Consider the following 60,948-nt stretch of genomic DNA (forward strand, 5'->3'; position numbering starts at 1 on the left):
AAACATATAGAACTCAATTATGTTTCTACATAAAAGCAACGACCACGTGGAAACAAATTTCTCAGTACAACCCTGGCCGGGCACGGTGGCTCATGCCTGTAATCCTAGCACTTTGGGAGGCTGAGGCAGGAAGATCACCTGCGGTCAGGAGTTTGAGACCAGCCTGGCCAACATGGTAAAACCCCATCTCTACTAAAAATACAAAAATTAACCGGACATGATGATAGGTGCCTGTAATCCCAGTTACTCGGGAGGCTGAGGCAGGAGAATCACTTGACCCAGGAGGCAGAGGTTGCAGTGAGCTGAGATCGTGCCACTGCACTCCAGCCTGGGTGACAGAGTGAGACTCCATCTCAAAAAAAACAAAAAAAAACAAAAAAAAAAACATATTACAATTGTTCCCAAACTTGACACTCATATGTAAATCTCACAAAACATGTATAGGAATTATATTCTGAAAACTATGAAACGCTGAAGAATGAAATCAAAGAAGACCTAAATTAGTGGAGCTATATTCAAGTTTCAGAGGGCCTATTATAGTTTTTTAAAAAGGTAATTATCTCAAATTAATACACAGGTTTAATGAAATTTCTATTCAAACCCAAAAGACAACACTGGAACTCCCAAATATATAAAGCAAATATTATTAGGCATAAAGTGAGGAATAGACTCCAATACAATAAATAGGAGGAAAATTCAATGCCATATTCTTAGCATTGGACAGATCAACCAGAGAAAAACCAACAAAGAAATATTGGATTTAAACTGCACTTTGTAACAAATATACCTAACAAACATTTACAGAACATTTCATGGTAGCAGTGGTGGGCTGAGCATGCCTGTCCTTGGGCCCCATGGGAGCATATGCTGCCACTAGTGTTAGCGGGTCCAGGCAGGCTGACTCTTGACCTCCAGGTAGCTTGCTCAAGTACCAGGAATGGCAGCAGTGGACCAGGTGGGTGGGCAGGTTCTCAAACTCTTGGGCAGTGTTCATCGCATGGGTGATAGCAATTGAAGTAGTGGGAAAACCCTCTGAAACCCAAGTAGTCAGTCAGCACTGGTGTTGGAACTGGCTGTGATGGGTTGGTTGGCCTTGTCCCCAAACCTACAGGTGGGTCGTGTAGGTGGGTGCCAGCGGTGGTGGCAGCAGCAGGTTGAGTGGGCCTGATCTCAGACACCAAGAGGAATGCTTAGGTGCCACTGGTGGTGGACTGGGCCGGGCCACTCTAAGCATCCTGGATGGTGTGCTCCAGTGGCACAAGGGGGCTGGATCCAGGCTGAGCTGAGCCCTCAGGCACCTCAATGGTGCTACACATGCCGTCTGTGGTATGCAGAGGCGAAATGAGGCCGAGGCCATTGGTAGAATGCTCAGGTAGAGGCAGCAGCAGCTGCACTGTGGCCCTGCTACTGGGGAGGGCAAGGTTGCTTTCCCTAGGAGTTGCCATAGGTAAGAAGCTGGGGGGTATTGACTTTACTTGTGTCTTGGCCCACAGCAATTTGCAGCCATGGAGGTTGCCGGAAGGGGAATTTGTCCTTGGGGCATATGAGAATACATAGGCACCGCTCTACAGCGGGTGCAGGATTGCTGCCTCAGCCCTGGTTACAGAGTAGGATGCAGTCCACTGTGGGCTGGGCTCTTAAAATGGTACTGTGCTGCTGCTGCTTCTGCTTAGGACTCAGGGGCTTTTGGGACCCCGCATGAGTGCTTCCTCTGGAGCAATAACCTTCATGAAGTTTCCAGGGAGCTCCCTATGTTAGTCTCAGGGCCCATAAGGGTCAAGGGGCTCTCCCATAGCTAGGATTTTAGGAGTCCATGGTGGGAATGTAGACTGCTGGAGTTTCTCACTTATCCTTTTACTGCATTGGAGAGTCTCCCCCAGATCCAAGGTGATCTTGGTCCAACAGGACGCTTCATTTCCTTCTCCTTCCTAGCTTTAGGTGTTTTCTGTCACTTTTCTGTCAAATTCCAATATTCTCTCTTGGATGATCTATTTGAAGTGTGATTATCTACTCACTATTTTGGTTCTACTTAGTGGAGAAGGGTAGTAGGAGATGCCTCTAATCAGCCATCTTGAAGCCCCTTACCCCAAAAAAATCTTGAAAGAAACAAAAATGAAAATACAACATGCCAAAATGTATGGCATGCATCAAAAGCAGTTCTAAAAAGAAAGTTTATAGCAATAAATACCTACACTGACAAAAAACAAAGATCTCAAATAAACAATCTAACTTTACACCTCGAGGAACTAGAAAAAGAAGAAACTGAGGCCAAAGTTAGTAGAAGGAAGAAAATAACAAAGATTAAAGTAGAGATAAAAATGGAACAAATGTTAGAAAAACAATAGAATCAACAAAATTAAGAGTTTTTTTAAACATAAGCAAAATTGATAAACCTTTAGCTAGACTAAGAAAAAACATAAAGACTTAAATAAGATCAGAAATGAAAGAGGAGATATTACAACTGATACTGCATATATATAAAAGATTGTAAGAGATTACTATGAACAATTACATGCCAACAAATTGTATAACCTAGAAGAAATGGATACATTTCTAGAAACATAAACCTAGTATACCGGATTATGAAGAAGCTGAAAATCTGACCAGACCTATAATTAGTAAGAAGACTGAACCAGTAATCTAAAAATATCCCAACAAAGAAAAGACGAGGATCATATGGTTTCACCAGTGAATTATACCAAGTATTTAAAAAGAACACCAATCTTTCTCAAAATCTTCTAAAAAAAATTAAGAAGAAAAAATACTTCAAAATTGATTTTATGAGGCCACAATTACCCCAATAAAAAGCCAGATAAGGACACTACAAGAGAAGAAAATTGCAAGGCAATATCCTCGATGAGCACAGATGCAAAATTTCTCAACAAAATGCTATCAATTATCAAAAAGACAAAAGATAACAAGTGTTGGTGAAGATTGGTGAAAAAAGAACCCTTGTACATTGTTGCTAAAAATGGAGGCCAGGCGCGGTGGCTCAAGCCTGTAATCCCAGCACTTTGGGAAGCCAAGGCGGGCAGATCACTTGAAGCCAGGAGTTTGAGACCAGCCCGGCCAACATGGTGAAACCCTGTCTCTACTAAAAATATAAAAATTAACCAGGCATGGTGGCAGGCTATCACAGCTACTCAGGAGGCCGAGGCACAAGAGTCACTTGAACCTGGAAGGCAGAGTTGCAGTGAGCTGAGAATGCACCACTGCATTCCAGCCTGGGTGAAAGAGTGAGACTCTGTCTCAAAAATAATTAATTAATTTAATGTAATTAAAAATAAAGGGAGAGATACATGTTTATGGGTTAAAAGACTCCTTGTTGTTAAGATGTCAGTTCTCCCCAATTTGGTTTAGAGTTTCAACACAATCTCAATAAAAATTCCAGCAAGATTTTTTGTAGATATCCTCAAGCTGATTCTAAAATGTATGTGGAAATACAACAAAATAGAATAGCCAAAACAATTTTGCATCAAAATAACAAAGTCAAAGAATTCACACTATTTGATATCATGACTTACTAAAAGTATAGTGTGGTATTGATGAAAGGATAGATGCATAGAACAATGATACAACGGAGATTTCAGAAACAGACCCACATAAATTGATTTCTAAGAAAAGTGAAAAGGCAATTCAACGGAGAAAGGGTAGTCTTTTTTAAAATTGTGCTGAAAAAACTGGGATTGTAAACAAACACATTTTAAAAGAAAAATCTTTAACCTAAATCTCACCATTTAGCTGGGTGTAGAGGCTCATGCCTATAATCCCAGCACTTTGGGAGGCCAAGGCAGGAGGATGTCTTGAACCCAAGAGTTCAAGATCAAGACCAGCCTGTGCCACATAGCAAGACTTCATCTCCACAAAAATTAAAATTAAAATTAAAATTAAAATTAATTAGCCAAGTACGGTTGTGCATGCCTGTAGTCCCAGCTACTTGGGAGGCTGAGGTAGGAGGACGGCTTGAGCCCCAGAGGTCGATTGTGCCACTGCACTCCAGCCTGGGCGGCAGAGCAAGACACCGTCTCAAAAACTTAAACTAAATTAATTTTAAAACCTCACAATTTATACGAGAAATCAAAATGGTAATAGACTTAACTTTTAAATATAACATTATAGAACTTTAGAAAAAACATAGGAGAATATAATTGTGACTTCAGGTAAAGCAAAGATTTCTGCCGGGCGCGGTGGCTCAAGCCTGTAATCCCAGCACTTTGGGAGGCCGAGACGGGCGGATCACGAGGTCAGGAGATCGAGACCATCCTGGCTAACACGGTGAAACCCCATCTCTACTAAAAAAATACAAAAAACTAGCCGGGCGTGGTGGCGGCGCCTGTAGTCCCAGCTACTCTGGAGGCTGAGGCAGGAGAATGGCGTAAACCCGGGAGGCGGAGCTTGCAGTGAGCTGAGATCCGGCCACTGCACTCCACCCTGGGCAACAGAGCCAGACTCCGTCTCAAAAAAAAAAAAAAAAAAAAAAAAGATTTCTAAGATAGAACACCAAAAACACAATTCATATTAAAAAAAAGATAAAGTTCAACAAAATTTAAAACCTTTGCTCAGTGAAAGACATGGTTAACAGAATAAAAAAGCAAGCCACGGACTTATAGAATATATATGCAAATCACATATAGGACAAAGGACATATCTGTAGAATATATAAATAATTCACAAAACTAAATAATAACACAACAACCCACTTTTTAAAAACAAGCCAAATATTTAAACAAATGCTTGTTTATAGAATATGTATGAATGTCAAATAAGAACATGAAAAGCCAAACATCATTAGTCATGAGAGAAATGCATATTCAAACCACAATAAGATACTATTACAGAACTATTAAAATGGGTAAAGTTAAAAGAAAACATTAACACTAGTTAGTGCTGGTGAAGATGCAGACAAACTGGAACTCCCATTCATTTTTGCAGTTTCCAGTAACATAGAATATACACTACCCAGAAATCCAAATTCTAGGTACTTACCAAATGGAATAAACTTAGGTTCACACAAACATGTGCTTGCAAATATTGATAGCAGCTTTATTCATAACTGCTAAGAACGGGAAAGTACTTGAATTGACGAATGAACTCTAGTATAGCCATACAATGGAAGACTAATCAGCAATAAAAAGAAGAAAATGATACATGCAACAAAATGGATGAATCTTAAATGTATTATACTAAGCGAAAGGAGCTAAACAAAAGCCTACACATTGTATGATTCCATGTATACGACATTCTGAAAATGGCAAAACTATTAGAGTTAGTTAAAAGATCACATTATACATGGCCAAAGATTTGACTTAAAAAGAATAGCACAAGGAATTATTGGGAATGATGAAAATTTTTTAATTTATCCTAACTGTAGTGTTGGTTAAATATCTATGTATTTGTCAAAAATCATAGAACTGTACACAAAAAGAGTAAATGTTACTATATGATAATTAAAAGTAAAAATAAATAAGGAGAAATAAATCAGACGAAAACTAAAAATCCCAGCAGAATTTCATTACAAGAGATGTAAAAGGAAGTTTTTCCAGCAGAAGCAATATTTCAGACAGAAATTCGAATACACACACACAAAAATGACAAATGCCAAAAATGGAATGAAAGTAAATATAAATTTTATTTTTCTATTTGTTCTAATAGCTAATTGACTAAAGAAAAACTAGTACCAATCTGGTGTGTCTTTATAGCATATGTAAAAGTAATACACGATAATACTACCACAAAGGGCCAGGTGCGGTGGCTCACATGTGTAATCCCAGCACTTTGGGAGGCCAAGGCAGGCAGATCGCTTGAGCCCAGGAGTTTGAGACCTGCCTGGGCAACATGGCAAAACCCTGTATCTACTAAAAGTATAAAAAATTAGCCAGGCATTGTGGCGCGTGCCTGTAGTCCCAGCTACTTGGGAGGCTGAGATGAGAAGACCACCTGAGCCTGGGGAATTTGAGGCTGCAGGGAGCCAAGATCATGCCACTTCACTCCAGCCTGGGCAACGGGAGTGAGACTTTGTCAAAAAAAAAAAAGGAAATTCTGCCATCTGTGACAACATAGGTAAACCTGGAGGATATTATGCTAAGTAAAACAGTTTAGACACAGAAAGACAAATACTGCATGATCTCACTTCTAAGTGAAATCTTAAAAAGTTAAACTCTTGGAAACAGTAGAAAGGTGGTTACCAGAGGCTGGAGGTGGTGAGGGAAATGGGAAGATGTTGGTCAAAAGGTACAAATTTGCAGTTATAATATGAATAATTTCTGGAGATCTATGGTACAGCATGATGACTATAGTTAATAACAATGTATTGTATATTTGAAATTTGTTATAAGAGATCTTGAGTATTCTCACCAAACAAAAAAAAGTTACTATGTGAGATAATGATATTATTAGCAGGATTGTGATAATCATTTCACAATGGATATGCATATCAAAGCACCACACTGTACACTTTGAATATATGCAAATTTTACTTGTCAATTACACTTCAAAAGCTGGGGTGGAAAAAGGTGGTACACATACAATGGAGTATGATTCAGTCTTAAATGGAAGGAAATTGTGAACTGTTACAACATGGATGAACCTTGAAAACGTAATGCTAAGTGAAATAAGCCAGTCGCAAGGACAGAAATATTATATGATTCCATTTATTTGGGATTCCTAGAATAGTCAAATTTTTAAAGACAGAAAGCAAAAGGGTGGTTACCAGGGACTGGAGGGAAAGGAGAATGGGGAGCTGGTGTTTAGAGAGTACAGAGTTTCATTTGGTAAAGATGAAAAAGTTTTGGAGATAGATGCACTGATGGTTCACAACAATGTGAATGAACTTAATTTCACAGAACTGTTCTCCTAAAAATGGTTAAAATGGTAAATTTTTCTTTATGTATTTTTTACCACAACAAAAAAGAAGGCAGGATTTAAAAAGGGGTAGAGAAACACAAAACACATGAGATATACAGAAACAAATAATTTAATGGCATACATAAATTCAACTATATCAACAATATATAAAAGATAAGTAAGGCTGGGCACACTGGCTCATGCCTGTAATCCCAGCACCTTAGGAGGCCAAGGCACGTGGATCACTTAAGGTCAGGAGTTCAAGACCAGCCTGGCCAACACGGTAAAACCCTGTCTCTACGAAAACACAAAAATTAGCCGGGCACGGTGGTGGGTGCCTGAAATCCCATCTACTCAGGAGAATTGCTAGAACCCAGGAGGCAGAGGTTACCGTGAGCCAAGATCCTGTCACTGGACTCCAGCCTGGTCAACAGAGCAAGAGTACATCTCAAAAAATAAAATAAAATATAAATAAGTTAAATATTCCAATAAAAAGGCACAGACTGTGACAAGCAAGTTCAAGCTATATGCAGTCTACAAGGGACACACTTTGTATTCAAAGATAAAAAATGGGTTAAAAGTAAAAGGACAGTAAAAGATATACCATTCTAAGAAGAGGCTTTAAATGGTTTTACTAACGTGAAACAAAATAGACTTCAAAAGTAAAAAAAGTTATTAAGGACTAAGACAATGATTTTATAATAATAAAAGGGTCAATTTGTTATGAACATATAAAAACTGTAAACCCATCTAACAGATTTTCCAAAATAAATGAAGAAAACTGACAGAATTGAAAGGAGAAATAGACAACTGAACAATAATATGGAAGCTTCAAATAGATGTTCAATAATAGCTAGAACAAAAGGTAGAAATACCAGCAAAGATACAGAAAATCTGAACACTATCAACCCACTTGATCTTAATATCATCCTTAGAACACTCCAGAATATACATTTTCCTCAAATGCATATGGAACATTCTCCAAGACAGATAATATTCAATGCCACAGAATAAGCATTAATACTTTTTTTTTTTTTTTTTGAGATGGAGTTTCACTCTTGTTGCCCAGGCTGGAGTACCATGGCGCGATCTTGGCTCACCACAACCTCCAACGCCGGGTTCAAGAAATTCTGCTGCCTCAGCCTCCCAAGTAGCTGGGATTACAGGCATGTGCCACCACGCCCAGCTAATTTTTTTGTTGTTTGTTTTTGTTTTTGTTTTTTGAGATAGAGTCTTGCTCTGTCGTCCAGGCTGGAGTGCAGTGGCGAGATCTCGGCTCACTGCAACCTCCCCCTACCGGGTTCATGCCATTCTCCTGCCTTAGCCTCCGCAGTAGCTGGGACTACAGGCGCCCGCCACCACGCCCGGCTAATTCTTTGTATTTTTAGTAGAGACAGGGTTTCACCGTGTTAGCCAGGATGGCCTTGAACTCCCGACCCCAGGTGATCTACCCGCCTCCGCCTCTGCCTCCCAAAGTGCTGGGATTACAGGTGTGAGCCACTGCACCCAGCCATATTAATATATTTTAAAGGATTTGAAATCATAGAAGGTGCATTCATCTAAAAACTTAAAATGATAAATTATAAATCAACAACAGAAAGAAATTTGGAAATTCCACAAATATTTGGAATTAAACAACGTGCTTCTATGTAATCCATGGACAAAAGAAATCATAAGGAAAATTTAAAATATATTGAGCTGAATAAAACAGAACAAACTCATCTATTTTACAAGAGAAGAAAGATCTTCCATCAATAACATTAACTTGTACTTTAGTAAATGAGAAACAGAACACACTGAACCCAAAGCAAACTAAATGAAGGAAATAACAAAAATTAGAGCAGGAATCTACAAAATAGAAAACAGAATAACAACAGAGAAAGTCAATGAAACCAAAAGCTGATTCTTCAAAAAGATCAACAAATTTGACAAAACTTTAGGTAAACTAACCAAGAAACAAAGAAAGACAACACAAATTACCAAATCTGAATGAAAGAAAAGACATCACTACTGATCTTACTGAAAAAAAGTTTAAAAAATTATAAGCAAATTCTATGAACAATTTTATGCCATCAAATTAAATAACTTGAAAAATATGAATACATTCAACACAAATTGCCAAAACTAACTCAGGAAGAAATACAATAAATAGAAAATCTAATAGAAATTTAACAAGACACTGAATCACAAATCTTGCCTCAAAGAAAAGCCCAAGCCCAGCTTGCTTTGCTGGTGAATTGTAACAAACATTTAAAGAATAAACAATAACAATCTTTCAAAAATTCTTCCAAAAAACAAAAGAAAGTAACACTTCCCAACTTATTCTATAAGGCTAGCATTATTCTGATACCAAAAACAGACATAGACATCACAAGAAAACGATAGACAAATATACCTTTTGAATAGACATAAAAATTCTCAAGAGAGTAGTAGCAAAACGAATCCAGTGGCATATGAAATGTATTATACACTATGTCCAAATGGTATTTGCTCCACGAACATATAAGGTTGGTTTAACATTCAAAGATCAATTAATGTAACATGCTATATTGGTGGAATAAAAACAAAACCTACATAATCATCTCGATAAATGCAGAAAAAGCATGTAACAAATGCAACATTCAATCATGATAAAAAAATTTCTCAAAAACTAGAAATAAAATGGAACTTCCTCAGCCTGATAAAGGGCATCTACAAAACCTACAATAGACATCATCTTTAACAGTGAGAGACTGGGTATTTTCCTCCTAAGGTTGGAAATAAGTCAAGGGTGTCTGCTTTCACCCCTTCTACATAACATTGTCCTAGTCAGTGTAGCAAGTTGAGAAAAAGAAATGAAAAGCACATCGATTGTAAAGGAAGATGTAAAACCATTTTATTCACAGATATGATCCTATATGTAGAAAATCCTAAGTAATCTATGTTTAAAAACTACTAAGACTAATAAACAAGTTCACTAATGTTAAGGAAACAAGATTAATTATATATTAGCAATAAATAATACAAAATTAAATTCTATTTACTATAACTCAAAGAAAGAAAATACATGGAATAAATTTAATAAGAGAAGTACAAGATGAGGTAACGGACTGTTTTGTCCTCCCATCTGAAAGAACCAAAAAAAATCTAGACAAAATACAAGAAACAATGGTTATCAAGAAGTGGACATTAGGCAACAAAGGACAGTGATCCCTGGGATATAGGATACAAATAAGGTGAGCCCTATGATTGCCCTACTCAACTGCCTTGAAAGAGTTTCCAGTCCATGGTACATGCAAAGGGAGCTGAAAGAGAGTCTGGTAGACTTACTGAGTTTAGGAGATGAATCTCAAAGTTCAAGAAGATCAATGCAGTATGAGTTTAAAAAAAAAAAAAAAAATGAGTCCCTGAGATAACAGGGCTACACAGAGAAAAAATGTCAATGATAAGCAGAGGCTTCCCTCAAGTATTTATCAGAGTACTATTATACATGTGAGTAAACTAACAAAGGCTGGCAAAAGAACTATCAGAAAAGAGAAAACAATAACTGGTGCTCACAAAGTAGCTGTTACTACCAGCCAAAATGGAAAAACTTATGCTCTGAACCTGCTTACCAAATTATAAAAGCATGACCCAGAAGGATCAAACTGTTTCGGAATAACTTAACTGCATCAAAGAACAAAGCTCAAAAGTTCGTAAGAATACAAAAATATGCAAGCAATGAAAAAGGTGAAAGTCACAGGGCCTGACATCAAATCAAAGATTACTGGTTACGCAAAAAAAAAAAAAAAAAAAAGGCAGAAAAATATGACCCATAATGAGAGTAATCAAACAAAGCTGACTGAGAACTTCCAAAGATGTTAGAATTAGCAGAGAAGTACATTAAACATTTGTTATCTATACCCCATATGTTCAAACAGGTAAACAGGGAAATAAAAAATATTTTTAAAAACCCAAATTTAATTTCTAGAGATGAAAACTATAATGTCTGAGTTGAAGAAATACACTGGAGGGATAAACAGCACACTAGACAATGCAGAAGAAAAGATTTGTAAACTTGAAGGCATAAAATCGAAACTACCCAAAATAAAACACAGACAGAAAAAAAATTCAGAAAATCCAAAGAACATCAATGATCCGTGGAACAACTTCAGGCAGCTTCAAATAGGTAACTGGAGTCCCTGAAGGAGGAAAGCAGGTGAAGAGGAAAAAATATTTGATAAATTAATGGCCAAAAACTTTCCAAATTTCATGAAATCTATAAACCTAAATATCCAAGAAGTTCAATAAATTCCAAGCAGAAAAATATAAAAGAAAAAAACCCACCAAGGTATATTATAATTACATTGCTCAAAAGTAATAAAGATTAAAAAACACATTATCTATAGAAGAAACAAATTAGGATGACATCAGATGTCTCAAGCCAGGTGCAGCAGTGCATGCCTATAATCTCAGCTGCTCAGGAGGCTGAGGTGGGAGGATTGCTTGAGCCTAGGAATTTGATAACAGCCTGAGTAACATAACAAGACCCTGTCTCAAAAAAAGAAAAAAAAAAAAGAAATGGCCAGGCGCAGTGGCTCACACCTGTAATCCCAGCACTTTGGGAGCCTGAGGCGGGAGGATCACGAAGTCAGGAGATCAAGACCATCCTGGCTAACACAGTAAAACCCCGTCTCTACTAAAAAATACAAAAACATTAGCCAGGCATGGTGGCAGGCACCTACAGTCCCAGCTACTCGGGAGGCTGAGGCAGGAGAATGGCGTGAACCAGGGAGGTGGAGCTTGCAGTGAGCTGAGATCGCACCACTGCACTCCAGACTGGCAACAGAGCAAGACTCTGTCACAAAAAAAAAAAAAAAAAAAAAAAAGAAAATAGAATGACATCTTAGAAACAACATAATTGAGAAGACCATGAAACAATGCTTTTGAGGTACTGAAAGACAAAACCTACCAACTTAAATTCTATATGTAGCAAAAATACCTTTCAAAGATAGCAGCAAAAAAAAAAATACATTCAGACATACAAAAGCTGAATTAATTAACTGCCCAGTAGACTCACAATGCAAAAAATGTTAAAGAAAGTTTTTCAGGCAGAAAGAAAATGATACCTTATAGAAGTCTGGAGCCACACAGAGGAATGAAGAGTACCAGAAATGGTAACTATGTGAGTATATAATTATTTTCTATTATTTAAATCTCTTTAAAAGAGGACTTAAAGTATAAACAAAAATAACAACAATGTATTATAAGGTTTATAAAATCTGTAGGTAAAATTTATGACACTAGCATGAAAGCCAGGAGGAGGAAGTTAAACATTTATACTATAAACTCTAAAGCAACTACTAAGATAATAAAACAATGAGGTATAGCTAATAAATCAAGGAAGAAAAAAGAATGGAATCATTAAAAAAAAAAAAAAAAACAGTAATCCAAAAGAAGGCAGAAAAAGGGAGAAAAGGGAACAAAGCATACATGGAACAAATACAAAACAAATAGCAAGATGATAGACTCAAACCTAGCCATACTGATAACAACATTAAAAGTAAATGGATCCAAACATCAATGAAAAGGCAGAGACTGTCAAATTGAATAAAAAAGCAAGAACCAACTATATGCTGCCTATGATAAATGCACTTTAAACATAAACACACAAATACATAAAAAGTAAAAGGATGAAAAAGATATACCATAAATTAGTCCAAAAAAGTTGCAGTAGCTATATTTATATTAGACAAAATGCATTTCAGAACAAAGAATATAAGGAAGTTCATTTCATAATGATGGTGGGGTCCGTTAATGAAGAGGACATGACAATCCTAAAGGTCTATGCACTTAGCATGAAAGGTTCAAAATCAATTAAATAAAAACTGATAGAACTACAAGAAATAACAGACAAACCCACAATTATCATTGGGGACTCCAATAGTCCTGTCTTAATAATTGATAGAACAAGTAGGCATAAAGTCAGCCTGGATATAGTGGACATGAGCAACACTATCAACCAACTTAACTTGGTTGACATTTATAGAAGACTGTACTCAACAACAGCAAAACTTATTCTTCTCAAGTGCACATGAAACATATTACCAATACAGACCATATTCTGGGCCATGAAACAAGTTTTGATATATTTTAACATATTCAAGTCATATAAAGTACATTCCTTTACCATAATGTAATTAAATTAGAAGTCAATAGCAGAAAGATCTCTGGGAAATGTCCAGATATGTGGAATTTAAATAACACAGTTCTAAGTAACACAAAAATCACAAACTTTTTTGGATAATAAGCAAAAGGAAACAATAAAGATAAAGCAGAAACCAATGAATTAGAAAACAGAAAATAAAGAAAATCAATTAAACCAAAATGTGGTTCTTTGAGATGATCAATACAATTGATAAATCTTGAGTCAGATGATCAAGGGGAAAAAGTCACAAACTATTAATATCAGGAATGACAAAAGTAGTATCATATTGTGTTAGTCTTCCAACTTGGTTCCTTTTTCAGAGTTGCTTTGACTACATTCTGACTACTATGCATTTCCTTATCAATTTTAGAATCATTTCAACAATTTATACGAAATGATAAGAGGATATTAACAACCTTACAAAAATTAATTTGACAAATTACATGAAATGAAGAACTTTCTTTAAAATACTAATTACCAATCCTCACACAAGAAGAAATATAATATGAATAGCCCTATATATATTTTAAAAATTGAAACTGTAGTCTTAAACCTTCCCACAAATAAAACTTACTGGTAAATTCTAAAATTTAAGAAATGATACCAATTGTACACAGACTCTTCCAAAAACAGGAAACACTTCTCAACCCATTCTATGAGGTCAGCATTACCCCGATACCAAAGATAAAGACATTAAACAAAAGAAAACTTCAGACCAATATCCTTATGTAGATGCAAAAATTCTAAGCAAAAATTTATCAAATTAAATCTGCGGTAGGCTGAATAATGCCTCCCATCCTCAAAGATCTACAGGTCCTAATCTCCAAAACTTTTGAATATGTTACTTTACATGGTTAAAGGAACTTTCCAGATGTGATTAACTTAAGGATATTGACATGTGGAGATTATCCTAGATGATCCCAACACATCCAAAGTAATCACGAGAGTCCTTATAAGTGAGAGGCAGATCAAAGTCAGAGAAGATATAAGGATTGGAAGAGAGGTTCAGAAAAGAGTAAAGATACTACACTGTTGGCCGGGCATGGTGGCTCATGCCTATAATCCCAGCACTTTCGGAGGCTGAGGCAGGCAGATCACGAGGTCAGGAGTTCGAGACCAGCCTGGCCAACATGGTGAAACCCTGTCTCTACCAAAAATACAAAAAATTAGCTGGGCATGGTGGCGCATGCCTTTAATCCCAGCTACTTGGGAGGCTGAGGCAGGAGAATTGCTAGAACCCAGGAGGCAGAGGTTGCAGTGAGCGGAGATCGCGCCACTGCACTCCAGCCTGAGCAACAGTGTGAGACTCCATCTCAAAAAAAAAAAAAAAAAAAGGATACTATATTGTTATTTTGAAGATGAGGAAAGAAGCCATTATTCTAGGAATCTAAGCAGCCTCTAGAAGCTGAAAAAGGCAAGGAAATGGATTCTCCCCTAGAGTCTCTGGAGAGAGTGTAACTCTGACAACAACGATTTTGGCCCAGTGAAACGCATTTGGGACCTCTCACCTCTATAAGTGTAGTATAATAGATTTGTGTTGTTTTAAGCCACAAAGTCTGTGCTAAATTTTTACACCAGCAATAGAAACTAATATAGCTTCCAACAATATATTAAAAGAATAGGCCGGGCGCAATGGCTCACGCCTGTAATCCCAGCACTTTGGGAGCCCAAGGCAGGTGGATCACAAGGTCAGGAGTTTGAGACCAGCCTGGCCAACATGGTGAAACCCCGTCTCTACTAAAAATACAAAATTAGCCGGGTGTGGTGACACTCACCTGTAGTCCCAGCTACTCGGGAGGCTGAGGCAGGAGAATCACTTGAACTCAGGAGGCAGAGGTTGCAGTGAGCCAAGATCACACCACCGCACTCCAGCCTGGGTGACAGAGTGAGACTCCATCTCACAAAAAAGGAAAAAAAAAAAAAAGAATACATCATGACAAAGTGAGGTTTATCACAAGAATGCAGGATTGGTTTATCGTAAGAAAATCAATCAATATAATTTATTAAAAATACATTAAAAACAAACCACAAAAGAAAAACCATGTAATCATCTCAATAGATGCATAAAAACATTTAAGAAAATCTAACATCCATTCCTAAAACAAACCCTTAGCACCTCATACTAGTAAAGGGCAATACAAAAATCTAACATACTTAACGGTTAAAGGCAGAAAGAATACTTTTCCCAAGGCCGGGCGCGGTGGCTCACGCCTGTAATCCCAGCACTTTGGGAGGCCGAGGCGGGCGGATCACAAGGTCAGGAGATCGAGACCATGGTGAAACCCCGTCTCTACTAAAAAATAGAAAAAAATTAGCCGGGCGCAGTGGCGGGCACCTGTAGTCCCAGCTACTCGGGAGGCTGAGGTAGGAGAATGGCGTGAACCCGGGAGGCGGAGCTTGCAGTGAGCCGAGATTGCGCCACTGCACTCCAGCCTGGGCGACAGAGCGAGACTCCGTCTCAAAAAAAAAAAAAAAAAAAAAAAAAAAAGAATACTTTCCCCCAAAGTCAGAAACAAGACAGGGATGCCTGTGCTCACCATTCCTTTTTTTTTTTTTTTTTTTTTTTGAGATGGAGTTTTGCTCTTGTTGCCCAGGCTAGAGTATAATGGCGCGATCTCGGCTCACTGCAACCTCTGCCTCCCAGGTTCAAGTGATTCTCCTGCCTCAGCCTCCTGAGTTGCCAGGATTACAGGCATGTGCCACCACACCCGGCTAATTTTATATTTTTAGTAGAGACAGGGTTTCTCCATGTTGGTCAGACTGGTCTCAAACTCCCGACCTCACGTGATCAGCCCATCTCAGCCTCCCAAAGTGCTGGGATTACAGGCATGAGCCACTGCACCCAGCCACCACTCCTACTCAATGTAGTACTGGAAGTCCCAGCGACTAAAATAAGACCAAAAAAAAAAAAAAAAATGCAGACATAAATATTAGAAATGAAGAAATAAAACCATGTTTATTCACAGAAGATATGATTATCTATGTAGAAAGTCTGGTGAAATCTGCAAAAAAAAAGCTACTAGAACTAAGTGACTTTAGCAAAGTTTTAGCACACGCTGCTAGAAAAATTGGGTAACCGTATTTTTTTAAAAAGCATAGATTCATACCTTGCACCATATACAAAAATTGACTTAAAATGGATCACAGACCTAAATGTAAAACCTAAAACTCTAACTTTTAGGAGGAAACATGGGAGAAAACCTTTGTGATCTCATGTTAAGCAAAGACTCCTCTGATGTAACACAAAAAGCATGATCCATAGAAGAACAAATTGATAAATTTGCCAGCCATGGTGGCACATGCCTGTGGTCCCAGCTACTCAGGAGGCTGAGGTGGGAGGTTTGCTTGAGCCCAGGTGTCGAGGCTACAGTGAGCTATGATCACACCACTGCACCCCAGCCTGGGTGACAGAGTGAGATCCTGTCTCAAAAAAAGGGGAGAGATCTCCATACCCATCTTCATAACAGCATTTTTCACAATAGCCAAAAGGTGGAAGCAATGCACATGTCCATCAGTGAATGCATGGATAAATAAAATGTGGTATATACATACAATAGAATAATACTCAGCATTAAAAAGAAAAGAAATTCTGACACAGGCTACAACATATATTAACCTTGAATACATTATGCAAAGTGAAATAAGCCAGTCACAAAAAGATAAATATTAATGATTCCACTATATGACTACCAGGGCATTCAAATTCAGAGACAGAAAGTAGCATGGCAGCCGCCAGAGGTTGTGGGGAGAAGGGGTTGGGAGGTTATTGCTTAATAAGTACAGTTTTGGTTATGCACGATATAAATCATTCTGCCATAAAGACACATGCACACATATATTCACTGCAGCACTATTCACAATACCAAAGACATGGAATAGACCTAAATGTCTATCAACAACAGACTGGATAAAGAAAATGTGGTACATATGTGTGGGGATCATGGGAGCTACAATTCGATATTTGGGTGTGGACACAGTCAAACCATATCAGATGGTAACGTTTATGTTCTGTATATTTTACCTTAACTTTTAAAAATAAAAACAAATGTGTCAATAAAGCTTTCCCATAATGAAAAAAAGACACTGTCCACAGAATGAGAAGACAAGATACTGGCCAGGCACAGTGGCTCATGCCTGTAATCCCAGAACTTTGGGAGGCTAAGGTGGGTGGATCACTTGAAGTCAGGGGTTCAAGACCAGCCTGGCCAACATGGTGAAACCTCGTCTCTAGTAAAAATACAAAAGTTAGCCAGGCATGGTGGCGTGCACCTGTAATTCCAGCTACTCAGGAGACTGAGGCATGAGAATTGCTTGAACCCAGGAGGCGGAGGTTGCAGTGAGCCGAGATTACACCAACCTGCAACTCCAACCTGGGTGGACTGTTTCCAAAAAAAAAAAAAAAAAAAAAAAAATCCTTGTATCCAGCATAAAATCCTCAAAATTCAAAAATAATAAAACAACCCAAAATATGCAAGAGATGTGAACACCCTGCCAAAGAAGATATGTAGATAGCATATAAGCATATAAAATGTGCTCAAATCATTAGAAGATACAAATAAAAACGATGAAATACCACTACATACCTAATGTCAAAAAACCTGGCCGGGCATGGTGGCTCACACCTGTAATCCTAGCACTTTGGGAGACCGAGATGGGAGGATCATTTGAGGCCAGCAGTTTGAGACCATCCTGGTCAACATAGTGAGACCCCATCTCTATTTAAATATTATAAAAAATAATTTAAAAATTAAAAAATTTAAAAAATAAATTGATACCCCCAAGTACTAGAGAGGATGTGGAACTGAAACTTTCATACTGGTGGGAACGTGAAATAGTAGAACCACTTTGAAAAACAGTTTAGAAGTTTCTTAAAATGTCAAACATATGCTTACCATATATCCCAGCAATCCAACTCTAGGTATTTACTATAGATAAATGAAAACACAAAAAGTTGCATACGAATGTTTATAGCAGCTTTACTTGTAATTGTCCAAAACTGCAAAGATCCTAAACATTCTTCAACTGGGAAAAAACAGTAGTAAATCTACACAATGGAGTGACTCAGAAATAAGAACTATTAATATACTGAGGAACATGGATGAATCTCAAATGCATTACTCATAGCAAACGAAGTCACTCTCAAAATGCTACATACCATATTATTTCACTTATATAACATTCTTCAAAAGACAAAAATATATGGCCGGACACGGTGGCTCACACCTATAATCCCAGCACTTTGGGAAGCCGAGGTGGGTGGATCATTTGAGGTCAGAAGTTCAAGACCAGCCTGGCCAATGTGGCGAAACCCCACCTCTACTAAAAATACAAAAATTAGCCCAGCATGGTGGTGGGCACCTGTAGTCCCTACTACTCGGGAGGCTAAGGCAGGAGAATCGCTTGAACCCGGGAGGTAGAGGTTGCAGTGAGCCAAGATCACGCCACTGCACTCCAGCCCCAGTGAAAGAGTGAGACTCTTTCTCAAAAAAATAAAAAAGACAAAAATATAAGAACAAAGAGGCCGGGCGTGGTGGCTCAAGCCTGTAATCCCAGCACTTTGGGAGGCCGAGACGGGCGGATCACGAGGTCCGGAGATCCAGACCATCCTGGCTAACACGGTAAAACCCCGTCTCTACTAAAAAATACAAAAAACTAGCTGGGCGAGGTGGCGGGAGCCTATAGTCCCAGCTACTTGGGAGGCTGAGGCAGGAGAATGGCGTAAACCCAGGAGGCGGAGCTTGCAGTGAGCTGAGATCTGGCCACTGCACTCCAGCCTGGGCCACAAAGCGAGACTCCGTCTCAAACAACAAAAAAAAAAAAAACAAAGAAAAAGGCCAGGCGCAGTGGCTCACTCTTGTAATCCCAGCACTTTGATAGGCCAAGGCAGGCATATCATAAGGTCAGGAGTTTGAGACCAGCCTGGCCAACACAGTGAGGCCATCTCTACTAAAATTACAAAAATTGGCCGCACGTGGTGGCTCACACCTGTAATCCCAGCACTTTGGGAGGCCGAGGCAGGTGGATCATGAGGTCAGGAGATCGAGACCATGGTGAAACCCCGTCTCTACTAAAAATACAAAAAAATTAGCTGGGCGTGGTGGCGGGCACCTGTAGTCCCAGCTACTCAGGAGGCTGAGGCAAGAGAATGGCGTGAACCTGGGAGGCGGAGCTTACAGTGAGCCCAGATCGTGCCACTGCACTCCAGCCTGGGCAACAAAGTGAGACTCCATCTTAAAAAAAAAAAAAAGTACAAAAATTAGTCAGGCGTGGTGGCAGGCGCCTGTAATCCCAGCTACTCCAGAGGCTGAGGCAGGAGAACCGTCTGAACCCTGGAGGCAGAGGTTGCAGTGAGCCGAGATCACGCCACTGCACTCCAGCCTGGACAACAGAGCTAGACTCCGTCTCAAAAGTAAAAAAAAAAAAAGAACGAAGGAAAAAAACAGTGACTGCCAGGGTTTGGGTGTAGGGGACTGGTTTTGAAAAACTACAAAGTAGCAGGCATGAATTTGATAGGGAGAGGCTAAGAGGACTGTTCTGTACCTTGATTGCATTGGCAGTTACACAATTCTACACATTTATCAAAGCTTTATAGAACTGTACACCAGAGTGAATTTTACTGTAATGTAAATGTTTGTAATTTTTAAAACCTGAAGGCATAAAATAAGCCTACTCATTGTATGATTCTATTGATATGACAGTCATGCTAAAGCAAAACTATAGGGGCAGAAAACAAATCAGTGGTTGGCAGAATCTGAGAGTTGGGGGTAGGAGTTAACTACAAAAGGGCCTGGAGAGTTTTGGGGGGGTAATGCAACTATATGTTGATTGTGGTGGTGGTTCACTCCTGTATATGTTTGTACAAACTCACATAACTAAAACTATAAAGAGTGAACTTTACTATATGTAAATTGTACCCTAACTGTTTTGAAAAATGAAGGTAAAAAGTTAAGATTAAAAAACCTTTGAGATATGCTGTAGGTAGAGAAACTGCAGTCCCAACGTCTTTTCTATTTTTCTTTTTTTTTTTTTCCCTGAGACAGTCTCACTGTTGCCCACGTTGGAGTGCAGTGGCACAATCTCAGCTCAATGCAGCGTCAACCTTCTGGGCTCAAGAGATCCTCCTGCCTCAGCCCCGCAGGTAGCTGGGACTACAGGCATGAGACACCATGCTCAGCTAATTTTTGTATTTTTTTGATAGAGATGAGGTTTCGCCATATTGTTTAGGCTGGTCTTGAACTCCCGACCTCAAGTGATCTGCCTGCCTTGGCCTCCCAAAGTGCTGGGATTACAGTTGAGAGCCATTGTACCTCGCCTGCAGTCCCAAATTCTTACCGACATGACTACTTTAGTTTTGTTTGATTTTGGCCAAATTATGCTCCCATGCTGTTTCTTACTTATTTAGATACTTCCATTTCTAATATTTACCTCCCAGCACTTCTCCATTACTGATGGCGCCACCTCCTGATAAACCCGTAATTTGAAAATTACAATGGGTTTACCAGGAAGTAGCCCCATCATAAGTAGAGGTGCATTCTGAATGTATACTGCTTTTCCACCAAAAATCCCACATCAAACCACCAAAAGTCAGGGACTGTCTGTATTTTAAATGCTAAATTACGAAACACTGTATGGTTGCAAAATAGACTTAGCTGTCCTGGTAGGCAATTTTTCATTATAACACTATACATACCAGGAGAGTTCAGTGAGATCGTGTGAAATAAGTTGTAGCCTATTCAAGAGGACTGAGTGTAGTTTTAGCAAGACACTAAAAACTAGTAGTTTAAGAAACTAAAGAGTTTTTTAGGCCGGGCGCGGTGGCTCAAGCCTGTAATCCCAGCACTTTGGGAGGCGGAGACGGGTGGATCACGAGGTCAGGAGATCGAGACCATCCTGGCTAACACGGTGAAACCCCGTCTCTACTAAATATTACAAAAAACTAGCCGGGCGAGGTGGCGGGTGCCTGTAGTCCCAGCTACTCGGGAGGCTGAGGCAGGAGAATGGCGTGAACCCAGGAGGCGGAGCTTGCAGTGAGCCGAGATCTGGCCACTGCACTCCAGCCTGGGCGACAGAGCAAGACTCCGTCTCAAAAAAAAAAAAAAAAAAAAAAAAAAAAGAGTTTTTTAAACCAAAAAAGAAAAAAATGCATTTAACGGACTTGGTAACAGAGACTGGCACAAAGTAGGGGCTTAATCAATCTTCCTTTGTTAAGGAGGGAGTACAATATAGAGGAAAGTGCCTGCATAGGGTTTTAATCATGCTTGGGTTCCAGTCCTAGCACCACCACTTAATATGCGCGCTTGGGTCTGGCCATCCTGTCAACTTTTTTTTTTTTCGAGACAAAGTCTCACTCTGTCCCCTAGGCTGGAATGCAGTGATGTGATGTTGACTCACTGCAACCTCCGTCTCCTGAGTTCAAGTGATTCTCCTGCCTCAGCCTCCTGCATAACTGGGATTACAAGTGTGAGCCACCATGCTCGGCCAACATTCTGAGATTACTTCTTTTTTTCATATGGGGAGACGTATCCCTTACTAGCAGAGCTGTACTGAGGGTTAAAAGTGGTAATGGGTCTCCAGGGCTTGGTGCAGTTTGTACTCAACAAGTACGTAATTCTCTCCTTTGGTTGCCCCTGAATAAAAGAGTGGTCTGTACTTCCCTGCCTGAACAGCCCGCAGCCAATGGCACTCCAGTCTTTGTCACATGGTTCCATTCTTAGGATGTAAATTAGGAGGTACCAGCTTGAAAGGCAGAGGCAAAGGCAAGGTTTAAGATGCAGCTGTGGGGCTGGGTGCAGTGGCTCACGCCTGTAATCCCAGCACTTTGGGAGGCCGAAGCAAGTGGATCACTAGAGGTCAAGAGTTCAAGACCAGCCTGGCCAACATGGTGAAACATTGTCTCTAACTAAAAATACAAAAATTAGCCTGGCGTGGTGGCAGGCACCTGTAATCCCAGCTACACGGGAGGCTAAGGCAGAAGGATCACTTGAACTCGGGAGGCAGAGGTTGCAGTGAGCTGAGATCACGCCATTGCACTCCAGCCTGGGCAACGGAGCAAAATAAATAAATAAAGGTGCAGCTGTGGGTCGAAGGATGGTGTGGAAGTTTGGGGTAGACATCCAAGACTGCAGTAATGCTATGCCCACCCACTTCAAATGTGTCAACTCAAGTAAATTGCTGGGAACTGAAGTCATTGGCAAAACCCCCAAAATACCCTGGCAAAGAAAGAAGATTGTGTTTCAGCTGCAATCATCTACCCTAGTCCCTTTCTGAGGGCCTCTGGCACTGCTTGGGCTCACTGCCCTTGTCTGATGGGGTGGGATCTCCCAGAGGAGGTAGCTAATTATATTTTAATGAGGTGACTTACAGACACTGGAAAAGGAATTGGCTAGTACACTCCCATATATAGCAGCTCTCTCGAGGATACAGTCTGTGAATAAATGGTACTAGAACCCTCTTGAGGCCAGGCGCGGTGGCTCAAGCCTGTAATCCCAGCACTTTGGGAGGCCGAGACGGGCGGATCACGAGGTCAGGAGATCGAGACCATCCTGGCTAACACGGTGAAACCCCGTCTCTACTAAAAAATACAAAAAACTAGCCAGGCGAGGTGGCGGGCGCCTGTAGTCCCAGCTACTCGGGAGGCTGAGGCAGGAGAATGGCGTGAACCCAGGAGGCGGAGCTTGCAGTGAGCTGAGATCCGGCCACTGCACTCCAGCCTGGGCAACAGAGCAAGACTCCGACTCAAAAAAAAAAAAAAAGAACCCTCTTGAGCCATGGAATTCAAATGCTAGTGCAATAGGAGACATGGTCACACAAGGGCAGGGTCCAGCCAGCGTACTTCAGTTAAAGAGATTCCTCCAATTCACAATCTGCCCAGAAATGTCTCCAAGACGGGGCTTCCCCCAAAGCCTCCCTACTAACAGGTGCTTTGTTTTCTCTTCACACAAACAGGGTAGTGCCTACCACACTTCAGCACAAGCCAGGCTTGTTTGTTCTTTTCTTCCCTCTACCCTATCCCTAGAACCTTCCAGAGACACAGGAGGCTCATTACTTTCTACTTTCTCTCACTGCCACCCAGGTGAAGACCTATGGACTTGGAAGATGCATGGCCCAAAGCCCACGGCAGGCATGCCTTGCCACTGAAATCTCCTGCGGGGTGGTAAAGAAACCCTCACCCTCTCGCAGGGACCCCCAGGTCCAACCTCTAGTGGCATATTCACCTATCTAAGAGAATTTTGTAGACAGAGTTTTGTAGGAGGTCAGCCCTCAACAGATGTTAGCACCTGAGCTCTGCTGATACTTCTTTTACTTCTCTTCTAAAACAGAGTAGGGGTTAAATAGAGGATATAGGATTTGGCAGCTGCAGTCCCTTGGGACTTTTTTTTTTTTTTTTTTTTTTTTTTGAGATGGATTTTCGTGTTGTTGCCCAGGCTGGAGTGCAATGGTGCCGTCTAGGCTCACTGCAACCTCCGCCTCCCAGGTTCAGGCAATTCTCCTGCCTCAGCCTCCCAAGTAGCTGGGATTACAGGCACCTGCCACTAGGCCTGGCTAATTTTTTTTGTACTTTTAGGAGAGATGGGGTTTCACCATGTTGGCCAGGCTGGTCTCGAACTCCTGACCTCAGGTGATCCACCCACCTCGGTCTCCCAAAGTGCTGGGATTACAGGCGTGAGCCACGGCACCTAGCCGGGACTGTTTTACTGGAGGAAAGGGAAAAGACATAGTTGGGAAAGCGTTCTTTCAATATGCAGATGCTTCAGGGAGAACCAAACTATTTCACTGGTATTCCCCCGTACCACTGGAACTGGTGCTTGGAGCGGAAGGGAAGTGAGATCAGTCGATTAGTCACCAACACCATCAACAGCATTGCCAGAGAGGTCGAGAGCAGACATCATGGAATCAGACAGCTTGCTGGCGATTTTATCTGCAAATGGAGAAATATAGGCAGTATTTTGGTGGCTGGCTTGCCACCAGGAGGCCTGCTGACACTGGCCTACATCTACCTTGGTCTGCACCAAGCTCCTGAACTGGCTCACTTACCCCCAAACACTACCACAAAACTGGTGAGTGCTGGAAGCCACTGCTCAGCTTCACAGGTAGACAATACATTTTTCTATCTGTGAAATGATCCCAACATAGCTTCTATCTCAGGGTTTCAGACTCACTGGGCTCCAAGTATTTTTGTCCAAATACCAAAGCAATAATTTTACTTTACTGTGTTAAACTTAGCGCTCTACCATTACCCTCAAAACAAGGCTCTCACAGCAAAAGGCAACATGGCCATAGGGGCTCTAAGCCTGAATGTTCACCACGCACACCTCCTATCCCCCAGACATACCCTGTTGTTTCTCAGGATGCCCCCCAGACTTCACCTCCTCCAGGAGGCCTTCCCTGATCACCTCTATCCAACCACCATCCCCAGGCTGGGTTAGGTTCCCTCACTGTGCTTGCTGGGTCCTCAATGTGATTACTATGTGCTCATACTGCCAAGGTCTGTTTTCTTGTCTCCTCCCCACTCCCTAATAAGACTAGGAGTTCCAGGGCAATTCATCTGAATTCCCAGGACTCAGTGTGGAGCCAGGCCAAGAGTGAATGTCTGATTGTGTATGTTTGGTTACAGAACACAATCTAGTTTGAAGAATAGGGCTGATGTGGTCAATCAACCCGAAGTCTGTATTTTGGCTCTATCAACTACTAGTTGTCTTACCTTCAGTGCGTCACTTAATGTCTCTGAATTTCAGTTTTCTCACTTATCAGATAAGGGTAAGACTTTTGCAATGAGTTAGTGAAAATAAGTACAGCATGGAAACCCAAATGGGCCAGCTACACAATGTACCACCATTAAAACAAGGGGAAGAAGTTCTTTTGTGTATTAATGTAGACATATCCCTAAGATATACTGAGTGGAAAAATGATAGGGCGAAACCATGTGTCCAGTAGATTGGCATTTGTGTGGAAAAAGAGAACAAAGAATATATAGATATTTGCTTGTGTGTCTATCTCGGGAAAGACACAAGAAACTAACTGGCTGACGAGGGGGCAGTCTGGATGACTAAGGAGTGGGAGAGATTTTACTGTATATCCTCTTGTACCTGTAGGATTTTGAGTGTAGTGCCTATTGATAAAGTAAAAATTATATATAGCCTGCAAGCTACCTAACAAATACGGAGTACCTGATAAATAAATGATGGTTATTTGAAACATAGACCAGGCAGGCCAGTGGTTCTCCCAATGTGATCCCCAGAGAAATAGCATCAGTTGGGAACCTGTTAGAAATATAAATTCTAAAAGGCCCCACATAAGACCTACTCAATTAGAAACTATGAGGGAGGGGCCCAGAAATCTACATTTTAACAAACCCTCCAGGGAATCCTGATGCAAGCTGAAGTTTGAGAACCACTGTGGCTAGTAGTTGAGCCTCCTAGCTCATCCCTGTCCCCAACCCTAGACTGGGGCTGGACACAGAGAGATACTCATTCAGGAGCCCCAATCAAGATCCCAGGTGGGGCCACATGCGGTGGCTCACATCTGTAATCCTAGCACTTTGGAAGGCCGAGGCAGGTGGATCACCTGAGGTCAGGAGTTCCAGACCAGCCTCGCCAACATGGCAAAACATCATCTCTACTAAAAATACAAAAATGAGCCAGACATGGTGGCTGGTGCCTGTAATCCCAGCTACTCAGGAAGCTGAGGCAGGAGAATCGCTTGAACCCAGGGACAGAGGCTGCAGTAAGCCAGAAAAAAAAAAAAAACAGATCCCATGTGGGCCCTCTTTAGAGCACAGGGGTGGTCAGGGGCTCCCACCTGCACGTTTCTGCATCTTCTTCTTATTTTTCAGGGCAGATGCCAGAGCCTGGCCCTGTTGCAGCGGGTCCGTCTCCATGATCCTCTGCAGCACTGGGCGGCGGTCCACTGAGCAGACATCCACCATATTGTTGCTCTTAGGGCAGTGGTCCACATTGCGTTTAGCCCACCCCATCTGATGACGGTTCGGATTGGTGCAATACTCAGTGAGATCTCCAATCTAGGGAAGGACAGAAAACATAACGATGAGGTCTTGACCCCCAGAGAACCTCCAAAGACTTCTACAGAAAAGGTAGGGACACAGGCTTGGGTAAGAACAGGAGCCTGGAACCATGTGGAACTAGGCTCCAATTCTGGCCCCACCACACTCCAGCAAGTGCTTAGTTAACTCTCAGCCTCAGTTTCCTCATCTGTCAAATAGGAGATGGATAAGGGGTAGTTTGCATGGCCTTTACAAGAATAAAACGAAAAGGTAGGCCGGGCGCAGTGGCTCATGTCTATAATCCCAGCACTTTGAGAGGCCGAGACAGGCAGATCACGAAGTCAAGAGATCGAGACCATCCTGGCCAATATGATGAAACCCCATCTCTACTAAAAATACAAAAATTAGCTGGGCGTGGTGGCACGCACCTGTAGTCCCAGCTACTTGGGAGGCTGAGGCAAGAGAATCGCTTGAGCCTGGGTGGCGGAGGTTGCAGTGAGCCAAGATCGCACCACTGCACTCCAGCCTGGTAACAGACTCTGTCTCAAAAAAAAAAAAAAAAAATTCTAGTGGGCACAGTGGTTCACTAGGATTAGGCCTGTAATCCTAGCAGTTTGGGAGGCCAAGGCAGGAGGATCACTTGAGCCCAGGAGTTTGAGACCAGCCTAAGCATCAAAATGAGACCCTCATCTCTACAAATAATTCTGTTAAAAATTAGCTGGGAAGCTGGGTGCGGTGGCTCAAGCCTGTAATCCTAGCACTTTGGGAGGCTGAAGCAGGCAGATCACTTGAGGTCAAGAGTTCTAGACCAGCCTGGCCAACATGGTGAAACCCTTTCTCTACTGAAAATACAAAAATTAGCGAGGCATGGTGGGGAGTGCCTATAATCCCAGCTACTTGGGAGGCTAAGGCAGGAGAATCACTTGAACCCAGGAGGTGCAGGTTGCAGTGAGCCAAGACTGTACCACTGCACTCCAGCCTGGGCAACAGAGCAAGACCCTGTCTCAAAAATAAAAATAAAATTGGCTGGGCATGGTGGCTTGCATCTGTAATCCCAGGCACTTGGGAGGCTGAAGTGGGGGGACTGCTTGAGCCCAGGAGTTCAAGGCTGCAGTGAGCCAAGATCACACCACTGCACTCCAGCCTGAGTGCCACAGCAAGACCCTGTCTTAAAAAAAAAAAAATTCTTTTGAGACCTACTTTGTGTCCAGCTCTGTGTGGGGCACTGCTGGGGACAGAGAAATGAGTGACTCCGTTCCATCTTTCTTTTTTTTTTTTTTTTTTTTTTTTGAGATAGAGTTTCACTCTGTCGCCCAGGCTGGAGTGCAGTGGCATGATCTTGGCTCACTGTAGCCTATGCCTCCTGGGTTCAAGCAATCCTCCTGCCTCAGCCTCCCGAGTAGCTGGGATTATAGCTGCGCATCACCACACCTGGCTAATTTTATTTTTAGTAGAGATGGAGCTTCACCATGTTGGCCAGGCTGGTCTCGAACTCCTGACCTCAGGTGGTCCACCCGCCTTGGCTTCCCAAAGTGCTGGGATTACAGGCATGAGCCACCACGCCCAGCCTCAGTTCCATCTTCAGGAAACAACCAGGCTAAAGAAGGTACAGCAATCTATACCACTAATCAGAGTATGGTAACTGCTCATTAGAAACATGAAGGATGAGTGACTGAGGTTAGGGATGATAGTGGTGTTCAACATACTACTGATGGGGAGGGGTCATTCCTGACTGAACACTAGAAAAACATAGAGCACACCTGAGTACCAAAAACGGTGTCTGTCTCTGGCCAGGCGCAGTGGGTCACACCTGTAATCCAAACACTTTGGGAGGCCAAGGAGGGCGGATCACTTGGGGTCAGGAGTTCGAGACCAGCCTGGTCGACATAGCTGGGTCCTGGACCACATGCTGCTGACCGCCCTTGCCCAGAGAACTCCTCAGCTTTCAAGACATGACTTGATAGGGTTTGGCTGTGTCCCCACACAAAAATCTAATCTTGAATTGTAAACCCCATAATTCCCATAATCCCTACGTGTCAAGGGAGAGACTAACTGGAGGTAATTGAATCATGGGGGTGGTTTCCCCCATGCTCTTATCGTGATAGTGGGTTCTCATGAGACCTGATGGTTTTATGTGTTTGGTAGTTCCTCCTGTGTTCATTCTCCTTCCTGCCACCTTGTAAAGAAGATGCCTTGCTTCCCCTTCACCTTCTGCCATGGTTGTAAGTTTCCTGAGGCCTCCCCAGCTGTGCTGAACTGAGTCAATTAAACCTCTTTCCTTTATAAAGGACCCAGTCTCGGGCAGTTCTTTACAGCAGTATGAAAATGGACTAATACTTGAGCAAGACTTCCTTGACCCACAGGTAGTACAGGTTAGGGTCCTTGGATCCATGCTGTCCCAACCTCGACCCCTATCCACACCCTATGAGTCTCCATCACAGTGCGGATGTCTGTGTCTGAAACCCACTAAAATATGAACTCGTCAAGGGCAGAGATGGGGGATGGACTGGCAGAAGACGAGGCTGAAAAAACCTCTAGGAGTCATCACATCATGCCCTGCAGATCTTGAACAGCAGGTCACAGGCATATGGACTTGATCGTGTAGGTGTTGGGGAGCCATGAAATGAGTTTAAGCAGGGGAGGTGACATGGTCAGATTGGGCCATTAGAAATCATGGGACACGACCAGGTGTAGTGGTTCATGCCTGTAATCCCAGCACTTTGGGAGTCCAAGGCAGGTGGATCACCTGAGGTCAGGAGTTCAAGACCAGCCTGGCCAACACAGTGAAACCCCATCTCTACAAAAAAAAAAAAAAAATTAGCCAGACATGGTGGCGGGCACCTGTAGTCCCAGCTGCTCGGGAGGCTGAGGCAGAAGAATTGCTTGAACCCAGGAGGTGGAGGTTGCAGTGAGCTAAGATCACGCCACTGCACTTCAGCCTAGGCGGCAGAGCGAGTCTCCGTCTCAAAAAAAAAAAAAGAAAAGAAAGAAAAGTAAGGAAAAGAAAAGAGAAAAGAAAAGAAAAGAAAAAAAGAAAGAAAGAAAGAAAAAGAAACCAACCAACCAACCAACCTTGGCACATATGTCCAAGTAAATGAGGGCTGGAAGTTTAGTTTAGGGTTACAGAAATGGTACAGATGAAAAGGATGAAAAGCTTGTCAAAAGATTTAGGAGGGAGAAGACATAGGTCTTGGTGACTGACAGAGTATAAGATCCCAGGCCAGGCGTGGTGGCTCATGCCTGCAATCCTAGCACTTTGGAAGGCCAAGGCAGGCAGATCACCCAAGGTCAGAGGTTCGAGACCAGCCTGGCCAACATAGCAAAACCCTGTCTCTACTAAAAATACAAAAATTAGCCGGGCATCGTGGCGCATGCCTGTAATCCCAGCTAATTGGGAGGCTCAGGCAGGAGAATCACGTGAACCTGGGAGGAGGAGGTTGCAATGAGCTGAGATCACGGCACTGCACTGCAGTCTGGGTGACAGAGTGAGAATCTGTCTCAAAAGAGAAAAAAAAAAAAATCCTGGTACTAGTTAGGGAGAAGAAAGAGTCATTTGCAAGTTGGACAACTGGGTGGCTAGATAGTGATACCTATTCTATGGGCTAGAACCAGGGCTGGGAAAGCTGCCTTAGAGAACATGCCTGCTTCCTGGACCTGTCATTGCTTGGTAAAGGATGCACTAGGCCAGGCATCCAGAAGCCCACAGGCAGCAAGTGAACCACCCACATCTCACCACACGAAAGGCAGGTAAAAGGGACTGACCACTTCCCAGAGCCCTGGGGAGAGAAGAGGGTTGCCATGAACAAAGATGACAGGTACCTTATACACGGTGGTTTTATTTTCAATGGCATCTGCTATTTTCGTCATCGGAGAATGGAGCAACTTGATCTCCATTTCAAGTGGGTCCGTGTCACCCAACAGCTCATCAGATTCTCCAGCGGCCAAGCCTTTAACACAACCAACACCACTGTCAGGGCCCTGGCTACCCTCTGTAGCCAGCCCCCCTGGTCAGGCCTCAGTGAAAAGGATACACAGATGCTTCCCAGGGAAGTCAGGTGCAGGAACTTTTCACTCCTGCTGAGAGGCCACATGACTAAGAATTAAACGCATGGGTTTTGCAGTAGGACATTCACTTGCTGGGAGCTGGACTCAGAGCTTCAGCTTTCTCATTTGGAAAATGGGAATTCCACAAGCCCTATTCACACTGGGCTGCTGTGAGACATGGCAGATGTCTGTAATGCTCTGGCCCAAGATGCTGCTTTGTAAATGGCAGGCACTGGGATTCCCTCCCCAGGACCAGACTTTCTCCTCCTCTCTCTGGTCCCTTGCCTGGAGCTGGCCTCTACTGTAACCCTCAGATGTGCCCACTGCCCTGTGCCCCACTGCCCTTATGCCTGCTTGTATAATTTTGCCCCTATTCCCTACACTTGGCCTTCTAATCCCTACTCACCCTTCAAGATCCAGCACTAGGGCCACCTCCTCCAGAAAACGCTCACCACTAACCTGTTCCTCACTGTCTTCTCAATTTCTCAGACCTCAAACTTTTGCCAAAATGCATTCTCAGTGATGGAGAACCTCTTGCCCTCACATCCAGCCAGGGTCAAGCATCATCATAAAAACATAAGCTCAAACCCTTCTCAACTGCCCTACTTAACAGAGGAGGAAACTAAGGCCAGGTGCAGTGGCTTGTGCCTGTAATCCCAGCACTTTGGGAGGCAAGGCAGATGGATTGCTTGAAGCCAGGAGTTCGAGACCAGCCTGGCCAACATGGCAAAACCCCATCTCTACTAAAAATAAAAAAATTAGCCAGGCATGGTGGTGCACACCTCTAGTCCCAGCTACTCAGGCAGCTGAGGCACAAGAATCACTTGGACCCAGGAGGCAGAGATTGCAGTAAGCCCAGATCATACCACTGCACTCCAGCCTGGGCAACAAAGCAAGACTCTGCCTCAAAAAAAAAAAAAAAAAAGAAGAAGAAGAAGAAACAAATTCAGACAGGGGGATGACCTGCCCAAAGCCACATGGGAAAACTAGAAAGCAGGCAAGTCCTCTTAACCTCGTGTGTAATACAAGGACACTAAAAGACCCAGAGAAGGAAAACTACTGGACCTCAAGAGAAAAAAATAGAGTATCTAGAAGCCAGGCTAGCCAAGGCTTCCTCAACTACCCCATAATGTCTACAGACAAGCCCAGAGGGCACTGGATACCTTCCTTAGGCAGTGTAGAGAATGAAGCAGGGAGCCACAAGCCAGGGCTGCAGAGAGTAATATCTGAGGAGAGCAAACATTCTCAGGAGTTTCTGAGAGTCACATCTCTGCTCCCCAGCAAATAAGCATCTTAATAAAAACTAACATTTACTGAGCATCTATTTACTAAATGCCAGGCACTGTTGTTCTAAATGTCTTTTACATATTAAATAAATCCTCATAACTACCTTATCGGGTGGACTTATTGTCTCCATTTTACAGATAACATCATTGAGACAAAGAAGTGAAGTAATTTGTTTAGCATCACACAGTAAAAAGGAAACAAAGCTTGGATTTGAATCTAGGCAGTCTATACTTTTGGACACCCAGCTCCTCTGAGCTGGAAGAGTCTTCAACAGGGCAGGAGAACCGGGTCAAAGGCACCTCTGCTGATATCCTTTGGCAAATATCAGCTTTCTGTGACTTGGGTACCTTATTCACCAATGGGAGTAAGAAGGAAAATCTAGAAATGGACCTGAAATGGTTGTGAAAAAGCCTAAGGCAACATTAGAGAGTTTTTGAGAGAACATCTCAGTCCATTCCAGGTCCCAAGAGACAGGAATGGAGCCTCACATTTCCAGAGCACCTCAATGGGTACCAGGTACCTTCTTTCGTATTTACCAAAAGCTCGCAACCACCCTCCCCCCACCCCCCACCCTCCCTGCCAGGGCCAGATTAGAATTCCCCACCTTGCAGGAAAAGAAATTAGGCCTCGAGCTGCTTAAGCAACTTGCCCAAAGCCCAAGTAGGGCCAAGGAAGCGGGAGGTCAAACATGGGATTTGCTGTCAGGTCTGCGTGGCCCCACTAGTGCAAGACCAAGTGGACCCACCCTGCCCACACTTACATTCCATGGTGTCTTCATTGGCCTGCTCAGTATCCTCGATATCAAAGACCTCGGTCATTTCCTTAACAATCTCAGCACTGAGATGGGTGGGCAGAGTGTGAGTGGGTGGTGGTGGTATATAGAAGCTAATCTTCCCGCTGCATTGGGAAATAGGGGAGATTAGTGGTGCTGCCACTGAGAGAACCAATGACAATCCAAGAGACGATGAGTTTGTAGGCCAGAAACAGCAAGGGAACAAGAAAACCCAGACAGTGGCTTCCGAACAAGAAGGAGTTGAGTTGCTGGATAATCACTGGGCATAAAGTCTTGAGCAGGACATGACCTGGCACCTTGGCCATCCTCTGCCCCAAGACCCAGGAAGTCAAGCTGCCCCAACGGCAATGAGCACAGATGAGCCTTTGTGGAGCCAGGCTCCCAGTGGGCCTCACCCTTACCCCTAACCTCCTCCTCACCTCACCCAGTCAGCTAGGACAGCTTTGGCCGCCTGTTCCTGACTGTATAAGCCTCCCTTCTTCTTCTTCCCCAAACGGTGGGCCACTGCCGTAAGAAAGTGCTCAGTGGTCTGGAACCCAGAGACGCCATAATAGTTGGAAATCTGGTGACGGGAGGAAGGAGAGAAGTCATGAGGAAGAATGAAGGGCCCTTGGAGTAGGGCAGGGCATCGGCCAGGGCTCTGCTGCAGACCTCCTCCAGGTTGCAGCGCTGCAGGATGGTCTCCACTGGGGTCACAGGGTCTGCCAGCTTCTGCACGTGGACGCAGTTACGCAGGATGGTGCCCACCTCTGAGTTGGGCCCTGGGACAATGCCTGGAGCATCCAGCAGCCGGATGAACTTGTCCAGGTAGACCTCCTGCATGAATCTGGGGGCAGGGAAGAAGAAAGACCGGATGTGGCTGGCATCGTAGAGGCCCCAATCACGAAGGTGGGTCTGGGATGTGGGGGTGTAAAGGAGTGAGGGGAAGGTGTTATTAGAGATGAAGGTGGAGAGATGTAGAGCTGGAGGAGGGGTGACTGGGGCTCTACAGACTTGAGGCTAATTCTAATCTAGCATCTGCCACTGGGGACTGAGACGCAGGACCCTTGGGCAAGCTTGACTCTCCAAGCCTCAGCTGCTTCATCCAGTCAACAGAGCTCCCATTAGTAGCCTAATCTTGCATGGTTATTCAGAAGCTTCAAGGCGCTAATCCGAAACACCCATCTGGGGACCTGCCTACACCTAGGGTGTGTCAGAAAAATGAGGGCTATGAGACTCCCATGCCTGGGGAAAGCATCAGGGGATGGTCCACGATAAGGAAAGGGACAGGGGCTGAAGGCATGGGAGTTGGGGGGAAATGGTAGGGTCAAGGAATTGTGGAGTGGGGGAGCAGGCAGGTGCTTACTTGGTAATTCCAGGAACAGCTCCCACGCTGCATGCGCGGCTGCGCTTCAGGCTATTGATTAGGCTGCTCTTCCCAACATTGGGAAGACCTACAAAGTAGCAGCAGATGGCTCAGGGCAGAAGAGGCCCTCAGGAACACTCAGGCCGGCCTGTGTGAGGGAGGCCCAGCCAGGGGCAGTAACCAGGCCATGGGGAAACCAAAAACTTGAGCCTGGCCTCCTCCCTTCCCACCCCGGGCCCTGACAAAGCCCCTATAGGGCCTTTCTACCTCTCCCCTCCATTTGTGAGCATGCTAGATAGGTATGTCCCTCTCTCTAGATGTGACACCAACCTCCCACCCACAATCAGCCAGGCAGAGGTCCTCAATGCAAGGCCTCAGTGGCACAATCCAACAGAAGGTGGACATCAAGAAATGTCTAAGAAACAGAGAACAACCTGTCTGGGTGTATCATTCCATGGATGGGGATGGAGGTCATCTCCAGATGCCAGTCTCTCTGTGCAGCTGTCTACCTGAGGTATGTATTTTGCTGTTTGGGCATCTGTCAGCCATTCTCAGCCTGTGGATGTCTTTGTGTTTCCCCTCACTGGGCCTCATTCTCACCGTTCTCTTTCTGTATGTGCTCAATTTACATGTGTGTACTATTGTCTCAAGCATATACTTGTTTCAACCCGAGAAAGCTGATTGCCTAAAGAAAAAAAAAGTATATGTCTAAGTATACCTCTCGTGCATGAAGCCTCTGCAGACCTCTCTCCCCCCTCCCTCTCTCTAGGTCATTCTCATTCTAAATATCGCCATGCATGGAAGTCTCTGCATCTCTCTCTCTCTCTCTCTCTCTCTCTCTCTCTCTCTCTCTCTCTCTCTCTCTCTCTCCGTCATTCCCATTCTCAGTATCACCACTTTTTCCTTTTCCTGTCTCTCCCACTCAGTCTCTTTCTCTATCTTATCTTTGTTTCTCTCTGTGCCTCTGTATCTAAGTACCTCTCTCTCTGCCAATTTGTCTGTCTCTCATTCTGGCCATTGTTCTTTTCTGATTCTCTCCATCCCACCAATTCTGCCTCTATTTATAATTCCCTCCATGCCAACTCCTGTCAGCCTCTGTCCACGCTCCTTGTCTCTGTGGGCTGGTCACTTCGTGGGTGCCTCTCTGTATGTGTCTCACGGTGTCTCTTCTACTCTCTCCCTGTCTGCGCCTCCTTAACCTCCTCTCTGTATGTCTCTATTTCTCTCTGTACAGGTACACATACCTGCCTCATCGTCACATGTCTGTGTATTTGTGTCCCTCTGTGACTCTGGGTACGTGATTATGTTCAAGGGTCAAAGTGTATGTGGGCACATGTGTGTCTTGTCTTTGAGACAGAGTCTCGTTCTGTTGCCCAGGCTGGATCTCAACAGTGGCATGATCTCAACTCACTGTAACCTCCACCTCCCAGATTCAAGCTATTTTCCTGCCTCGGCCTCCTGAGTACCTGAGATTACAGATGCCCGTCACCACACCCAGCTAATTTTTGTGTTTTTAGTAGACGTGGGGTTTTGCCATGTTGGCCATGCTGGTCTCAAACTCCTGACCTCAAGTGATCTGTGCACCTCAGCCTCCCAAAGTGCTGGGGCTACAGGCATGAATGAGCTGCCACATCCGGCCCTCCTTGTGGTTCTATGTGCATTGAGGGAGCAGCACTGGGGTGGGTGTGTGGGGGAAGGGCTTGGTCTGCATGCATTTTGACTCTGGCTCTGTCTCTCTAGATGTGCCTCCTCTGGATCTCTGGGTCTGTAGCGTGGGTCTGTGTATGTGTTTGTGGATCTGTATGTGTAAGAGCTATGTGTATGTGTTCCTCTGTATCTACAGCCTTGTCCAGTCTGCTTCCATGTATCTCTCTCTGAATCTGTCTCTATCCCTGTAGTGTGTTTGTCTCTCTCATTCTTTCTTTAGGAATACATCTGCCTCTCTACATACATGGGTTATCTCTGACCTTCCTATGTCTCCCTCAGCAGATCTCTGTATGCATGTCTGTCTCTATGTCCCTTTTGGTGTTTCTGATTGTATCTCCCTCTTTGCATGCCTCCATCATGTAAATTTGTCTCCTCTTTCCATTCCCCACCAACCCTGCCATCTGGCTTCCCAGTGCATTCTCTGTGTCTTCTTCTGTATCTATCCCGGTATGCATACCTACACCCTCTCAGTGTCTAGCTCTCTCTCCAATGTCTTTCTCACGTGGCTTCACATTCTCTCTCTGGTCATCTATCTCTGCCTCTCTCAATTTCCCTACTCCATTCCCATCATACCTCCCTCAGGAACCTGTGTTCCAGAAAGGCCTAGGTTTGATCCTCAGCTCTGCCTTGTCCTGCACAAGGCTGGGCAATAAAAGTCCCCTTGTCCTTCTCTGGGCCTCACTCAGAATTCTCATCTGTAAAAGGTAGATGGTCACCCCACCCTCCCACAGCTCTGATAGGATGAGATGGTGCCAACTCCAAGCCTGGCACCCTGCATTTGCTCCATGGATCTAATACTCAATACACAGTGATGCCCACCCATCCAAGTTACAAGTCATGAAACCCTTCCTGAACCACTCCTCTCTTCCCCTAAAAGACAACGAAGCTCCCAGGATCCTTTCCCCCAATGAAGTGTCCGCCCAAGAAAGAAGCCTGGGCCCCAAGACCACCCAGCAGGTCTTACCCACAACACCCACACGAATGTGGGTGCGCACTTCACCAAGGCGGCAATAGTTCCCCAGAACCCTCATGAGGTTTTCAGCTCCAAAGCAGGCTTTGCTTTTCAGCAGTGACTCAGAGGCCTGATCTACTGGTACGCTGCAACGATTCTGGAAAAAAAAATGAGTATTAAAGAGACATCAGGTGGCAGATGAGGTCTGAGCCCAGATTTAACTTTCAGGGCCTCCCTATGATCACTGGGCTCCTCAGCCTGAAACAGAAGGCTTCTCACACAGATCTTGAACACGTGTCACTTCCCCATTCCCCTCCACTGTCTTTGTGTCTCCAGTCTTCTCTGCCCCTGCCTCTGCCTGGACACATGTCACTTGCCTCCCTTGGCAGTGGCCGGATGGCATCCTGGCTCTAGATAGGGCAGGTCTGAGCTCCAGGTCTACTTCTCACAGGCCTATGTCCAGCAAAGCCTGCTTCCCTTCTCCAGGCCCTGTGTGCACAACAGGGATGCCCACCCTCCCTGCCTACGCAGGGATGAGCGGGAGCCTGGCCCACAGCCTACACTCCCTCAATTCCTCACACATGACAAGGCCATCCCAACCTTTATTCCTGATGCCACCTCTTTACTCCTGATGCCACCTCCTCTGCCCAAAATTTCCTCCCTCCTCTTCCCTTACTTTTTTTCTTTGAGACAGAGTCTTACTCTGTCACCCAGGCAGGAGTGTGGTGGCGCAATCTTGGCTCACTGCAACGTCCACCTCCTGGGTTCAAACGATTCTCATGCCTCAACCTCCCGAGTAGCTGGGACTACAGGCATGCACCACCACACCCGGCTAATTTTTGTATTTTTAGTAGAGACAGGGTTTCGCCATGTTGGTCAGGCTGGTCTCAAACTCCTGGCATCAAGCAGTCTGCCCACCTTGGCCTCCCAAAGTGCTGGGATTACAGGCGTGAGGCACCGCGCCCGGCCACAGAATTGTTTCTAATATCACAAAATTGGAATTAGCCTATATATCCACCAATAAGAAAGAGGTTAAAAAGCTATATCCTAAAAGTGGAATACAAATGAAATATAGCTGTTAGAAAAAGTGGCTCCTGGCTGGGTGCTGTGGCTCAAGCCTGTAATCCAGCACTTTGGGAGGCCAAGGCAGACGGATCACTTGAGGTCACAAGTTTAAGACCAGCCTGGCCAACATGGCAAAACCACGTCTCTAAAAATATAAAAATTAGCTGGGCATGGTGGCATGCGCCTGTAATCCCAGCTACTTGGGAGGCTGAGGCAGGAAAATCGCTTGAACCCAGGAGGCAGAGGTTTGCAGTGACCCAAGACTGCACCAGTGCACACCAGCCTGGGCGATAGAGTGAGACGTCACCTCAAAAAAGAAAAAAGAAAAAAAAAAAGAAAGAAAAGAAAAGGCAGCTTCTATTTTTGCCATCAAAAAGGCCAAGAAGCTGGGCATGGTGGCTCACACCTGTAATCCCAGCACTTTGGGAAGCTGAAGCAGGTGGATCACTTGAGGTCAGGAGTTCCAGATCAGCCTGACCAACATGGTGAAACCCTGTCTCTACTAAAAATACAAAATTAGCCAAGCGTGGTGGCGCATGCCTGTCATCCCAGCTACTCGGGAGGCTGAGGGAAGAGAATCGCTTGAACCTGGGAGGCAGAAGTTGCAGTGAGCCGAGATCATGCCACCCCACTCCGGCCTGGGCAACAAGAGCGAAACTCCATCTCAAAAAAAATTAAAGTGAAAATTTTAAAAAGGCCAAGAAAATGTAAATAAGGTATCATGTTTCTGAAAAGTTTAACAGTTTAATGCTATCAAATGTTGCCAAGGGTGCAGGAAAAGAGGCCCTCTCACGCATTCATCTACCCCACTGGTGGGAGTATAAATTGGTACAGCCATCATGGAGGGCGATTCATCAGTGTATAGGTAAAGGTAAAATGCAGAAAGGCTATGACCCAGCCACTCCCTTTCTCTACCTCACCTACAAACACACACCTGCCCATGTGAGACACGTGCAAGGGTATTTGCAGAAGCCCAGGTTATAACAATAAAAAACTGGAAACTAATTGTATTCAGCATCAAAAAGGCACATGTCTATAGAAAGACGTCCAAGAGAAAAAAAACTAAGCCACAGAATGATATACATAATACTTCCAAACAGTATTCCCTCTTTATATATACACTTCTATGTATATCCAAAGCACAGAATAACGTTTGGAAGAAGGCCGAGTGCAGTGGCTTACGCCTGTAATCTCCACACTTTGGAAGGCTGAGATGGGAGGGTCACTTGAGGCCAGGAGTTTGAGACCAGAGTGGTCAACAAAGCAAGACCCCCATCTCTACAAAAATATAAAAGATAAAAATTAGCCTGGCATGGTGGCATGCACCTATAGTCCAAGGTACTCAGGAGGCTGAGGGAGGAGGATGTCTTGAGCCTAGGAGTTTGAGACTTCAATGAGCTATCATCACACCACTGCACTGAGGCCTGGATGACCAATTGAGACCCTGAAACTAAAATAAAGTCTGGAAGAATACACACCAAACTGTCAATGGTAGTTACCTCTGGGCATGAATAAAGAGACTAGAATTAGGGAGACTGGTGAAAAGGTATTTAAGCTTTATCTGTAGTTAATTTTATTTTTTCTACTTTATTTTTTAATAAGTTTAACATCCAATGCAAAATTGAAAAAAATGTCCCTTAGTATCCAATTTCTCTCCCAGAAGCAATCAATTTCTGTATTAATATTTTACAATGAATACATATTTCTCTATTAATGATATAATTGGGAAGAACTGTGATTTGTTTCAAAGAGAAAAATGATTGGAGGTATATGTATTTTTTAAAGTTAACAAGTAGTTGGTTGTGCACAGTGGCTCACACCTATAATCCTAGCATGTTGGGAGGCCAAGGCTGGTGGATCACCTGAGGTCAGGAGTTCGAGACCAGCCTGGCCAACATGGTGAAACCCCATCTCTACTAAAAACAAAAATACAAAACTTAGCCACAACCCTAGCTACTCTGGAGGCTGAGGCACAAGAATCACTTGAACCCAGGAAGCAGAGATTGCAGTGGGCCGAGATAGTGCCACTGCACTCCAGCCTGGGTGACAAAGTGAGACTTTGTCTCAAAAAATAAAAAATAAAGTTAGACTGGGAGCAGTGGCTCACACCTGTAATCCCAGCACTTTGGGAGGCCAAGGCGGGTGGATCACCTGAGGTCAGGAGCTTGAGCCCAGCCTGGCCAACATGACGAAACCCCATCTCTACAAAAAATACAAAAATTAGCCGGGCATGGTGGCACGCGCCTGTAGTCCCAGCTACTCAGGAGGCTGAGGCAGGAGAATTGCTTGAACCTGGTGGGGGCAGCGGTTGCGGTGAGCCAAGATCACACCATTGCACTCCAGCCTGGGTGACAGAGTGAGACTCTGTCTCAAATAAATAAATAAATAAACAAGTAGTTAACCGTATTTTACAAATTCTCCATAGACATTATGTTTTATCCTTACAACTGAAAAAAAAGAAATGTTTCCTGAAGAGTGATAATATAGGAAGAAGTGAAGTGAAACTAATATTAAGAAGTCACCAGCCAGGCATGGTGGCTCATGCCTGTAATCCCAGCACATTAGGAGGCCAAGGCAGGTGGATCAACTGAACTCAGGAGTTCAAGACAAGCCTGGTCAACATGGCGAAACCCCATCTCTACTAAAAATACAAAAAATTAGCAAGGCATGGTGACACGTGCTTATAATCCCAGCTACTTGGGAGGCTGAGGCAGGAGAGTCATTTGAACCCAGGAGGTGGAGGTTGCAGTGAGCCGAGATCGCGCCATTGCACTCCAACCTGGGCAACAAAAGTGAAACTCCGTCTCAAAAAAAACAAAAAGAAAAAGTCTCTTGGTGGAGCAAAAAGCTCAAAGTTGAAGGCCCAGTTCTAATACTAAAGGGCTGGAGGTTCCAGTCCAAGTCACAACTCCCCCAACTCTGGCCCCAAACTACCCTGAAAGCGGCTAGATGACCCTAGCCACAGGCTTACCAGGTTTTTGACCTGATGCTGGGTACTGGCCTTGAAAGCCACAGTTGGCAACTCATTGCGAAGGTAATCCAGCCATTTCTCCACAACCTCCTTGGGGACCAGGTCTGGGGTAAATATAGGAACAGATGGGGCTGGTAAGCAGAACAACACCTCCATGGTTCCCTCCAAAGACACCTCCACCCATACCCAAAGCTAGGCCCACCTACCATCAACAGGTCTCTCGACTGGCCCTGTCATTCCCATCCAGTCCGCAGGTTGGAGTTAGAAAGAACAGTCTGGTCTATGGGTTGCGTTAACCCTCCCTGAGGGGGCCTCTGTTCCCTCAGGAAATGGACAAACTAGCTTTCTGGTCCCAAACGTTCTCTTTCCAAAACAGTGTCAGGAGCATCAGAGGCCTCCTAAATATTGTTTCCTATCCCCTCTCTGGGTCATTCTAGGTTGGGCCAAATGTCAAAGATAACCCTAAAAAGAATGGCTATCATGTGTGAAGTACTGACCACCATGTACCAAGCATTTTATCATTACTTCTCACAACGAATCTGTGAGGTTGGGATACTCATGGCCCATTTTACAGCTAGAGAAACGGGAGCTCTTGGAGGTGGCATGACTTATTCAGTGTCTCAGAGAAAAGAATCAGGACAGGTGAGGGGCCGAGCCCCAGACCTGAGTGACTCCTGAGCCCATGTGCTCCTCTGCCCCAGTCTGTGAGTTCCAGTATGAGGGAGGAGGAACTCTCCAAGGTTGTCCAATCACAGAGAAGGCTCGAAATGGCAAGAATAGGAGACTGAAAGGCAGACAGGCTTGGACTCTACACCTAACTTGTACTATACTCTGTGATACAGGCTTTGAAAATCAGAACAAAAATTTCTACTTTAAATGACTGTTATGAGTATCACTGAGTTGCTGGGTTCAGTGTCTGGTCCAAGCTAGACGTTAAAGATGGCCTGCCCACCTTCCCTGTCACACCCAATCCTGCCTAACACCCACCAATCTTGTTCAAGACCAGGACCAGCTTCTTGTTGCCTTGTGCTCGCAGGACAGCCTCCTCCATTTGGAAGCAGCGGCAGCCTAATGGGTCTCTGGCATCCAGGACTTCCAGAATCACGTCAGAGTATTCCACCACCTGCAGGGCAGAGGACCAGGGGATAAGGGCAGGGAAAGGATAGGGTAGCAGTGACGCAGTCCCGTGAAACAAAAAGTCTCCATCTCAGTCAGGAAAAAACAGAAATGGAGAGGAAATGAGGCTGGACTGGAACCCTCCCCCGAAAGCCTGAAGAAATGGAACCCTGTACCTTACGGAACTCCTTGTAATAAGCCTTCCTTGTGGCCTCGTCATCCAGCTGAGGAAACATATTTAATTCCTGCAAAACTTCCTCCTAAAGGAGAAAAAAAAGAGAATGGTCCAGGGGAGGAGGGGGAGAGAGAGAGAAAGAGAAGCAGGGCTTTGGAAACTATAGGAGGCTTAAAAAATCATGTGAGTCCTGGCCATCAGAGAAATGCAAATCAAAACCGCAATGAGATACCATCTCACATCAGTCAGAATGGCGATCATTAAAAAGTCAGGAAACAACAGGTGCTAGAGAGGATGTGGAGAAATAGGAACACTTTTACACTGTTGGTGGGACTGGAAACTAGTTCAACCATTGTGGAAGACAGTGTGGCGATTCCTCAAGGATCTACAACTAGAAATACCATTTGACCCAGCCATCCCATTACTGGGTATATACCCAAAGGATTATAAATAATGTTACTATAAAGACACAGGCACACCTATGTTTGTTTACTGCAGCACTATTCACAATAGCAAAGACTTGGAACCAACCCAAATGTCCATCAATGATAGACTGGATTAAGAAAATGTGGCACATATACACCATGGAATACTATGCAGCCATAAAAAAGGGTGAGTTCATGTCCTTTGTAGGGACATGGATGAAGCTGGAAACCATCATTCTCAGCAAACTATCGCAAGGACAGAAAACCAAACACCGCATGTTCTCACTCATAGGTGGGAATTGAACAATGAGATCACTCGGACACAGGAAGGGGAACATCACACACCAGGGCCTGTCATGGGGTTGGGGGAGGGGGGAGGGATAGCATTAGGAGATATACCTGAATGACGAGTTAATGGGTACAGCACACTAACATGGCACATGGATATATATGTAACAAATCTGTACATTGTGCACATGTACCCTAGAACTTAAAGTAAAATAATAATTTTTAAAAAAATCATGGGAGTCTCAGGCCACTAAAAAGTAGCTTTGACGAACCAATAAAGCTGGGAACTGGAAGAAAAATGGACAGAACCCCATGGTTCATGTGTGTGCCTATGTGTATGCCTGTGCTCGAGCACCAGGTGGAGACCTGAGTGTGCACATGGGTGTGAAAGGGAGGGATGGAAGAGGGAGGTGTGAAAAAAAACAATCTATGAGGGACATAGGATGGGGGAGGCATACACACTGCATGTCAGAAAAGGGAGTATGAGCTGGCAAGCGTGTATTCTGCGTGTGAGACAAGAACATCTGCCAAAAAGGCAGCAAGAAGCCCAGAAGGAAGACAACATTCCCTCACATATGCTCCTCTCTGTCTCTCAATCCTCTCCTCATACTCTCGCTCCCTCTGCCCCAACCCCGTCCCCTGGTCACATGTAACTCTCCCGGCCCCCAATCCCACCACCAGCCCCAGTCTTTAGGCTCAACCTTGGGAGAGAGGCGCTCTCCAGGGGTGTCCAGTCACAGGTAAGGCTCAAAACGGCCCTTTATCTCCCTCTATCCCTCCCTTCCTCCCTTTGACCATACCCACGGTTTTCCATCGTCTCTACACTGATTCCCTTGTTCCCCTCCAACAACTTCACACCCTTCCTTCTTCCCTTTCACAGAAAAACGGCAAAAGATGCTTTGAGCAAACCTACCCAGGGGTAAGGACTGCACTCTTACCTTACGCTCAAACTCCTCCTGGCGTCTTAGGACATCCTGACAGTAGCTCTCGATGGTCCTGCGTTTTTGTCTTTCATACTCCCGGGCAGCTTGCTGCTTCTCCCTCATCTCCTCAACCTAACAAGTGAACACACACTGGGACTGGAGCTGACTGGGTCTGCAGCCTAAGGGAGGGATGGGTGACAGACAGAGGAAATGGCACGACATGGCAGAGGTGGGAGGAGCAGGGTCCAGGGAGAGGGAAGATATGACAGCAGGAAATGAGGGTTTGAGAAGAAGAAAAAGAGAGATGAAGGGAAGAGTGGCAGAGAAAAATAAAGAGAGAGTATAAAAAGCAGTGAGAGAATGTATCCTAGGCAGGTGGAACCACTTAAGACCAGAGATGGAAAGAAGTCAAGGTCTTGGGACGCTTCATCATTTAAAGATAAGGAAGAAGGCCGGGCAGGGTGGCTCACGCCTGTAATCTCAGCACTTTGGGAGGCCAAGGCAGGTGGATTACCTGAGGTCAGGAGTTCAAGACCAGCCTGACCAACATGGTGAAACCCCCCATCTCTACTAAAAATACAAAATTAGCCGGGCGCAGTGGTGTGCACCAGTAATCCCAGCTACTCAGGAGGCTGAGGCAGGAGAATCGCTTGAACCCGGGTGGTAGAGGTTGCAGTGAGCCGAGATCACACCATTGCACTCCAGCCGGGGCAACAAAGTGAAACTCTGTCTCAAAAAAAAAAAGGATAAGAAAGAGGAAAAAGTGGCAAAAGAGACTGTCAGTGGCTAGTCAAAGAAGAAGAAAGACATCCAGGAGAGTGAGATGACAAGAAAGTCCACGTGCTTCAAAGAAAGCATGGCCTCAAATGCTGAGCATTCTGACAAGATGAGGGAAGAACACTTGAATCCATGAATGTGATGTCAGGGAAGGCGCTGATGAGGCCAGCAGGGGTAGTGTCAGCAGAGCAGTGGAAACATAAGCCGGACAGCAATGGACTGGGTGGTGAGCAAATGGAGACATAAATCCAGTATCATGGTAACCTCCCTCTCTCCCGGCTTCCACAAATAGGCTCAACAACCCTAACAACTCTTGCCTTTGCCCTTCCATTCAACACTTCTGCAGACCTGGCATTCAAGGCAGGCCCTCTCTCTCCCCACCAAGGCAAAAAGCTTACCCTCTTCTTCTTTAATTCAGTCTCTTGATTGGCAAGACCATTGAGGTGAACAAAATGAGGTACAGAGGGCACTTCGGAGGTTGCTTTCTTCCCATTTTGCTTTGCAGTCTGGCCACCACATAAGAGAAAAAAAAACAGAGGTAATGAACCCATGGAAATCACCTCAAAAAGGCAGCAAGAAGCCCTAGAAGGAAGACAATATCCCCTCATAAATGCCCCTTCTATCTCTCAATCCTCTCATCCTCCCACTCCCAAGGTGAGCAGCAGGAGTTAAAGCTTCCCAGAGAAGTGTAGTTGTGGGGACAAAGAAAGGAGAGGTAGGCAAAAAGGGTTCCATCCCCAAAGATCTGCCTGTCTGGCTGGTAGAGCTCCTCTCTCCCATAGCCAGGCAGGGACTGACAAGAGACCTCTCAGAGGGGAAGGGCAGCTGGGAAGGTTTCCCAAGGCCCAGGGAAAACCTTTCCAGACAAGTGACTCTCAAAAGAGTGGTCCTCAGACCAGCAGTAGCAGCAGCACCTGGGAGCTTGCTAGAAATACAAATCATCGGATGCCATGCCAGACCTACTGAATCAGAAACTCTGAGGTGGGGCCCAGCAATCGATGTTTTCCCCCATCCTTCAGGTGATTCTAGAGGACTGGTTAAAGTTTGAGAGCTTCACCCACGCTAAACTGTGAGAACCCAAGCATTCTCTGGCCTATACCTTCTTCTCCTTGCTCTTTCCCAAGCCTTACTTACCCACACCTTTCCCAGCAGGACCAGGAGATCCAGGAACCAAAGATGATGTTTTGGCCTCCCTCTTCTCCATAAGAAACAGGGACTTGAGAATCAGACAGTCTCAAATCCCAGTTGTGTTACCTTGAACCTAGGAACTTTCTCACTGACAGTTTTCTCAACTAAAACATGGGGATAATGATAATCCCTACCAAGGTAAATCAAGCACGAAGCTGCATATGGCTTGGGAAAAATGCTGCTGATTCTCTGCCGCGGCCACCCAGAGAGGGAGGGAAAGCCAGATCCACTGACTCCAATGTGGCACTCTGTCCAGAGTCACCCAATATTTACTGGGTTTAGTGGGCCTCTCCCGGGACAAGCAACCTGCTCTTGACCTTCCCATCAACAACAGGCATGCCTTACCTGAGGGCAGGGCCAACTTATCTTCCCGTGGCCCTTGGAACCTTCACTTGGCTTTTTATTTTCTACAAAAGAAAAAAAAGAAAGAAAAGAGCCGTCATCTACCTACTCGATATTTGTTGACACCTGAATCAAGGCCAGGCCACACTGGGAACCTAGCTAGGAAGCCTCAGATACCATGTCTGTCTAGATCCAGCACAAGACAAGAGATGCGGATGGCAGCAATAGTATTGGAGGAAGTACTGGATATAATGTTTGCAACATTATTTCATTGCAAACTCAAATAATTCTGAGACGAATTCTGTACAGAGAGTAACCTGAATGTGTGCTTGTGACTCCTCTTTCCCCCAGAACTTCCTACTGGGGGCAACTCAACAAGTGCCAGGCTGAGGTGAGGGAGTTTTTTTAAGTGCCAGGCTGAGGTGAGGGAGTTGGCAGCATGAGAAGGTAATCTAAGGAGTCCCAGCCCACTAAGCCTGGGCAGATGCCCTCAGTATGTAGGGAAACAACTGTCCCTTCCTGCTGACCCTGCTCAGGCCATTGCCTCCAAAGGGACTTGACCCACTCAGCCAAAATGCTGCCGCCTCCCTCAGATACAAAAAGGAGAGATCTACCACTTCTCCAATCATGACTTAGCAAAGCCCAGGAACTTATGAGGCCTCTCCCCTTCTTCAATAAGAAGTCCCATCTCTTGGGTGCAGCACACCAACATGGCACAAGTATACATATGTAACAAACCTGCACGTTATGCACATGTACCCTACAACTTAAAGTATAATAATAATAAATAAATTTAAAAAAAAAATAACAAAAAAAAAAAAAAAAAAAAAAAGAAGTCCCATCTCTCATCCCGTTCACAGTTGGCCTATTGGAAAGAATGGCTCCCTTTAATTCTTATCACCTTCACAGGGGCTCAAGGAATTCCTAGAGAGACAGGAGTTTCTAGAAGGTCAGGATATATACAAACAAATATATTATATGAGCAGCTCAAGAATACCACACAGAGAACAGGCTCCACAATCACATCAGTTGACTCCCACTGCAGAGTTAATGTAGGAAACAGAACTTAAATTCTACTGCAAATTCTTTTTTTTTTTTTTTTAGACCGACCCTTGCTGTATTGCCCAGGATGGAGTGCAGTGGTATGATCTGGGCTCACTGCAACCTCTGTCTCCCAGGTTCAAGCGACTCTCCTGCCTCAGCCTCCCAAATTCATATACAAAAATACGAATTTTTATATTTTTAGTAGAGACGGGGTTTTGCCATGTTAGCCAGGCTAGTCTCGAGCTACTGCAAATTCTTTTTTTTTTTTTTTTTTTTTTTTTTTTTGAGACGGAGTCTCGCTCTGTCGCCCAGGCTGGAGTGCAGTGGCCGGATCTCAGCTCACTGCAAGCTCCGCCTCCCGGGTTCACGCCATTCTCCCGCCTCAGCCTCCCGAGTAGCTGGGACTACAGGCGTCCGCCACATCGCCCGGCTAGTTTTTTGTATTTTTTAGTAGAGACGGGGTTTCATCGTGTTAGCCAGGATGGTCTCGATCTCCTGACCTCGTGATCCACCCGTCTCGGCCTCCCAAAGTGCTGGGATTACAGGCTTGAGCCACCGCGCCCGGCCGCTACTGCAAATTCTTAAGGAGAATCAAGAAGATACTTCAAAGGAACTGTGTGAGAAAAAAAGATTTCCCAAAACTTGACACTGAATAAAAATTCAAAAGCCAGGTGCAGTGGCACATGCCCGTAGTCCCAGCTACATGGGAGGTTAAGGTAGGAGGATCCCTTGAGCCCAGTAGTTCTAATCCAGCCTGGGCAACATAGCAAGACTCCATTTCTCAAAAAAAATACACAAACACAGACTGCTCTAACAGTCAAAACTGAAGCTGGGCACAGTGGCACCTGCCTGTTGCTAGCTGGGAGGCTGAGGCAAGAGGATCACTTGACCCTAGGAGTTCGAGAACAGCCTAGGCAACATAGTGAGACTCTGTCTCTTAAAAAAAATTCAATAGAAATAGTGAAAAACAAAAAAGACATCACTAACAATCAAATTAATAAGCTAGAAGACCAAAGGAGGGAGCTTACTTAGAGCAAAAATTCAAAGAAATGGAAATGATGAGCAAAAATATAAAAGAAAAAATGGACAATAGAGCCAAGAAAGCTAAAATCTAAACAACAGGAGTTCCTGAAAGAGAAAAGGGTACAAATGGAGAAGCAATAATTTTCTGAAATAACAGATGAAAGTTCCTTAAGTTGAACATAGGCTTGAGGTTTCAGATTGGAAAGAAACAGGCAGCAACAAGATTAACAACCAAGGCTGGGCGCCATGGCTCACCCTGTCATCCCAGCATTTTGGGAGGCTGAAGTGGGAGGATCGCTTGACACCAAGAGTTTGAGACTAATCCAGGCAACATAGTGAGACCTCGTCTACACACAAAAATATTTTTAATTAGCCCAGTGTGGTGGCGCGCACCTGTAGTCCTAGCTCTCAGGAAGCTGAGGCAGGAGGACTGGTTGATCCCAGGAGTTCAAAGTTACAGTGAGCTACGATGGCACCACTGCACTCCAGCCTGGACAACAGAGATCCTGCCTCAAAAAAAAAAAAGAAAAGAAAAGAAAAAAAAAAAAAGATTAACAACCAAAAAGACATACCCTGAACATATCCTGATGAAATTTCTGAACTCCAAAGATAAAGAGATAAAATTCTAACCAATAGATCACTCTTACTATGTGAAGGTAACAAAAGACATTTTCAGGTGAGCAAAGATTACCACCTGTCTTTTTTTCTTTTCTTTCTTTCTTTCTTTTTTTTTTTTTGAGACAGAGTCTTGCTCTGTCACCCAGGCTGGAGTGCAGTGGTGCCACCTCAGCTCACTACAACCTCCACCTCCTGGGTTCAAGGAAATCTCCTGCCTCAGCCTCCGGAGTAGCTGGGATTACAGGTGTGCACCACTGTGCCTGGCTAATTTTTGTATTTTTACAAAAGATGGGGTTTTGCCATGTTGGCCAGGCTGGTCTCAAACTCCCAGCCTCAAGTCATTGGCTCGCTTCAGCCTCCCAAAGTGCTCGGATTACAGGCATGAGCCACCACGCCTGGCCCTGTGTTTCCTTTTGGATAAAACTACTGGCAAAATAAAAATTAAATCAGAATAAAGATCCCAAGCAAAAGGAAACAAATAGTGGTGGGCAGGAAATCTACTAAAACTTATCACTGAGGCCAGGAGTGATGGCTCACAGCTACAATCCCTGCACTTCGGGAGGCCAAGGCGGGTAGATCACTTGAGCTCAGAAGTTCAAGACCAGTCTGGCCAACATGGTGAAACCCACCTCTACTAAAAATACAAAAATTAGCCAGGCATGATGGCACACAACTGTAATCCCAACTACTCAGGAGACTGAGGCAGGAGAATCTCTTGAATCCGGGAGGTGGAGGCTGCAATGAGCCGAGATGGTGTCACTGCACTCCAGTCTGGACAGCACAGTGAGACTCCATCTCAAAAAAAAAGAAAGAAAGAAAAGAAAATCACTGAATCTAAACAAGCAAGCTCTCATGTGGCTAAGAACTGGAAGATATATTAAGAAAGGATTCTAAGGGCCAGCCGCAGCGGCTCACGCCTATAATCCCAGCACTTTGGGAGGCCGAGGTAGGTGGATCATTTAAGCTCAGTAGTTCAAGACCAGCCTGGGCAACATGGTGAAACCCCGTCTCTACAAAAAAATGCAAAAATCAGCTGGGGGCCAGGTGCGGTGACTCGCGCCTGTAATCCCAGCACTTTGGGAGACCAAGGTGGATGGATCACTTGAGGTCAGGAGTTTGAGACTAGCCTGTCCAATGTGGTGAAACCTCGTCTCTACTAAAAATACAAAAATTAGCTGGGTGTGTTGGCACACGCCTGTAATCCCAGCTACTCGAGAGGCTGAGGCAGGAGAATTGAGTGAACCCAGGAGGTGGAGGTTGCGGTGAGCCAAGATCGCATCACTGCACTCTAGCCTGGGCGACAGACCAAGACTCTGTCTCAAAAAAAAATTAGCCAGGTGTGACGGCACATGCCTGTTGTCCCAGCTACTCAGGAGGATGAGGCAGGACGATCACTTGACCCAGGAGGCAGAGGTTGCAGTGAGCCATGATCACACCACTACACTCTAGCCTGGCCGACAGAGTGAGACCCTGTCTCAAAAAAACAAACAAAAAAAAAAGGATTCTTAAAATCTAAGAAGCATATCATAAGGAAATAGTTCAGAACTGAAATATCAAATGATTTCAACAAAATCCAGAAATCAAGTAATGGGGGTTGGAAAAGCAAAAGCACGAAAGCATGCTAAAGGTTTCATTTTGAAAGGGTAGGTTACAAAATAGTCATTATTTAACTTTGGTAAAGTGATAGAGAAATACAGAATTAATTATGTTTGATATAAATATGAATACAATTACCAACATAACTTTAATTACCGATGGAGAATTGTTTAAAAACTTCATCAAGTTAGCAAAGCATAAATAAGGGAATAAGAGGAAACAAAATAAACAATAAATATAAAATAAGATGGTAGAGGGCCGTGCATGGTGGCTCACACCTGTAATCCCAGCACTTTGGAAGGCTGAGGTGGGCGCATCATGAGATCAGGAGTTCGAGACCAGCCTGGCCAACATGGTAAAACCCTGTCTGCACTAAAAATACAAAAATTAACTGGGTATGGTGGCAGGCACCTGTAATCCCAGCTACTCAGGAGGCTGAGGCAGGAGAATCGCTTGAACCCAGGAGGCGGAGGTTGCAGTGAGCTGAGATCACACCACTGCACTCCAGCCTGGGTGACAGGGCGAGACTGCGTCTCAAAAAAATAAATAAATAAAAAATAAGACGGTAGAAATCTGAGCAGACATAAATGTCTCATAACAAATGTGAATGGGTCAAATTTAAATAAATAGTATAAATAAACACAAAACAGACCTCCAGTCTCCTTTCTTCTGAAGTACTCATGTTGCAACAACAACAAAAAAAATGTGAGGTTTGGAATGAACCAGGTCTGGACATTTTACTCAACAATTTCCATCAGCCTAACTTCCCTGGAAACTGAGTGCCTGCAATGGATACAAGCACACAATGAAAGAAAATACATCACTTGGAGAGAAAAAGAATGTGCTTCAGAGGGGAGAAGAGAAGCGGGGAGGGAAAAAGGAGAAGGGGGTACAGTCACTCATCCCTCCCAGCACTCAGAAGCCTCTGCTCACAGATTTTTCAACAACTTCAGAGAGAAAACAGCTACCATTTTATAACCAGCAGATATTCTTACTCTGGCTCAACAACTACCTAGCTATATGACCTTGAAGAATTTTTTAAAACCTCTCTGAGCCTCAATGCATCCACCAACATCATCTAGGCCTAAAATCACCAATTTATCAGTACTCAAAAGCAGATCTCTGTATTCGTTAATCCCATATCTCCCACACTGTCACCCACAGATGTCCCTGTACACCCACTGGCTTCATTCCTCTCATCCTTCCTCTGCCGTAGCATCAAACTCCCCACAACATTCTCTGAAACTCCCACCTGGGTGATCAACACTCCCCTAACAACCTCTCCCTGGAATCAATTCCCCAAGCTCCTGCCTTGAGACTTGGCTCTCCCAAGGACAATGCTTCACTTGCAGGCCTCTCAAAAGGTGGTGGTTGTTTTCACTGGCACATGTTTATCCTGGGGTCAGTAGGTAGAGAACGTAGTCCTCCAGACTCACCAGTGCCAAGCTGAGACTATTTTTCCCTCTTGTTAAAAAGAAAAAAACAAAACAAAACAAAACGAAAAAAAAACAGGTGTGGTAGCTCACACCTGTAATCCCAGCACTTTGGGAAGCCAAGGTGGGAGGACTGTTTGAGCTCAGTAGTTCAAGACCAGCCTGGACAACACAGAAAGACCCTCATCTCTACTGAAAAAAAAAAAAAAAATTAGTAGGGCATAGTGGCAAATGCCTGTAGTCCCAGCTACTCAGAAGGCTGAGGCAGGAGGATCGCTTGAGCCCAGGAGGTTGAGGCGGCAATGAGCTATGACAGCACCACTACACTCCAGCCTGGGTGACAGAGTGAGACTCCATCTCAAAAAATGTGTGGAGAGGGATAGGATAAAAACCCTGCTCTTTTTGAGGCCCCAACTAGGCTGCTATGCCTGTCATCTATGACTTACTTTTCCTCATCTATTGAAGCACCTGGTTCATTGCTTTTCTTTCGACCCAACTCCTGCCACCAACAACCTGGGTGACTTTGGAGACCACCAGGCAACCCTTCCAACAATCTAGATTTCCCACTTCCTTGACATCTTCACCTCCAAGGATCTCCACTCAATCATAGCCACTCACCCACCCATTCCTATGGTTACACCTATGGGGGAACGACCTGTAACTGCTTGGACTTCTGAAAGCAGTCTCAGACACCCCTCTGTCCTATCTTCAAGCCCAATTGTACAACCTCTTGGAGTCCTGAACGTTCTACTCAGTTCCTTATTTGTCAGCCATCCTTCTTCCCTTCCTGACCAGCTAGCATCCCACAGTCTATTACAATCGCACTTCTGCACAAAGCCGCAATTCCTTTGCCCCTCCATTGTCCTACTATGACATGTTTATCAGTGTTTGGTAACCAACCAGCAGGCAGACAAGGCAGGCAGGTAGGCAAGTTCCATGGATTATACACCTGTGCCACCAACACCAATAGTTGTAAACTTTTTTTTTTTTTTTTTGAGATGAAGTCTCGCACTATCACCCAGGCTGGAGTGCAATGGCGCGATCTCAGCTTACTACAACCTCCACCTCCCGGGTTCACGTGATTCTCCTGCCTCAGCCTCCCAAGTAGCTGGGATTACAGGCATACACTACCACACTCGGCTAATTTTTTGTATTTTTAGTAGAGATGGGGTTTCACTATGTTGGCCAGACTGGTCTCGAACTCCTGACCTCGTGATCTGCCCGTCTTGGCCTCCCAAAGTGCTGGGATTACAGGCGTGAGCCATCTTGCCCTGCCAGTTGTAAACTTTTTAAGTGGTAGAACACTCCCCCCTTAAAAAATAACTACTCAAACATGAACAGTGGCCAGGCGCCGTAGCTCACGCCTGTAATCCCAGCACTTTGGGAGGCCGAGGCAGGTGGATCCCTTGAGGTCAAGAGTTGGAGACCAGCCTAGCCAACATGGCGAAACCCTGTCTCTACTGAAAATACAAAAAAAAATAGCCGGGCGTGGTGGTACGCACCTGTAATCCCAGCTACTCAGGAGGCTGAGGCAGAAGAATCGCTTGAGACCAGGAGGCAGAGGTTGCAGTGAGCCGAGACCATGCCACTGTACTCCAGCCCGGGCAACAGAGCAAGACTCCATCTCAAAAAAAATAAAAAATAGGCCAGGCATGGTGGCTCACACGTATAAACACAGCACTTTGGGAGGCCAAGGCGGGCAGATCACTTGAGGCCACAAGTTCAAGACCAGCCTGGCCAACATGGTGAAATCCCGTCTCTATTAAAAATATAAAAATTAGCTGGGTGTGGTGGCAGGCGCCTATAATCCCAGCTACTTGGGAGGCTGAGGCAGGAGAACTGCTTGAACCGGGAGGTGGAGATTGCAGTGAGCCAAGATCTTGCAGTGAGCCACGATCCTGCCACTGCACTCCAGCCTGGGGTACAGAGCAAAACTTCATCTCAAAAAAAAATTTTTTTTAATGTAAAAATAAAAAATAAAAAATAGGCTGGTCGCAGTGGCTCATGCCTGTAATCCCAGCACTTTGGGAGGCAAGGCGGGAGAATCACCTGAGGTCAGGAGTTCAAAACCAGTCTGGCCAACATGATGAAATCCCATCTCTACTAAAAATTTAAAAATTAGACAAGTGTGGTGGCAGGCACCTATAATCCCAGCTACTCGGGTGGCTGAGGCTGGAAAATCGCTTGAGCCCAGGAGGCAGAGGTTGCAGTGAGCTGAGATCACACCACTGTACTCCAGCCTGGGCAGACAGAGCGAGACTCTGTCTCGAAAAAAATAAAAAATTTAAAAGAATGCACAACAGTTAAAACTGCATTTGAACACTCTTCAGCACTCCTCAAAAACATTCCCAGACTTGATCATCATCATTTGGGTCCAAGATATCCCCAGCCCAGAGTGCAGACAGCTGCACCACACGGTACCTCCCCCCATCTTTCCCAGCAATCATCCCAGTTAGTCTGATCATTAATTGCAATTTACCAGTGAAGGTCTTGGTTTTGTGTGCACATAGGAAGTTTTTCTATTCAATTTTCACCATTTTCCTCACTAATGTAGATGTGTAGAATTATTCTTTATTTTTAACAGGTAATAGTCATATGATTCCAAAATAAAAAGGTGTTATTTTGAAAGGTCTCCCTCCCATGCTTGTCCCTATCCATTGCAGTCCCCTCACTGCCACAAGAAAGCACTTTATTAGTTTATTGTGCATCATTTTCTTTATGTAAATACCAATATATATTCTTATTTCCTCCCATTTTCTTCCATAAAAGATAACATACTGTAGTCCTGTGGGCCAACTTCTTTCAGTTAGCAAATCTGAACATCTCTCCATCTAATAGTCTTTCCACACAATACAGTTTTTACATATAATCTTTCTATACAATACTTCTTTATTTTTTAAACAGCCAGAATTCTTAAGTATGCATATAGCCTACTTTATTTAACCAGGTAATTTTTGTCTTTTCCATCACTATCAATATTTTTATCATCTAGTATTAGATGTTCCTAAATAAAGTATAATTACCACCTTTCTTGTGTTACTTATAAATATGATTATTTGGTCGGGCATGGTGGTTCACGCCTGCAATTCCAGCACTTTGGGAGGCCAAGGCAGGCGGATCACTTGAGGTCAGGAGTTCGAGACCAACCTGGCCAACAGGGCGAAACTTCGTCTCTACTAAAAATACAAAAATTAGCCAGGTGCAGTGGCAGGCACCTGTAATCCCAGCTACTCCAGAGGCTGAGGCAGGAGAATCGCTTGAGCCCAGGAGGTGAAGGTTGCAGTGAGCCGAGATGGCACCACAGCTCTCCGGCCTGGGTGACAAAGCAAGACTCCATCTCCAAAAAACATGCAAATTAAAATTTTTAAAAAAGTATGATTATTTGCTTTTGGTATTAACAGTATGATTCTTGATGACATTTTTATGATTATATAAAAAATGTATGAAGTTTTTTCCCACCAGGCTGTCCACTGGCAGGGCCAGCACTCACACATAAAACAGAGCCACTGGGTTACACAATCCTCATCCAGCCCACCCAGTGCCAGTGTACTATCCAAATGTTATCATTTTCTTTTCTTTTTTTGTTTCGTTTTTTCTTTTCTTTTTTTTTTTTTTTTTTTTTTGAGATAGCGTCTCAGTCTGTTGCCCATACTGGAGTGCAGTGGCATGATCTTGGCTCACCACAACCTCTGCTTCCCAGGCTCAAGCAATTCTCCTCTCCCTCAGCCTCCCAAGCAGCTGCGATTACAAGCACGCTCTTAACCACTAGTACAACTTATGGTACCAACTGATAGAGAAAAATGTTAGGACATGTTGGGGTTATAGGCAGTGTGATATGTCATTTATTGCAATTCACCTCAGATCAAATTACTTAACCTTGCTAAGCCTCAGTTTCCTCATCTATAAATTGAGAATGGGGCATAAGGGAAACATTCTCTGACAAGGAAGTCAAGAAGACAGCAATGATACCATATGAAAAAGACCCAGACTGAGTGATCTGAAACATATTCAGCAGTTTTTAGAAGTTGCTGTGAAGGCCGGGCTCAGTGGCTCACGCCTGTAATCCCAGCACTTTAGGAGGCCAACAGGGGCAGATCACTTGCAGTCAGGAGTTCAAGACCAGCCTGGCCAACATGATGAAACTCCGTCTCTACTAAAAATACAAAAAGTAGCCTGGCACGGTGGCACATATCTATAATCCCAGCTACTCGGTAGGCTGAGGCAGGAAATGCTTGAACCCTGGAGGCGGAGGTTACAGTGCACTGAGATTGCACCACTGCACTCCAGCCTGGGTGACAGAGCAAGACTCCATCTCAAAACAAAACCAAAACAACGAAAAGTTGCTGTGAAATTCTATGAATATTCATTAAAAGCACAGGATTGGGAGGGGTGGTAAAGGAAACTCACTGTGTCTAAGTTTCATCGCGATGACCAGCTTGAAACCAGACAGGTTCAAATCTGCTTGTTCTCTTCCTGTAAGAATGGGCGAAGAAGCAATTTGAAGACAGCTGGGAACTACAATGCCACAAGCTCCCTCCTAAGTCCCCTAAAGGTAAAATGTTAAAGAACATTATGAGGAAGCCGTAATAATTAGGAAAACTGGGAAAAGCTGAAGCTAGAGCCTCATATGGTTGAGTTCACACAGAGAAGGAAGTGTCATACTACCCAAAGGGAGGAATAGGTCTCAACCTCATCCCGGGTGTAGTCAGTAGCTCAAAGCATCAGATGAGGTCTTTGGTTCTTATTCCTCCACACTACAGTGTTATATTCTAGGTAGAAGACTAGCGCTAAACACCTCCACACTGAGGGGAAAGGGGCACGCAAGGATGGTCTACTTCTATATGGGGTGATAATAGTGCCTCTTTTCCCAAGTAGGGGATTCTATACCTCATCTACCCTGGGAGAGGTGGTGGGGAAGGGCGTAAATAGAGCCCAGGAGTTTACCCTGGGGAAAAGGGGCCTGAGAACAGGGATTCTTACCTGAGTGTCTATATGGACTGAGATAAGTACAAAATCTTGGAGGAGGGGGTAAAAATCTGTGCCTGCATATGCCTGGGGTCTATACCTCAGTGATTTGGGTTGGGGGGGATTGCCATCTGTCCCCCTACTCTGGGGTGCAGAGAAACTGGGGAAACCCACAAAGTGGCTGTGTGCATCTCTGCTGCATGGGAAAAGAACCACAGATCTGTTTATCTCTAGATTGTGGGGATGGGTCCTGCGTCTCTTTACCCTGGAGAGGGCTGAGGTGCGGGATCGATATGCCTGATTCCACAACTATGCAGCTTTGAATAAGCAGGTCTGCACCTTACCTGCAGTGAGCTATTCTGGACCCTTCTATGGGAGGTGGACTGTGACAACTTTCATCTTTTATGCTGGTTGAAGTCAGCAGCACACTAACACTGAAAGAAATAGGGGCTCTGGTTCTCTGCATGGGTGGTGTGTGGAAGGGGCAGGCAATGCAGCTATAAATTAGTAGATCAGCCCTAATACTTGGGGGTGGGGGCGTCTGTGAGTCTACCCTGGGTGGAGAGAAACAGATCTGAGCTCCACTACCTTGGGTAAAGGGGAGAGACCGTAGGCACTGCACTGCCGGGTAATCAACGATGTCACTCCCTCTCAACATTACAGGGAGGGAGACCTGCATATCTGCTCCTGTGGGGTATCTCCCTTGCTACATTTAGTGATGCTAAATCTTTGGGGGAGGTAGGGGAGGTAGGGGGATGATCTGTGTCTACCTCAAAAGGAGAGGAACACATCTGAGCCCCTCTACCCCCATGGCCCCTCAAGGGACAGACCTGTTTCTTCATGGATTAAGGTCTGTTTCTGTTTGGGTGCTTCGAAAAATTACACATTCGGTAAAACGGAGGCTACGGAAGTAGGGATCAGGTCTGATTCTCCACAATGGGGACTCAATCTAACCTAGGAGGAGGGGGCAATTGGCTTAGTTGTCTATAGGATGAGGCCTGTATCTGCAACCACTTTGGGAACGGGTGAGTTAGGGAGGGACACTGAGCGCTCTAGGTCTACGCGAATGGGGAGGAGGTGCCCTCCCTCTGTATATTAAATGTTTCTAAGCTCCTCTATACTGGTATGGGGGCAGATACATCAAAGCCTCTGTCTGTCCTGAGGAGGTGCCTCGAGGCGGCTGTCTAGAGTCAAGCCAAGGAAGTGCCTTAAGTCGGGAGAAGTCTGCGATGCTCAGCTGGGTTGAGGGAGATGTCTCTACACGGTTGGGGTGGATGTCCCCCATTCCTTCGGTGGGTCGACTCCTGTCTATACAGGGTGAATGCAGAATGGAGCCTCACTATCTTGAGGACGATCAACGCTTCACCACACAAGTGAAGTTTGTCCCTCTCTACACCGTGTGTCCCGGGTCTACACCTTTCTAGGTGGGATGGGGCAATGCCCCTCTCCCGGCAAACTCCACTCCGCTAAAAGGCAATTAGGCGCGTCTCCCACGTGTGCCGCGAACCCTGCCCCTCTTCCGGGTCCTTCTACCCTGGAAAGGATCCAGCTGTTTACCTCTCTATTCCAGGCTGGCGGGCATCTCTGGTTTCACATCCAATACACGATCCTAACTGCCCGGCCGTCTAGGTGAGAAAAGAGGAGAGTAGTTTCTTACCTACACTTTCCGCGGAGATCTGAGAAGCGAGGGCAACACGACAAGTCGGTTGGGCGAGCAGATGCTCTCGCGCAGCTAGGCTCCGACTTCCGGATCCCAGGCCGGCGGCGCCCGACTCCGCCCACTGTGCGTTCTCCGCGAGGGGACGGGGCTTCTGACTGACAGCTCGCGCCCGCCCGTCCCTTCCTCGCGACCACGCTGGCCCCGCCTCCTGGCTGCCCCGTAGGTAAGGAAATAGCGGAGGAGGGAGAAGGAGGACGGCCAAGTGACCGGGAAGAAGCGGCGAGTCGGCTGGTGCGGCTACATACCCTACTTGCAAGCCAAAATGTTGTTTGCGGGCATTTGTCTGGGGTTAAATATGCGTGCTTCCAAATCTCAGTAACCAGGCAGTCACCACGCCCGAATCACATAAGGGTGGGGGATGGTGTCTTTGTCTGCATGGAAGATGGCGACAGCAGGGTGTGAGAAAATGGCCGCCTAGGTCACATGGCTGGCCGAGTATTCCCCACCTGAAGTGAATTGGTTAGCTGTTCCCAACCACCTTCCCGGGTCCTTGGGCCCCAGACAATCCCTGAGCACTCCCAGCTCTCTCTGCATACGTTCAGATTTATGGTCAGACCCAACCCGAGCTGGAGCAGAAGCCAGAACAACTAGAAGCTTCTCCCACCTTTTTGCCTTCTTCCCCTCCTACTCCATCCTTCCCTCAATCCCGGAGCAGCTTCTACAGAAGGGAATGAATTTATATCTCTGGAGTGGGGCAAGTAGGGGTTTCTGAAGCCATCTCAAGGAGCTGGCTGGGAAGTGAAGTCTACCCCCACAAAATAGTAAATATTAGTCTGAAAATGTTTTCTTCCTGATGGTTTAATTCCAGCCCCTCCTCTTCCTCAAGCCTAAACCCTGGGGTGGGGCACAGAGTAGGTGGGACTTTGTGCCTTCGAGGGTGGGTTTGTTTCTCCACTTCAAGCACAGATGGGCTGAAAATGACTCCCTCTGTCCCTTTACCCATAAACAGGACTCACTATCTCTCTACTTCGTTGGAGGGCTTCTAACCTCTCATCCTAGAGACACATGAAATTCCTCTGGACCCCAAACCAGCCCTGATCACTTGCACCTTTCCCCCTGCATTTGCAATTTTTTTTTCTGTTTCTCTAAGACCTAACTTGTCACTTCGATGAAACCTTCCCTGACTTTCCCAGATAAGTCAGAAACCGAGAGCACCTTACCTGTACAGCTAAGCTAACACTTACCACAATATTGTAGTTTTTTATGTGGCTGTGTCTCCACAGGAGGGTGAATTCCCGGAGAGCAGGGGCCGTGTATCTTCAAGCCTTCAACAACACCCAACACAAAACTGGTACGAGGCAGGCTTCAACAAATGTTTGTTAAGTGGGTGAGTTTACAGGCCTGCACCACAAACCAATGGGAAATGGGCTGTTTAGTAGATGGCATTGGGAAATTTGGCTCTCCATGAAAAGAAATATACAACTGGATCCCTATTTTTCCACCTAAGAGGGTAGACTGTGAATGTGAAAGGTAAAACTATGAAGTTAATATATGCAGGAGAATGTCTTTGTGACTTGTTGACTGGGGAAGGACTTTTTAAACAAAATCCCAAATGCACAAGATATAAGGGAAAAAATACAATGAAATTTTGTGGAAACTATTACGACTTTGGGAAACAATTAGGAAGTATCTAGAATAGCTGAAGATGACCCTGGGACCCAGCAATTCTAGTATTGGAGATGATTGAATAATAGATAGGTAGATAGATGGAGATCACCCCTAAACTTTAACTCCTAGAGAAATTCTTATACATTTGCTCAATGAGTATGTGGAAGAATGTTCATTGCAGAACTGTTTGTAATAGAGAAAAAAATGTGAACAACCCAAAATTCCACCAACAGGAGAATGAATAAGTAAATTATGGTATAGCCATATGACAGAATATTATGCAGAATACTACAATGAGAAAGAATTAATCTTGTTGCATGCATTGACCCAGCTAAATTTCAAAAACACAATACTGAGATAAAATACAAATTGCAGAAGGATACATAAAGTATGAAACCATTTATATAAAGTTCTAAAATCTAGAAAACAGCAAACAATGTTGCTTATAGATTAAATAGATATATAAACAATTTTTTTTTTTTTGAGACAAGGTCTTGCTCTGTCATCCAGGCTGCAGTATTGGCTTGATTTCCTCTCACTGCAGCCTCCACCTCCCTGACTCAAGCCATCCTCCCACCTCAGCCTCCCAAGTACCTGGGACTACAGGCATGTACCACCACACCTGGCTAATTTTTGTATTTTTTGTAGAGACAAGGTTTCGCCATGTTGCCCAGGCTAATCTCAAATTCCTGAGCTCAAGTGATCCAACCACATCTTGGCCTCCCAAAGTGCTGGGATTACAGGTGTGAGCCACCGCCCCCAGCCAACAATAATTTTTAAGGAGAAATACCAAATCCAGAATACTGATTACCTCTGGGGAAGAAAACAAAAGAACAGAATGAGAGAGAGATACACAGGGAACTTCAACTGTTTGTCTAGTATTTTGCTTTCTAAGCTAAGTGGTAGGTACGTGGGTTTTTGTTATATTCTCTATACTTATTTGTATGTCTGAAATATTTCATATTTTTTAAAAGACTACAAGGATCTGAAACAAAATGTTAATAATAGTTAAATCTAGATTAGTGGTTCTCTAACTTTCCCCAGCATCAGAATCACTGGGAGGGCTTGTTAGAACACCAATTACTGGGCCTCATGCCCAGAGTTTTGATTCAGTAAGTCTGGTTTAGGGCCGAGGATTTGCATTTCTAACAAGTCAAAGTGACATTATCAGTGAATTTAATTTTCTTCCTTGTACTTTTCTGTGTTTTCCATGTATTTGATGAATATTTATTACTTTAGTGAGAGATTGTGTTATTTTTTAAAATCTCTTTCATCTCTACTTCCCACTTTCATTTCCCTCCTATAGGCAGCCATTCTAAGGTGTTTTATGCGTATTTTTGCATATATGCATTCTTGCAAAATATGTATTATTGCTTTGTGTGTATTTCCTCCTTTTTTTTTTCTTTTCTTTTCTTTTTTTATTTTTTAAAGCCAGCGTCTTGCTCTGTCCCCCAGGCTGGAGTTCAGTGGCATGACCTCCACTCACTGCAACCTCCGCCTCCTGGGGTCAAGGGATCCTGCCACCTCACCCTCC

The 60,948-nt window shown here is 44.4% G+C and overlaps 1 protein-coding gene across 1 annotated transcript; it reads right to left on the bottom strand.

Moving 5' to 3' along the window:
- Positions 1-17,969: 17,969 nt before the first annotated feature.
- GNL3L (G protein nucleolar 3 like) lies at positions 17,970-58,082 on the bottom strand. The gene is made up of 16 exons (XM_007991804.3): positions 57,744-58,082; positions 55,529-55,594; positions 45,411-45,472; positions 44,276-44,383; positions 43,116-43,232; positions 41,466-41,549; positions 41,161-41,296; positions 40,174-40,277; positions 36,150-36,294; positions 33,479-33,566; positions 32,785-32,959; positions 32,553-32,695; positions 32,101-32,237; positions 29,829-29,956; positions 25,808-26,027; positions 17,970-23,927 (listed from the first exon to the last, which is right to left on the bottom strand). The coding sequence occupies exons 2-16, from the start codon at positions 55,542-55,544 to the stop codon at positions 23,845-23,847; spliced, it is 1,746 nt and encodes a 581-aa protein (XP_007989995.2). The 5' UTR covers positions 55,545-55,594; positions 57,744-58,082; the 3' UTR covers positions 17,970-23,844.
- Between the last annotated feature and the right edge of the window lie 2,866 nt (positions 58,083-60,948).

This window comes from Chlorocebus sabaeus, chromosome X (genome assembly GCF_047675955.1).
Source record: "Chlorocebus sabaeus isolate Y175 chromosome X, mChlSab1.0.hap1, whole genome shotgun sequence".
NCBI classification, from domain to species: domain Eukaryota; kingdom Metazoa; phylum Chordata; class Mammalia; order Primates; family Cercopithecidae; genus Chlorocebus; species Chlorocebus sabaeus.

What these genes read in the sequence shown, in the direction of transcription:
- GNL3L (XM_007991804.3), bottom strand. An exon ending in CTGAATTAAAGAAGAAGAGG is followed by an intron (nt 43,233 to 44,275) that starts GTAAGCTTTTTG and finishes TTCACTTGTTAG; the next exon opens with GTTGAGGAGATGAGGGAGAA. An exon ending in ATAAAACCACCGTGTATAAG is followed by an intron (nt 26,028 to 29,828) that starts GTACCTGTCATC and finishes GTCCTTCCCTAG; the next exon opens with ATTGGAGATCTCACTGAGTA.